Here is a 62026-nt window from a genome sequence, read left to right as displayed (position 1 = left end):
TTGTTTTCTGGCAATAATGCAAGAAAATCTAGATAGTTCATGTGCAATGCTAGACACATAGAGTATCTAGAAACTCAGCATTTATTAAATGAAATTTAAACCATCTGTATCCAAAAAAAAAAAAAAGATATACCAAGCAAGATAGATGTGATATATCTGGAAAAAATGAAAATGCAAATAGCAGGCCATGAGTTCATTTCAGTAATACACAAAAAGTTCTTACAAATTGTCAGGAAAAAAGACAAACACAGAGTCTAAAAATGGGCAAAGATGTGAATATACAATGTACCAAGTGCAAATCCAAATGACTAACACCCTTGCGAAAAAGGAAATTGACTAGTTCCTAGGGAAATAGAAGTCAATATACTGATTTAACCTGAGAGAAAGTATAAATGCTCCAGATTTCATGTTGATATGGACATGAGGTGAAAGAGTAGGCTTAGATTGCTGGCTGAAATGGAATGTGAAATAACCGAGTTCAGCCTTCTGTTCTAAAAAGCCTCAGTAGTATTAATCTGTAAAATGAGAATATGACAATATCTACTAAGAAAAAAACCCTATTCCTTTCCTAGAAAGCTATTGTGTAGAACCAAATGTACCAGTTTGTAAGAACTTATAAATAAAGAGAAACTTAAAAAAAGGATTTTATTTTTATTGATTTATTTGACAGAGAGAGAGAGAGAGAGAGCGTGCGCACAAGTATGCAGAGCCGTAGGCAGAGGGAGAGGGAGAAGCAGGATCTCTGCTTAGCCGGGAGCCCAATGTGGGGCTTGATCCCTGGGATCATGACCTGAGCCCAAGGCAGCTGCTTAACCAACTGAACCACCCAGGTTCCTGTAAAGATAACTTTTACAGAGTTGTTCAGGGTAATGAAAAACAAAAATAAGAACAGGAACAAAGAAAACCAACTCCGTTTATGTGTGTATGAGGACGTACATTGATACATTTCTATATAGCTTTATGCAGTCCATAAAGCCCGGGAGAGGGGGAGGGGCCGTGCACCTGCTCATGGAGACTGGGGCCCCTGGCGGGAAGGCGGGAGGCACTCGAGGCTGCCCTCGGCCCCACCTGACAGGCTCCCAGACTCCAGGCCTGGTCCTGCTCTACAGTTGTGCATGGAGACGCCACCCCGGGCCCGGGCTGGTGACGGGGTCTCCGTGCTATTGAGGCAGGCGGGCAAAGCGGGCAGAACAGCAAGGCTCCCGCCTAAGCAGCCCTGACGAGTGTGGCCAGAGTGCAACCTGTCGAGCTGGAACATTCCAGAAGGCCCAGCAGCCAGGACCCCACTCGGGGCTGTACTATTCCACCTGGGCTGGAGGACAGCTTGTGGGCTTGGGGAGCCTTCCTGGGGCTGGTGGGAGTTCGGGTCTGACCCCGCAGCACAGCGAGAGGCAGCAGCGGCATTTCACATTTCTGGATCTACTTTTCTCCTCATACCTGCACGGCAGGGACATAAAATTTTCCAGAATATCAGCCGCTTGGGTGGCCTAGTGCAGCTCTGTGGAAGGAAGGAGGGATGGGGCGAGGATGGACACCATCCCCCAGGAGCTGGCAGGAGAAGGAAGGATGGACGGGGTGGAGAGGATGGACACTGTCCCCCAGAGCGGGTAAGAGAAGGAAGGAGGGATGGACACCATCCCCAGGGAGCTGGCAGGAGAAGGAAGGAGGGATGGGGTTGGGGGTGGGGGGGGACAGACACGATCCTGCAGAGCTAGTGAGAGAAGGAAGGATGGCCGGGAGAGGGGGATGGACACCATCCTCCAGGAGCTGGTGGGAGAAGGAAGGGGGATGATGGATACCATTCCCAGGGAGCTAGTGGAAGGAAGGAGGAATGGAGGGGGAACAGACACCATCCTGCGGAGCTGGTGGGAGAAGGAAGAAGGGACAGGGTGGGGGCAGAAACCATCCCGCGGGGCTGGCAGGAGAAGTGGCCTGAGGTCAGCATCTGCAGCCACGTGGTCCCTTGTCGGTGACCGTGGTGGAGAGATTTGGGTGCCCAGGGTCTCAGGAGCCTGGCCCACCACACACTGTCCAGAGTAGTCTGCTGTCTGGCTTGAAACCCCCACTGACTCTATTTGCCACTTTCCAGACCTGGAACCCACCGTTTCCCCTCAACAGGCACCAACAGCCAGGGGCACCGTGTCTCACCAGAGACCCATTCTGTCCCCACAGGGAGGACTGTCATGTACCATGGGTGCTTCTGACTGCCAGAGAACGGCACCCACACCTTGCCAGACTCCCTGGAGCAGGCCAACATGATGGTGGACGCGTGCTCGGGGTTTTGTACCCAGAAGGTAAGGGCACCTGTGATGCGTGCGCGTGTGCGGTGCGCTGCACGGGGCAGGAGCCCAGGCCGGACGCAGGTTTGGGATGGCCGTGTGGTCTGTGCTTACGTGGGCACCCCAGGCTGGCCAGGGTGCTGTCCGCTGGGCCACAAGGCTGGAAGGATCCTGCCTTCCCCGATGGCAGGTGTCAAACTGACTGCGTTTGTTAGTGGGACGTGCTGGCTCAGGCTTGGGGAGAGTGAACAGCTTATCAGTTGTGCCGATGGACAGGGCTGGGTGCTGAACCCGGCGTCGGGGCTGTGGTCACACGTGTGCCTTTGTCTCAGCCGGGGCTCGGAGATGATTCTGCAGAGGGCGGGCGGGGTGCAGAGGTCTCTGTCCCGGCCTCGTGCGGGAGCTCTAGGTGGGACATGGTGATCAAGGCCAGGTGGGGCTGGAAAGCAACGGGACCCCCAGAGTGCTGAGGTGGGGTGTGGTCCAGTGGCCCACATGTGGGCCCCGGGGTATGGCAGCAGGCAGAAGTCAGGGCTGCTCCCATGTGCTGGGGACTGTGACCGGAGGCCAGGTAACAGGATGGGGCTAGGACGGGAGAGTCCTGGTGATGGTGGTGCATCTGTCCTCGTTCATCCGGCGGCAGCCACACCCCTTGCCATGTAGGAAGTCACTCTGCCCTCCTGACGGCCATGTCTAGCGGGTGCTGGGACATGCTGTGATTGTAGCTGAGGAAATGGAGGCAGAGAAGGTCACAAATGCTGTCCAAGGTCACCCATCCCCTATGTGGGGGAGCTGGGATTTGGACCCAGGTAGGCCCCCTGGTTCTGACCCCGCCAGTGGCTCGGAGCTGCAGGAAGTGGGCTTCTGGGGATGCCGGGGAGCCTGCCCTCCCTGGTGCCTCTTGAGACGCGCCCATTAGGGCCGAGACAGAGCCTTTTCTGCACTTTCCAGCCCAAGCAGCAGCCTTTGGAGTGGGTCTCTGTGGCTCTAACATTTCGGGGTATCTGGGGTGTCCTTGGGGGCTCACAGCATCCGGCTGAGGCCCGCGTTCCCATGCTCCGCATGTGGGAGCAGAGCTGTGAGTGGAAGGCCGTGTGCACCTGCTACACACGACCCTCCCAGGGCTTCTGCACACCTGCCGGAGGTCCACAGCCCCGGGAGTGCCCACTGCCATCACCAGTCCAAGGAGCTCGGCTGCACCAGACCTGACCACTCCATCTGCAAACCTGGAGGTGCCCCACATGCCGGGTGACCCACTTTACCCTCCCGGTGCTCCGAGGGGGACACGCTGCCCCCCACATGCTGCCTGAGCCAGAGGGGGTCGTGGCCGTGGGAGCAGGCACCTGTCCCGTCTGGACGGTGCCGCGGTTCCTGCCGAGCGGCGTCTGGGGTGGGGATGGGCAGCTCCTGTTCCTCGCCCAGTGGGTCGGGCTCAGGGACCTCTCCGTCCTGGCACGGGCAGCACTTTCCCCATCTTGGGCTCCCTCGTGCAAACATTCTGGTGTTTATGTGACCCCTCCCCCGCTGTGGAGCACTTCTGTGGTTTTCAGTGTTCCGCTTTGGTGAGCGAGGCCACAGTGACTTCACGGACACCCACCGCGGAGCCAAGGCTGGTGTCAGCCTGGGCTTCTCGAGGACCGGTCTGGGTCGCGCGCCGTCGGGGGCATTTGTGGCCCCAGAGGGGACGTCTCCACCGTGGTTTGTGGGTTGGTCGCGATGGTTCAGGAATGTCACGATGTGGCCGGACAGATTGACACGCGGGGCACCGTCAGTGCCATGACCATCTGACTACCGGCACGGGGCTCAGCCAATGTCACGTGTGTCCGAGCACAGAGAAGCCTCTGGTCTGATATTCTGCGGCCATAGGGAAAGACCTGCCCTGTCTCCATGCCTGGACCTGGGATGGCAGACATGGGGCTGGCAAGGGGCTCCAGCACCATGGGCAAACGGGCTGCTGGCTCCTGACGCTTCCATAGGAATCCTGTGTGCGGCCGGAGGTCCCCTCTCCCTGCACCTGCTCCTGGTCTGTCGGAGGGGGAGAAGGAAGGGAGACGAGTGCGAGCTCGTCCTGTAGATGACTGATGACTCGGGCGGGTCTTCTCAGGCTTTCCCGTGGCGCTGACCCGGCTCGTTCCCTGCACCACAGGTGTTCTGCGGGACCCACCTGGATCCTGGCAGGTGCAGGCTGTCCCGGAGTGGGGCAGGGGCGCTGCCTCTGCAGCCAGCCAGTGGTGGGACAGTGAGTGTCTGGGTTTTGTGAATTAACACTCTGGACCTCGGGAGGTTTTTCCCTTTGCTAAAATGTTCACCGGTCCTGTCTGCTGGTGACGACCTAGCACAGCCTTGGGGTTCTCTCACGATTTTGGCTATAAACCTGTTGACGTTATACCGTGTGTGTCTTCAGAGAAAATTTATTGTGTTCTGGGGTGGATGTCTATAAAGGTAACACATATCTATTTTGGAAAATTTGGAAAACGTGAAATTAAGTTAGAACTCACCAGTGACATTACCGCATCAGAGAAAACCACCAATGGCATTTAACGTCTTTAGGTCTTTTGTTCAAAGTGTATGTTGCCAGAATTCGAATCTTTAACGTTGAATCTTTCGGGGCACGTGGGTGGCTCAGCCGGTTGAGCGTCTGACTCTTAGCTCAGCTCAGCTCAGCTCATGGTCTCAGGGTCGTGAGATCGAGTCCCACCTCGGGCTCTGTGCTGGGCATGGAGGCTGCTTAAAGAAAAAAAAACAAAAAGGAATCTCTCCTTCCGTTTTCCTTTGTTCCACTTGTCTCTCGTGGCATGAGACCCCCCCTCCCGCCCACTCTAGGCCCTTTCTTCACAGTTACAAGCCATGCTGCCTCAAACATTCCTGAAGGTCAAGCTTTCAGCAGCTCATAATGCTCTCCTCGCATCATCACACATGGAGTCACTGGTGTGAGGGAATCGCGTGTCTCCTGCAACACTCATGAGACTTGAGGTGCGTTTCCACAAGCAAGTCACTTGGCCTCATTCCAAAGGCGGTGGAAGGTGGCTTCAGAGTCTGACCTGGGTGCGTGTCCCTGTGCAGACATGTCCTTGCCTCGTGGTCCTGGCCATTCTCGTGGCCCTGAACTGTGGCATTCTCACTGATTGTCAACGATGCCATTCGAAGCTGTGGGTTTCCATGGCAGAGGAGAGCGTGAGCCGGTCCCCGCTCTGGGGCTGCCTCCCCGACCACACAACTCCTACTTTGCAGCCTGACGGCAGGGGCGTCGTGTCGGTGGAAGACACGGGCTCAGTGATGGGCTCTGCGGAGGCACCTTCTTTCCTTCTGGGTGTGCATGTCCAGAGCGGCCTCGGAGTGAAGGGAGGCAGGAGATCGGAGGAGGCAAGCTCCGTGCTGGTTTGATATCACCAAAACCCCTCCATTTTCGTGAGTGTGTCCATGGAGTTGAGTGTGGTCTTGGGCAGAGCCCTGGGCTGCTTCTGTCCCTGATCGGTCTCACGGTCTGAAGTCTTGGGGTGCTTGGCACCTGCCTCCTCGCCTCAGTTTGCCCTCCTGAAGCCCGAGTTCTGATCTCTGACGTTTTTGTGATTCTCTGTAAACCTGGGGACCAACCGCAAGAAAGGCGCTCAAGGAGGACAGAGACAGACAGGCTTGCCGGGACATCCATAACCTGACCTGTGGCCACGATCGTGCCTTTGCAGGGGTTTTCCCGGGACGGGAGGGCCCAGCTGCTGCTGCCATGACCCAGCACCCAACTGAATCACTGTGCATGTGGCAGCCACCAGGCCCAGGCTCTGGACGCAGTTCCGGGTGGAGACCTGTCCCCACACCCCGTCCCCCTATGCCCCTCGATGGAAATGGTCCCACAGCTGTGTCCCCGTCCTGCCTCCCCTTCTCCAAACGTTGAGAAGACGGTGGGGGTGGTGGGAGCAGGGAAGCTGGCAGAGAAAGTTTCATCAATATTTAATTTTTATGGAAATCCTGTCCTAGAAATCCCCGAGGGGCTGGAAATTGTCCTGTGTTTTCAGAATCCAGTTCTGTTCTGTTGTAAGTAAAAGCACATTACTGTCCACGCTCCCCCGTGCTCCACACAAGCCTGGAACCTGACGGTTTCATCCACTCGCGGAAGCGGAAGGGCTCGCGTCGCTAATGGGGTGCAACCCCCACCAGGGGTGACCAGTGGTAGAGGGATACTTCCTTCTAGGACCCGGTCCTGCCGGCATTCTTGAGGACACAGCAGACAGAGCCCAGACATGTGGGGCAAACGGATGCCCCCTGGTGTGTCTGCACGTGGACCACAGCTACAGGTTCCTCCACGGGGATCCAGTGTGGGCACACTGATTTCTGAGGGAAGGGAAAGTCCACACCAAGGGATCCTGTTTGCAGGATGTTCTAGGGTAGTTGGACGACCACGGAGCACAAGTCAGAGCCTTGGCTGACTGCGGGAGGAAACGGGACCCAGTGATTCCCACAGGCAGAACCAGAGGTCTCAGCAAAGGGATGGGGTCTCGTGGGGGTGGGAAGGGTGTGGTGGTATGAACCGGGGTGGCTAGTGAAGGCCTCTCAGGGAAAGGGGCTTGAATAATTGGGGGAGGTCTGGAGGCAGGATGTTCCAGGCAGAGAGAACAGCAAGTGCAAAAGTCCTGAGCTCTGCGTGTGCCACTGGTGCATGGTCAAGGACCATAAGGACCACATTGTAGAAGGTCACCACAACTTCCTGAACAAAGTGCCACAGACAGGGGGCTTGCACTTCTTGAGGCTCTGGAAACCAGAAACCCAAGGTGGGGTGTCACTGGGCTGGTTTCTTCTCAGGCTTCGTAGGCTCACAGATGGGCGTCTTGTGCCTGTGTGTTCATATGGTCGTCTCTGTGTCTGTGTCCAAAACTCTTTTTATGACCACACTAAATCGGATTGGCTTGCACCTGCCATGGCCCTATTTTAACTGAATTACATCTTTAGAGACCCCGTCTCTGAATATAGCTGCATCCTGAGGTGGGGGTCGGACATGGGCTTGGGACAGAGACCGCCTGGTACGGAGAGACGGCTGGGGGCTCCACCGGTGCTACTTCATGGCCTGGTCCAGGTCCCAGCCCTACATGCCAAGGCAGGCCCTGTTGCAGTGCCCAAGGGTGTGGCTTGCAGGGGGGCTGGGCTGCTGTGGCCATGGGCGGGTCTGACGGGTGCAGTGGGGGTAGGACTTCTGACCTTCCGAGCATGGGGACCTTGGAGAGGACCCTACGGGCAAAGCGTCAAACCCTCAGGTCCCCCAAGCAGGGGGCTGGGAGGTGGCACTGGAGTCCCGAGAGATGAGAAGGGGCTCACAGACAGGCAAACTGAGGCTCAGAGATGTCAGGGTCAGTGTCGGGATCTGACGGGCTACACGCCTGCTGCTTCCTCCCTGGTCCCTACGCCCAGGAAGCCCAGACACCCTGAGCTACTGCCTCCCCCATCCTCCATCCTCCGAAAATCCCTGTGTCAAGCCTTGTCCAGAAAAAGCATGGGGACCAGGGATCTGGTTCCAGGGGAGAAGACAAGCTGGTGAGGAGGCCGGAGGCAAGCCAGGTCCTCCCACTCTTCCAAGCCAGCAGCCAAAGGACTTGTCTGTTTTATAGAGACTAGCATTCTGGATGGGGCCCCGGGCTGTTTTAGGGCTTTTCCCACATGGGAGGGGGGGCTCAGTGCTGTAGCAGTGATGTGCATGGGTGGTGGAGGTGCATGGCGGTACGTGATGGAGATACGCAGGGCTGCGTGGTGGGGGTGCGTAGGGGTGCGTGGTGGGGTACGCAGGGCTGCGTGGTGGGGTTGTGCAGGTGCGTGGTGGGGGTGCACGGCGTGTAGAGGGGTGCGTGGTGGAGGTGCATGGGGGCACATGATGGAAATATGCAGGGGTGCATGGTGCAGGTACACTGGGGTGCATGGTGGGGTGAGCAGGGGTGCGTGGTGGGGGTGCGCAGGGTCAGTGCAGGGTCTAGGCTTCTGTCCCCATGTGGCAGCTCAGCTCTCAGAGGGACAGGGCCAGGACCTTGGGAGCTCTCGGCAGGGGTGCAGCTGCCTATGGATGTTCAGGAGGAGGAGGGAGGTGGGGAGAGGCTCTGGTGGGGGTGCAGGGCACTGGGGGACACACGCCTGAGCACAGGAGCACCCCTCCGCAAGCTCTGCATCGCCCCCCCCAACACACACACACCATGACTGTGCCGGGCCGGGTGACTTTCTGTGCACGGAGCTTGCCAGGCCACGCTCAGAAAACGCTAGTGATTTTTCTTTTATTTATTTACAATATTTTTGCTGTGAGCAAAAAATAAAGGTCTGTGTGGTGCTGCCTCTGGCTCCAGCCTCCCTCCCTGCCACCTCCCCCTCTGCATTTCCATTTGTAAGAGGCGGGGGCAGGCAGGGATGACGGGGCTGGGTACCCAGAGAGCACCCTCATGCGCCATGCCCCGTGCTGGCCGCCCTCATAAGGAACGTGCGAGGTGAATTTGATTGCCTGTGTTCGGTGGTGAAGGGCAGAGAGGGTCGGCACCTTGCCCGAGGTCGCACGGCGCCCAGCAGTCTCCTCTGTGGGGGCAGAGGGAGCAGGGAACGAACCCCACAGAGGAAGCCGGGAGGCCAGGAGCCGGCCTCACCGTGAGGCACTGCCCTGCCACTAATCCTGGAAGAGCCGGCAGGGACTTCGTGAATATCCTGGCCTGCACCCCCTGCCCCCCACAGCTGGGTTGGGCTGGTCTCCTCCCCAGGGAGCCCCAGCGGGAATGCCAGGGATGCTTTCAGGACTCCTCACCTGCATCCTGACCCTCACACGCACTGGCTCCTGCCCCCGGTGCCCGGTCCTCCCTGCACTCCCGCCGCCCCCCCAGTGTTAGCCCCGGGCCTGGCTCACGCTGACTGTTGTTGGTCCCCAACCCGCTCTGAGTTGCTGGGGGCAAAAGTCACATCCTGTGCACCGTGCCACCCCTGGGCTTGCACGGGAAGAATGGCCACCGTCCATGTTGACAGGAGCCGGGAGGCCTGGCCCCGGTGGGCATCCCGCATGCTTCTCCCCCCTCGCTCCCCAGCAAAAGATCCCCCTGGCCATCCTGTGGGGCTGGGAGTGCTACTGTGCTTACCCACGCCTCAGTTCAGCCTCCGGGGATGCAGTGGATAGTGCGCTGTGTGGCCAGGAACCCAAGGCACAGAGGCTGGCCGAGTACTGCGAGGTCTACCAGACGTCTGTGCAGGGTGAGTTCAGTGGCTGGAGGTGAGGTGTGAGGGGCCTTCCCTGCCATGTCTGCCGTGTGTGCTCTCCGGGCGTTTGGAGGGACTAGTGCGGCCGCATGCGTCCTGGGGTGGGGAGGGGAGGCCACCACCGTCCCTGGAAGCTGGACACGGGGCACACCGGACCTTTCTCTGAGTCTGGGGACGGAAGTGCTTTGAGGAACAGCAGGAGAGCCACGAGGCAGGGCCCCACCACCCTCCGGCAGAATCTGGAATGTTCTGTGCTGCGTGGGGAGCCAGGGCTTGCTGCCCAGGCCGTGGGAGGCCTCATCATCCCCGGAGCTCTCTCTGGGTGCAGGCCTGGGTGGCCACCCCCTCCTCCCCGGACCTGCCTTGATTTCCTCATCGATGAAGCAGGAGACTGAGGGCGGTGGGTCCGGGTGGGGCGGTCAGTGGTCAGCCTTGGCCTTTCAGACACTCGCTGCACAGACCGGTGGTTCCTGCCCACCAAGGACCAAGTTGTTTGTGGCTCTGTAAAGCTTCCCGGGAGCCAGGAACACGTGGGCACGGCATCTCATTGAGCACGCCACGCCACCGGCTTCTACACGGGGAGTTACTACTTCGATGGGACCCCATACAACAAGGGTGAGTGACGGCCACGGGGCCTGGAGTCCCGGGGCCAGCCCAGGGGGCCGGGGAACCAGCATCGCAAACACATTCCCAGCCCCGCGGCCGGCCCGGGACTCGGGACATCCATCCTGGTGGCTTGCACTCCCACGCTATGACCACTTTCCGAATATCCTTTGGTTGGCAGAACCCTCAGTAATTCTGTGAGATGTCACTGGCTCATTTGTCTGATTTTCTGGGAGGCCAGAAGGAGCTCCTCAAAACGCTGTGTTTTTGAAGATGGGTGCAAAACCCCCTGGAGTTGTGTGGCCCCTAGTCTCTCCCTGCAGAAGCAAGAGGCCTCCCTGTGCTGAGTAGGACCGAGAACCCAAGCCAAGCCAGGGGCTGTCGGTCTGCCGTCAGGTGTCACCCCTGTTGTGTCCAGATTCCTGACCGGACTATGGTTTAGGAAGAGAAGACCAGGTCCACAGCGTCCTGAGCTTAGTGGGGAGCTCTGGTCTGGTGGGAGAAGCCGAGAAAGCTGGTCGCTCATCCTTATGCCCTGAGTGTTACCGGCACCCCTAGGGGGGTGGCCGGATGACCCGTTCTGGGTCCTGCCTGCTGTGGCCTGGCACCCGTGGAGTCCCATGGCACAGGCTGCTGGTTACCTGCTCGTCTAGAGGACCGTAGCCATCTGCACAGCTGGTGGTCTTGGTCTGCAAGTGGCCCGGGGGCCCAGTGGCTGGCGTGGCCACGTGTGATGGCCCTGGGGGTTCCCCCTGTGAGGCTCATGGGACTGGCGTGGGGTGGCCGCTGGCCTCTGCACCGACCCTCCCAGTGACATGCATGGGCACCCGGTCTTTCCTGGGCGACTGTGGCCCATGGGTCACACAGAGCGGCCGCTGTGGGGACAGCCCGCTGCACACAGAACACATTGAAGGTCTTGAAGTGCTGGGGACCCGATCCCAATCCTGATCCTGTGTTTACAGCCCATGGTCTGGCTCCTCTTTCCCTCGTCCCTGGTGCTGGGCAGTAGGAGCCCCGGAGAAGGCTAACGGTTGTTAGGCCTGGGGCAGAGATCTGTTTGAACTGGGTTGGGTTCCAGGAGGCAAACCCAACTCAGAGGAGCCTTGTTTCCCAGCATCAAAGAACCCAGCCCTGCCTGCTGCACCTTTGCGTGCCCCCCGCCCCCGCTCATGAAGCAGGTGGTGTTGGGGCTTGTCACTGTCCCCGAGAGCCCAGGAGACACGCATGCTCGTTTATGGAGCACGGGTCCCTGGCTGGCAGACCCCGGGTCTGTCGGGATATGGCTGAATTCTAGGTTCTGGGGCACCCCTCCGGGGGTCCTTCTGTGACATCTGGCCGTACCCCTTGATCGGCCCCTACTCCTAGTTCCTGGGAGGTGCTGTGCTCCCTGGGACTGCACGTGGAGCTCCTCCAGCCCCAGCATAAAGGCCACCACTGAACGAGCCCACAGCGTCTTGCTGACCCACGTGTGACTCTGTTACGGGTGGGGAGGCCTGGGACCCTGCCACAGGACCCCGGGGCTCACTGCTGGGCGGGGGCTGGAAGCCCGGCCTCACAGGGACACCTACACCAGGTGCCCAGAGCCCCGTGCTGCCCTGCGATCCTGGCAGGGGTCCTACCCATTCTGAGCCACGCCTGTGTCCACGACTGCCTCACAGGTTGTTGGCGACGCTCGCGGGAAATCGCCTTGCAGACGCTCACACGCATGCGCCTGCAGGGTCTAGACTTGTGGGTCTCCTGGAGGCGCACTTAGCTCTGCCTGCTGCCACGGCGGGGTCCATCACCATCCTCAGCGGCCCTGTCTCCCCCGCAGGGTTCAAAGGCGAGAAGGACCACTGGCGCAGCCGGCGCACCATCTGCAAGAAGACCCACGAGAGTGGCCGCAGGGAGATTGAGATGATCGACTCGGCCATCCTACTGATCCGGAACCCATACAGGTCTCTGGTGGCCGAGTTCAACCACAAGTGTAGCGGACACCTGGGCTACGCGGCCGACCGAAACTGGAAGAGCAAAGGTGGGCAGAAGGCGGCGGGGGGAGGCCGGGCAGCTCTTCACCTGTGCAAAGACACCCGTTCCCGGCCCTGCCCGGGCTTGGCCGCTGCCCCCCTGCAGTGTGGCTGGGACACGGGTCCGGGTGGCGAGTGTTGAGACACTGAGCAGTCAGAGGGCAGCAGGGGTGGGGCTGTCGGGCAGGCAGGCCCGTCCCCACAGACCCTGTCCCGGCAGATGCCCCCATCACCTCCAGTCCACCCTGCCCCTTGCTGGCGACCCAGGTGCAGGAGGCTGAGCTCTGGTCCCTCCTCGGCTCCCAGGTGCCTCAGTTTACCCACTTGAGACACCAAGGCAGTCCCTGTCTGAGCGTGGTCGTGAAGACCACGCCCTCCGAGGTGGCAGGATGGTCACCAGCTGTATTTGTTGATACTGACACCGTCCCCAGCAAGACAAAAGCCCCAGCAGGTCTATATTTGCTGGGATAAGCTCTCATGGATTGATCCTCCCCAAACCTTGCAGGCTGCCCGTCAGTGTCATGGGGTGGATGGGGCACCCCCACGGGACGTGGTGGGCATCAGGCAGGGACCTCGCTCACTTAGCTTCACAGGAAGACCCCGGCAGGTGCTCAGGCCTGCGCCCTTTCTCCCGGTGCCCCTGCTTATCCCCGTCACCCAGGGCAAGGTGAGCATGGATCAGGGTCATCCCATCTCCCACCCGTGAAGAACACTGTGCTGCGTGGGCCACGTGGCACTCCCTGCCCCGGCGTGGGCCCCGCAGGCAGGGCGCTCACCGTCCGTGACAGAGGGAACCAGCCCTCTCCACACATGCCACATCTGTCCTTGTGTGGGGCTGCACGGCCACCGAGGCAGACGTGGCCCAGTGACCCAGGCTGGCCCCGAGGTGCTGCTCTTACTGCCCTCGGGTCGTCAGGAGGGCCTGCTCCGAGGGGCCACCTGCCCTGGTCGCCAGCCTCCCCGGCTCCCCGCCGCAGCGCCCAGGAGGCGGGGCCGACCTGCGTGTCTCTCCCCGCGGAGTGGCCAGACTTCGTGCGCATCTACCACATGCTGGACTGGCTGCGGTTCGGCAAGCGGCTGCTGCTGGTGCACTAGGAGGAGCCGCGCACGCCGCGGGAGATGGCGGCCTTCCTCAACGTGCCCCGAGTGAGGAGTGTCTGCTGTGCGTGGAGAACAACAAAGAGGGCAGCTTCCGACCGTGTGGCCGGCGCCCGCACAACCCTGAGCCCTTCATCCCCGAGATGAGGGCTCTAATCCACGGCTACATCTGGACGGTGGACAAGGCGCTGAAAGACCACGGCGGGGCCGGGCCGCCCGTGTCGCCCGGACACTGCTCCACGGGGCTAGCTGCCGGAGCCGCCGCAGGACCCGGCGCTCACAGACCTGCTGCCGCGTCGCTGCACGCTTGAGGGGACCCGCTCGGACTTGGCGACACGGGCCCGGGCGTGCGCGCTGGGCTCCCGGTGCGGCTCTCCTGCTTCCTGCTGCAGGCTTGCTGGCCGGGGTCCTTGCCCCCGGGTGCGGGGCTGGGTGGGCGTCAGTGCTGTGGGCAGCGAGTACCGCAGCGTGGACGTGAGCTCACGGAGGCTGCTAGTCCGTGTGACCCTAAACGGCACATCTGTCGCCCTGTGAACATCTGTGGTATGGCCACCAGGCTCCCGGGTCCACAGCCCTGCATCTCCCTTCTCCGTAGACCGGAGGGCAGTGCAGAGTGGAGCCTCCCCCAACCCCATGCTGCACACTGACCGCAGGACCTGCTACAGCTCTGTGCACCCCCCACTACCCCACCCAACGTCAGCACTCCGTGGAGGGGCCCCTGCCTGGCTTTTCCCTCCCATGTCCTAGAGGCAGGGTGTGGCGCAAGGGGTCATGGGGCAGGGAAGGGCTGGCCTCCAGGCGGGAGCTTGGGGTGCACATGGGGAGACCCAGGAGGGATGGGTCTTGGTGTCACTTGGACCGGTGGCCCCACCCAATTTGGCCATGTCCCCCATCCACACAACTGTCAGGGGAGGGGCCATGGCCAAACCCTCTGAGTTCACACACACCCAACCCCCAACACCCACCCCCCTGCTGCCAGATCCCTGGGCCTCATTGCCACACCCTCTGTCTCTGTGGGAGACTGCTGTCTTTCCCACTCGTTCACCCCGGAGGAAGGGTCCTCACGAGTACAGTGTGCTGCTCTGTGCTAGCTGGCCAGTGGCTGGGGGGAGGGGTAGGAAAGCCGCCCACCCCAGCTCACAGCCTCAGGGGGCAGAGGAAGGGTGGTCACAGAGGAGAAGAAACCCAGTAGCAGAGGACTGTGCTTGCCATGCAGGCTCAGGGTCACCATACGGGCTGGTCTGGAGGGATCTGTAGGAATTACCCCGGCAGAGCCGAGGGAAGGACCTTGAGGCAGAGAGAACAGTGTGTGCAAAGGCTCAGAGGCTTGGAGAACAGGGGGATGAGCTGTGGGGCGTGTGTGTCTGAGTTTCTGCAGCTGGGGGTGGAGTGGGTGAGTGAGGACAGAGGTGGGGACACAGAGAGGGACCGTCCTCAGCCACCTGGTGCTCAGCCTGGAGGGACAGAGCTTCCTTCAGAGGTACCTCGGGTTCAAAATGAGGCCTCGCTACCAGGTCTCCAGTGGGGGGGGGGGGTTGGAACCCTACCAGGTAGATGATGGTGTGTGGGCCCCTCGAAGCTTCTCTAGGCTTGGAGTGATGGCGGCAGGGCCTCTTGGTCTGCCCTCCTGCAGCCTGAGCCAAAATGTGCCAGGGGAAGAAAACGGGGTGAGAGATTTGGGGAAACCAGCATTGGAACATCCTGACCCTGCACTCCCCCCGGCCCCAGGGAAGCTAAAAGCCACTGTGGTGAGAGCAGGTGGGATGGACAGCCTGGCGGGCTGCCCTTCCTCGGAGGGAGGCCTCCACACCTGTCCCCGCCAAAACCACCCTGGGCTGTCCCACAGCCGCTCTCTGCTTAATGCTGGCAACGCTTATTGGCACGGCCCCCGGCTCCGAGATTCAGTCTGGGAAGGCCCCTGACGAAACTGTTTCTATGAAGTCGTAGAAAGACGTGAGGCCTGCCAGGAGGCCGCAACTGCCGTGCACCCAAGGGTCCCCGCACCCCCCGAAGCAAGCCTAGAGTCTCGACCCGATGGAGAGCAGGATGCTGGCTGCTTCCTGAGCCTAGCTCCCAGCTCTGGCCCTCACTCTTCCCGGCCCCACCGTGTGACTTTGGGGAAAAGACCCAGACGCCGGGGAGGCTGGGAAGGGCACAGGAATGGCTGGAGGGCCAGGCCCACTGACCCTTGGGCCTCCCACCCTCCTGCCCAACCTGGAATCAGGACAGCATCAGCCGGACCCCCTGGTAGATGGTCCATTTCCTGCTGCAGGTGCACAGAGAACCTCCCTTCCTTCCCGGGGAAGAGCCGGTCGCTCTGATGGCCTTGTGGTTTACAGGGCACCTCAGCCAGACTTGCAGCTGAGTAGAAAGATGGGGTCAGTGTACACCCAGGTCACGCTGAGTCGGTCCACATGGTCAGGTGCCCTATAGGGGGCTGGTGCTCCTGGGTGTCTGATGAGCAAAGACATGCAAAGGCCCTGTGGCTGGTTCTTCCTGTGGGAGAGCCTGGAGGCACGGGAAGGGCTCTGGCTGTCCGTTTGTGCAAGTGAGGCCTCCTGGAGCTCTCAGCTTCTCCATCAAGTGGCTGCTGCTCCCCTAAGCAGCCAGGGCGCAAAAGCCAGTGTCAATCTGGGGGAGAATTGTGACAAAACCCCACTTCTGCAGATTCCAGCTTCAACGGCAAGGCCATGAAGTTACACGGACCTGCGTTAAGACGTGTAATTTCCATGGTTTTCATCTCCCATTGTGGATCAATTTGGAAACACAAAAATATATAATTTTAAAAAACTAAAACACATTTCTGATAATCTCAGTAATGTGTAAATGAAACAAGAATAGACAGGCTTCCAGACCCCGGGAACAAAGCTGCTTAATTATGTGAGCACCTTGTAACGAAGCCTCTTGCAGCTAAAATTAGATCCCGAGTGCATAAACGTGTGATAATGTTTGCACGCCAGAATTCACTTTCCCCTTAAAACATGGGAGGAGCTCCCTGGTTCCTGGGGGGCCCTCAGGGGGGAGATGGGATTGCTGGGGGGGGGGTCTACATGGCTGCAAGAATGCTTGGGGCAGAGGTGTGTCTCCTGCACTTGGAAGCTCACCGGGGCTGTTGCAGTTCTAGTGGGAAACTGATGGGTCTGGGCCCCCAGTGCTCACTGTTCCCACCAGGACCAGTAGGCCTGAATGAGGTCGAAATGGAATGGAAGGCAGAGCTCGAGCCGGGCAGGGCTGAGCCCCCTGTTCCTGCCCCCGTTTCCCTCCCCAGCAGCCCTGGTCTCTGGGGTGGGGCTATGTAAGGTCATTGTCATCTGGGTGGGGTGGGGCCCCAGCTGGGCGCAGTCCAGCAGCTCCTTCCATCTCTCTGGCTACAGTGGTTTCGGGACTGTCGCATGAGCTATGGTGGCGTGGCCGGAGGGCATCTCAGGACATTGGGAAGCACGTGCCCTGCTGGTGGGAGGGGAGGCAGCAGCCCTGGGCCTGCAGAGGGACCCACCCTCACGAGTCGCCGATTCTACCGTGGGGACGGTCAGAGGGCACAAGGAGCCAGGAACTTGGCGTCGTTACGTATACTCAAGACTGGCCTGCGATCACCCTGCCTCTGGGCAGGTTTGTTACACGAGCCAATCAGCCCCCTTCTTGTTCACCTCAGCTTCAGTTGGGCTTCTCTTCCTCGTCCGCCGTGGGCTTGGCGCCGCGTTGTCTCCGTGGTGGCTGCAGGCCGGGTCCGAGCGTTGGCCCAGTTCGAGCTGGGGGGCCGAGGACGGAGCATCTTTCCTACAACAGAGCCCTTGTCCCGCAGGCGCCTCTGTGGGGGAGAGATCTAGCTTCTGGGCTGAGCTGGTCCAAGCGCCGGCCCTCTGCTTCATGGATAAGGGAACCGGGACTCCCCGGAGGTCACGCTGGAGGGACAAGTGCCCATCAGAGCGAGGGCGGGAGCACGGCTCCTTCCACGAAACCACCCGGCTGCCCTTCTGCTTCGACCCTATAACTCTCGGGTGTCGCTGAAGACGAGGCAGGTGTGCCCAGTCAGCTCGTCTGGAAGTGACCCCGTTAATCTCACTGCTAGTTCTCTGCCGGAACACACTTTGGTGGGCACCCAGGGCCAGGACTTGAAGACATGCCTGCGAGAAGCAGGGACCGTGCCGTGCCGGGGTGTTCATGCTCTCTCCCAGGTGTCCCAGATGGAAGAGGGTCCTGTCCCCCCGCCCCCCCCAGGGGAACTCACGGATAAGTTTGGGATGCTCACCCACAGGACAAGCCGGTGCTCCCTCCCATCGCACGCCAGCCCTCCTGACCACAAGACAGCCAGTCACCTGGACGTTGGCGTCCGGTCACTCACTGATCTTGTCCCCACTGTCTGAGCCCCACACCCAGCCGACCCGGTGACCCACACCCACCTCACAGGCAGGACCCCTGTCCCCTGCAGACCTGGTGACCCACACCCGCCTAGCAGGCAGGACCCCTGTCCTCTGCGGACACGGTGACACAGTGACCCATGCCTGCCTCGCAGGGCCCCCTGCACCTGGGCGACAGTGCTACTGGACACGGTTGAGATCACACCCCACCATCGTCAGCTGGGCTGCTTGCCTTTGCCGTGTGACAAATTACCACGAACCCAGAAGCTCGACCCAAACCCCAGGCAACCTTCCCCAGCTCCCATGGGTTGGACGTCTGGGTGGACCTCCCTGGGCTGCTTGCCATCAAGGTGGTGTTAGCAGTCTGTGTTCCCACTGGAGGCTTGACTGGGGCATGTCTGTACCCAGGCTCCCCCACACTGTTGGCAGAACTGAGTTTCTGTGGTTTTAGGACAGAGACCTCGGTCCCTCTGACCCACACTTGGTCCTGACATGTGGCCCTCTCGCAAGAAGGTCACTGCAGAGCGGCTGTTGGCGGGAGGGTCCCAAGTCTATTACGTGATCCCAGGAAGGCCATCCAGTCACCATTGCCACATCGCAGGGGACAGACCCCCCACTCGGGGATCGGTCCCACGAAAGCACGAGCCCCAGGAGGTGGGGATCCCTGCGGACCAAGTCGGGGTCTGACGGCAACACCACCAATGTGGGAAAAGTCTGGAAATCCATACTTTCTGCTCCCCACCCCGCTGCTCTGCACTGACTACGGGGGGTGTTTGAGGATATCATCCAGGGCCCCGGTTACACTCATGTACCCAAGAGTCAGGGACGTGTTCCCAGTCCATCCTGGCCACTCTGCACTCTTTTTTAGTTAATCTTGCACAGCACCCAGTGGGCCTTTCAGTATCTGGACTTCTTTAGTTTTAAGACACTATTAACTATTTTCGGGTTGAATGTTGCCCCTCCCTCCAATATCCTTCTCGAATTCCTCACTCGCTGGCGCATGGACACCAGAGCCCGGCTACATCTGGGACCATGCAGGGGGCGGTTTCCCACATGTGCTCTTTCGATCCCACCACGTGGGTCCTGCACTTTGGCCCTCAAAAATGATCATTTGCTCTCCCCTGTGTACAGTTCCCGTTAACCCATCGGCCCATTTCCATAATTATATATATATTTTTTTTAATTCCTGGAACTTATTAATTTTTATCACAGTCTGCCCCGGTTTCGTGGATGGTGCCCTTTCACGCCTGCCGATGGACATTAAATGCATTCTGTGCTGTTAACGCTATTTCCTTGGCTGTGAGTTTCTCTCCTTGTTGGGTTTGTGGTCTCTTTGGTGCTTCTGGTCCTCATCGGAGTGTCAGCGGATCTGTGTTCATTCCAGGAGAGGAGGATGGTGCCCGGACAACCTTCCTGGCGGGCCCAGGTTTGGGACCTCAGCCAACAACCCCGTGAATCATGCCTGGGCCACCTCCTGCTCCCTGATTCCACCGACTCCGGGTGGGACACGCCTGCCTTTTTGAGGCAAGAGCCCGGCTGTGTGCTGAGCGCTCACTACCTCTGCCCTTCTCAGTTTGCCGCTTCTCAGCATTTGTCCTTGCTGTCCCTTCCCCGCCTTCCAGGCACGTCACCGTCTGCATTCGATTCAGGGAACGAAAAGTTGAGCGAGTGCTTCCCTAACCCGCTGCCATGAGAACCAGACGCCTGGCCATGAAGACTGGATCAGATGACCTATGAGCATCACCAGGAGATGCTGTGTGACCTTGGGCTAGCATCTTCTCCTCTCTGAATCTCAAGTTCTTTATTAGAAAAAAAAAAAAACCTGAGAAATTGGAAAGAGGAGCTGTCTAATACCACACTTGTCTTGGCTGCCTGACAGTTCTGCTGATGCCGTCCACACAATCTGGGGAAAAAGCATCGCCTTTGTACCTGCTCCAAACACTGACCTCACCAGGGACATGGTAACAGCCAGACCTTCACTCGAGAGCCCAGTCTCTGTCAGGCCTTCCCCAAAACGGACGGCACCATGGGAAACACAAAAAACTCTTAAATCAGGTTTTGTGTGTTCCTTCCATTCCTCGTGTTTGAAGTTGGATAATCACCATCTTCAATTCACTTGAAAGCTCTATTTACACGTTTACTTCTCTGGATTTTTTAAACCCGTGGGGACAGGGATAGTGCTATATCTTGTACGGACCTTCCTACCCTCCGCTCCTGGCACAGGATTCGCAGGCTGGAGGTATAGCAACTATCAGGGGAAGGAAGTATGGACACACGAAATTCCTAAACCATCTGCTCTTCAAGTTTTCCAGGAAAGCAACCACTGCCTCATGCTTCCTGTTCATGAGCTGCGGGGACGGAGCTAATGACACCTGTGAACCCCCCTCCCCCATGTGCTGAGACGCTGGGGGACGAAAGTGAGCAATGGGATTCACACGGCAGGCAGGACAAGGGGGACAAACAGCAGTGCCGAGCTCTCCTGGGAGTCGTCGAATGGAAGACACACGTTCTTGGTCGACCTATGTCCTGTTTGCCAAACTGGAGACAAAGCAGTGGGTTTTGTCCAAAGCCCTTTGGTGGATGGTCGGGATGATGGTCTAACGGCATCGCCCGACCTTTGCCCCCTGTTCTGCCACTCGGTACCTAACGCCGAGCCCCAAACCGATAGCAATGCTCTTTCTTCTAAACAGAAACCTCCTTTTCAGCACACGCCCCAGGGTGTAAACGGAGACGCCCCCTTCTCCTGCGGGCAGCAGGAGGACCAGTGTTTGGATATGTAAGGAGAGGGAAGATCGTGGTGTGGCCCCCAGACCATGCATGCACCCTCGTCCGTGGGGAGATCCGGGCTTCTCTCCCAGCTCCTCCGTCCAGGTGAGGGGACAAGGAGGGGGAAACACAGGGAGGAGCACCCCTGCCCTGGCAACAAACATCTCCGTCACTGATTCACCGCCACACAGCCACCACCCCAAATCAGCCATAACTTAGAGCCACGGACTCAGAGGCCGTGTGGGTTCGGAATTCAGGCACGGCCTCCGTGGGTCCTATGGCTCACAGACCCTCTGGAGATGGCGACTGGCAGGTGGCCGGGCCACACGCTCCTCGGGGGCTCCCCGCCGAGCCTCTCTCCCCGCCTTGGCTAGGGCTCTTCGCAAAGGAGGGCAGAGGACCTCCCCATCAGCCCCTCACCCGCGCAGCTCAGCCTGAGGAGGGGAGGAGGGTAGGAGGGTACAGGGACTGAGCCCCCTTTGGGAACCGCACTCCTGCATTGCAGTCCCCGCACATCTGACCGCGGGAGCTCCCCGCCGCTGCCCTGCAGAAGGCGGCCTCCAGCATCCTTCCTGTGGGCTCTGCCCTCGGACCGTGTATGCGCCAACAACTGTCTGTCCCCACTCACAGCCTGGGAGGGAGCCCGCAAGGCTGGGAGTCTCCAGGCCCACACGGCTCTCCGTACAGCCCCAGTCTCCCCTCCCCCGTGGCCATGTTAACCTCTGTTAGGTAACCCAGGGCTCAGTTCTCCATGGGAGACCTTCACAGTCACCTTTCTGCCAGCCAGTCACCTCTGACAGGCACAAAGTCTAATGAGACGTGTTCAAACCGAGGAAGCCAAAGGCTCCCCACTTTCACCACCACAATATCACTCCGCCTGACCACTCGCTGCATGATGCACGGTCTCCACGGGATCCAGCGTGCAGAGTATGACCTTCAGGGAAACTGTCCATGTCCTCTCCCTTGCCTCATGAGCATGTAATTCCAAGACAGATTTCCAGACACATGGAAGGGGGAATGGATTGTGGCACAGGAGCCAAAGGCAATGGGACCATCCCCGAAGCCACTGAGTCTGGCTCCAGCTGGGTCCCGTGCCCTCAAGACACTGACAAGGACTCATCTCGACCATGGGCACCGGCTCACAGAACCCTGTGCTTGGATCCCCTCCCTGTCTCTGTCCCTTGTCCGAAGGCTGAGCTGTTAGGCATTCCAGGGCCCTGAAGAGGATGTTCGATGCACACACCGAGGAGCCCTCCTATCCGATGGAAGCGAGAACCTCATGGTGCAGATTCCCCAGTGCAGACGAGCCCCAGGAAGAAGGGATCGAGGGAGCCCTCCTCTGCTCTCTCCAGGGCCACATTCTGTTCCATGAGCCTCTTGGATGCGTCCCATGTGAATGCCCCACTGGGACACCTCTGGCCTGTCTGAATCTCAGAGGTCACCGGCCCTCGGACGCGGGCAACAAGAAAACTCGGAGGAGCCAAGAGCCCAGCCACCCTGGGATCTGGGGGCTCCAGCCTCCGTGCAGGACGGGGCAGTGAGGCTGACACCTGCTCTGACCCACCACCTCATCTCCCTGACCTGAGCCCGGCTGTCGGGTTCTCTGTGTCCAGCACTTGGACTGAAATGCACCAGCCTGTCTGCTTGGTGTGTGTGGGGGGGAGGGGGAGAACCATGGTCTGGGGTCTGTGGACCAAGGATTGGCATCCCATGCAGAGGAGGAGGGCTAGGGGAAGAGACCCCACGTGGTGGCTGCGAGTCCCTTATCCCGATGACGGCCCAAACCCAAGGCAGGAATTGTGCCCCTCGTCACTTTTCTTACGCGGTTCTCCACCCCGTGTGAACTTGGGGGTTTACTTTCTTTCCTACTTGGCATTACATTCCGAGTATGTTCTCGTTTTGTAGTATCTTTTTAACACTGTCTTTTCCCCCTTCCCCGTCCAGCACCTGGCACGGCCCCGGGGCTCACAGCCAAGGATCCGCCGTCCAAACCATGCTAGGAAAGGCACATGCGTGCGTCTCTATGAGCCCCTCTGTACCGCTAAGTCTCTAGCCACCGTCTGCAGACCGAAATACGAGATTTCTGACGGCCACTGTATGTTTTTGCAACAAGATCCTACGAGGCACAGAATTTTCCGTCTTCCCGTCCCCACTCGATGACATGCTGTGGGCCATGTGGAGGGTCCATAACATTCTCCAGCAAGGACCTCCAACGTGTGGCACGTATGCCCCGCTGGCACCAGGGAAACATCCAACCTTTTGCCTCGTCTGTTTGAATCCTCCTGCTTCAGTCTGTCTATCCCACGCTTGTAATATTTGTACATGCACATGAAGATCTATGCTTTGGAGGTGCGCGCTGACACCCCGTGAGCGGTCAGCGGTCCTCCAAGGCCACGGGGCCACGGAAGTGGGAGGGACTTTGTCCACAATTCGCCGCTGGCCGGACACGCTGTTTGTGGCTGGGGCCACTGCTGGCCTTGTGCAACAAGGGCTGCTTGGTACGAACACTTACATACGAGTGCTTTGAGGTCTGCGGGCCCCAAGCGTAAAAGCTGGCTCAGGGGATAGGAGGCATCCTAATCATGATGGATGTTGGTGGCCTCCTCTCCAAAAAGCCATAGCCATCCACACCCACCCCAGAATGTATGAAATTCCGGCGACCCTGCATCTTCCTGGACCTCGCGTCTTCTCATGTTCTCAAAGTTTTGCCGATCCAGTGGGTGGGTTGGGAAGTGGCCCCATGTGAAGAGGTACCTTCCTGGGTAAGTTGGGGCATCTGGCAAAGTAAGCCCTTGTGACCCTGATTCTCCAGGTGTCTGTTCTCAGAACTCACCTGCCACAGGTTCTCCTTCAGCGCCCCCCCCCCCCCCCCCGGCCCAAGAGTCTCGGAGGAGCAGCAGAAACCTGCACATCAGGGGCCGGGGAGAAAGAAAGCCGAACACCATCCAGATCATCTCACCAACACTGCTCAGCTTGTAAAAACATGTGTGCCAGATCCCTGCGATTTCATCCAGAATAGTAAGAAGCAGCGTGGAATAGTTCCAAGATGAGCATATTCACAGTAACTACTTTAAGATCAATGGCTGCACGAAATGCATTTCCCGGGAGTTTCACTAAAATGGCTTTGTATTAAAAGTGCCATTTCAATAAATATGCATGGGGAAATTCATTGATGTGTTTTACCACTTACAGTGAAAACTTCAAAGGTCCTGGAAGAAAAGACATAGGATGTGAGCGTTGCCTCCTTGGGAGAGGGGTGGTAAAAATTGTGCGAAACCCTCCTGGGGAGGAGCCGAGTGTCCCACGCCCTGTCCAGCCCACCCGTGGGAGGGCATGCTGGCGAGAAGGGCTGTGGGAGCAGGGGTGGTGGGAGGCGGGAGCAGGTGTGAGAGACTCTTCAGGCTCCGAAGCCCCCCACTCACCGACAGCTGCCGTTTGATGAGCACCTGCTGTGTGCCCCACAGTGCACCCCAGACACTCACGCTGTCCCCGAGTCCTCACAGCCACGGCCAGTGCCACGGAGCTCCCACAGCGACAGGGACACCGTGTCTTGGGAAAGTTAAGTGATCTGTCTCAGTGTCACAGAGCAAGTTCACGTGGGCCCCATCACTCCTTCCTTACCTCCGTTTCCTGCGGGTGCTTCCTCTGGGTTTCCAGGAGCTGCTGAGGCAGTGAGGACAAGAGGAAGCCTGGCACGGGGCCAGAGGCCCCCTGTGTCACGTCCCCTTCCTCGCAGTCCCTGGCAAGCCCAGGTGGCTGCCTGCTCTGGACGAGAGGCCTCCAAGCTCCCGAGACATCCCCGTTCCTGGCCCCTTTTCCTGCAGCAGGAAGCAAGCGCACACAGGCGGAGCAGTGAAAATCTGGCTGCGCATTCCTGCCAACTTCCTTAGTCCGGGGTAATGTATTTATTTTTATAATGGCAACTGGTCCCCTCGGCACCGACTGGATCCCACTGCTCCCTTGTGTAAGACGCTGGAATCCCTCCCCACGGCCAGCAGAATACAACCCAGATGGCCCACCTGGTTTGGCATTCGAGGCTCTCTAAGGCTCTCTGTAATCTGGCCACACAACCTTCCTCTTCACGGCCACCATCCTCAATCCACACACAACCTTCCTCTTCACGGCCGCCATCCTCAATCCACACACAACCTTCCTCTTCACGGCCGCCATCCTCAATCCACTCGGCCATTCGTGCTCCTCCATCTCCCTGGGATGCCTCCCCTCCGCCCACCCCCACTGACTAGTAGCCTTTTAACTATCCTTCAAGGCCCAGCTTGGAAGGACCTGCCTCCTCCCTCAGCCTCTCCTGATCCCCTGGGACAGAACAGACCACAGGGAACTCTCGTCCCTGCCTTTGCTGGAATGTGAGCCTCCTCTGGGTTTAATGGCGAGGACACCCATGCCAGCAACAGCGGCGGAGAACTACGGGACCTTTAACATGGAATTGTACCAAGATCCTCTGAGATCTTGGTACAGAGCTCAGATCTGCCTCAGGAGGCCCCCTGAACAGTTAAGCAAACGGGCTTCTGAGCAATTGGGTGGGGTGACTGGCTGCGATTTGAACCCAGCTCCTGCACCAACAGCTCAGACCCACCGGCGTCAATAGGTGCTTGCTAAATGTTTGTTGAATGACTATTCAACACATGGATGAGCAAATGGGTCATGAGAGGGGGAATCACACAAATACAGAATAATTACCTGCTTGTTGACGAACACAAGGATTACCTACAGCCCACATGGCGAGACCCAGCATTTCCTGCCACGTGGGAAAACCTCACTTACAATCATGCACCACTGCACACACTCCCAGGGATACAGACAAGGATGGCCCATCCTTCTGGGTCCAGGCCTGCGACGGTCTCGGGGGACACAAACTTGGAGGAGGACCCAGGCCCACGGGGTGGGAACTCTGGCGTGCTCATAGCCCCGCACGGGAGCCTCCAGGGAAAGCAGGTTCAAACACGGCTACTTGGTGTCAGAGAAAGTGCAGGCAGGAAATGTCTGCAGAGCCAAAGAGAGCCAAGCGGGCTACAGGAAGCAAGAGGGCAGATGGAGAGCTGCCCCGGCCCAGCAGACGCTGGGCCACAGCTGTGACTCTGCCTGCGGGAACTGCAGGGGCTTGCAGAGCAGCGGGCACAGAGGAAATGCAGGAGGAGTAACCTGTGTGTTGGTCCCAGAGAAGCCCAAGGCACTGGCGGGCCTGTGGCAGACACGCTCAGCTCAGGGAGAGGCCACACGCCCATGGGGCACAGCCAGGAGCACACACTGACCAGGCCTGGCTCCCTTGCCTGCCAGCCGCTGCCCTGCCTCGCCTGATGCTGCACGGAGCCTCAGCCCTGCAGTATATCCTGATCTCTCGTCCCCACTCACTCACCATGGGGGGCTTCTCGAGACATGGGAACACATAGTCATGCGTGCTCACATGCACACACACTTACATGCACACCCATACAATCACTCATTCGCATGCACGCACAATCACACACAACATACACACATGATCACATGTACAGGCTTGACCCACATGTGTACACTCACACGGAGACACATGTGCACATGTACACACATGCTCCCCGCGCACTAACAGACACAATCACACGTGTACATGCATGCTCACACTCACACGCATACACATGCTCACACCCACCCACTCACATGCAGACATGTGCTCACTCACATGCACACAAATGTCCACACCCTCACATGCACATGCTTGGTCACATGCAGACATGTGCTCACACTCATCTGCACACATGTACACACATTTATACACTCATTCACAGAGACGATCACACTCACAGGCAGACACACGATCACATACGTACACACACGACCCACATGCTCACTTGAATACACACGTGCACATGTACACACGTCTCTATGCACTAACACACAAACGCACGGGTATGTGCATGTTCACACTCACATGCTCACAGTCACACACCGGCACCTACTCAGAGGTCTGTCCAGCTCCACAGTACAGACAGGAGGGTGGGTCTTGTGGGCATCCTGAAGGCTGGGGAGAGCCTTCCCTCCAGAGCCCAGGCTTTCTTCCCATCTGTGCTGCTTTCAGCGCGCCCCCCCCAAACAGGACCTCAAGCCTGCTCTTAATTATCTGCAAAAAGGACTGAAACCTGTTAGATGGGCTCATCCTGTTTTAATTCAAATGCAAAACAGGATAAATGCTCTCAGGTTTAAAGCCCCTTGGCTGGAGGACAGCTGGACAGTCAGTGCTCACTCTCATGCCAGTCCTTCTGCCCCAGGTGACCCGTATGGCTGGGTCAATGCCCTCCAGGAACCCCACACCTGCCACCTTGGGAAGTTGTTCATTTGGGCTTCATGATGGGAGGAAGCTGAACAACCATATAAGAATGCGTTTCTGCGACAAGTTTTTGGATTTACTTTGAAAGACACAAGCATGTGCCTATTAAGCATGGGGGAAATTATCAGCGAATGTTTTAAAATGACCAATAAAAAGGAAAATATCATTGCTCATTGTTTTCTATGGATCATAATGTGTGTTTCTTTCTCTCTCTCTCTTTTTTTTTCTGATGGACACATCCAACAAACTCCCCTCCTAGATGCCGGCCACTAATTACACAGCTAGCACACGGTAATGCAGGCACGCGGGTGCCCGCCTGTCATAATTCATCTTCATAATCGTAATTGGCCCAATGAAAGAGCACAAAATCACTCTGCAAAGAGCAGATTCAATAAAAAACTGATTTCACCCTCCTCTCTTCCAAAGCAACAAGGTGGGGATGCTCTTAAGTACATATCAGGTCCCTTCTCCGATTGCCACTCCCACCCCAATTTGATGATTTCTCGCCTATTTATTGAGGACCTATTCCACTGGAATCATTAGTTAGGTCCTGGGGAAAAGCAAAGCTTGAGGCAAATTCCCCACAGCCAGGAAGCGTAGTCAGGTGGGAAAGGAGATACGTTACAGCGTAATGAACGCCCCAGAAGAGAGGCAGCGTGGATGACTCCTGCCAGAGAATCAGGGAGGGCTTCATGGAGGAGGTGGCATTTACGCGAGATGAAGAGGCAGGAAGAGGGTGGGCAGGAGCTCAGCCTAGCACGGGGGCAATTTTAGTGGAATGCAGGGGGTAGTGCAGGAGGGTGCCGAAAGGCAGGTGGAAGGTCCCTGATGTGGGAGAAGCAGGTGTTGAAATTTGTAGGTGAAGCCTGAGCCCCTTCCCCTCTTGCGGGGTGGTCAGGAGAGCAACCTGCCCCCTGCCAGGCCCTAGGTGGTCCAGCTCCCTTGGCTGCAGGCCTGCCCCCAGGGGCCCAGAAGGGCAGTGCAAAGGACCCCGCCAAAGCGGTTTTTGGGGGGGGGGGGGGGGGGGGGGGTCACTGGGGTCACTGCTCACATGGGGCAGCAGGTCTCACAGTTCTTGGAGGAGCTCATCATCCACCCAACCCCACAGCAGGAGGTTCCTGAGGCTTCCAAGGCAAAAGATTTTGGACCATTTACTGTTAAGTGCTTCTCTCCACCTCTGCTGCCAACATTCCCCTCCTTGAACATCCGAATGCGCTAGGAAAAGACACTGAGGAGAAATGCTTAGGGGGACAGGAGGGAAATGCTAATGAGAGACAAAAAGCAGAATCCCAGGAAGGGGAGGTCTCCTGAAGGAGTGGCAGCCGAGGATGGTGGGAAGGAGACCCACGCTAGCGCAGGTCTGCTCGCCCGCCCGCCATCCAGACCTCCACGCGCAGCGGGGTATTCGCTAACAGACCGACTGACTGCGGGGAAACTAGGGGTCACAGCTTCTCTGCAGGGGAAGGCAGGTGCTGCTGTGACCTTTCCATCCCGGAGGATCTTGGCAACCTGTGGGATGTGTCCCTCAGGAATGCACCACCTATACCTGTGGCTCTCACCTTTCTGGGGCAGAAACCCGGACTTGGGGGATCTGGGACAGATTCGCCCTTTCCCTCCCCATGCACATTCCACCTGTTGCCCACTCCGTGTATCCCCTCTGCTCCTCCTGTGTTTCTCTGCTCCCCCCACCCCACCCAACTACCCCATGGCTTCCTCAAGGACAGACTGAATCTCTGGTTTGGAGGCTTCGCTGCCCCATTATAGATCTTATTCTCAGACTTCCCCCTGCCCCACAGCCCCTTCCCCACCTCACAGCCCCTCCCCCAGTCCCACAGCCCCTCCCCCGACCCCACAGCCCCTCCCCCCAACTCACAGCCCTTCCCCCAGCCCCACAGCCCCTCCCCCGGCCCCACGCCCCTCCCCCGGCCACACAGCCCCTCCCCCAACCTCACAGCCCTTCCCCCAGACCCACAGCCCCTCCCCCGGCCCCACAGCCCCTCCCCGCACCTCACAGCCCCTCCTCCACCTCACAGCCCCTCCCCCAGGCCCACAGCCCCTCCCCTGGCCCCAAAGCCCCACCCCCCACCTCACAGCCCCTCCCCCGGCCCCACAGCCCCTTCCCTGGCCCCAAGCCCCTCCCCCATCCCCAGGGCCCCAAGGCCTGGCCCTACTCCCTGCCCTTGGGAGGGAGGGGCACATGGGTGGACCCCGTGACCTGTCTGGGCTAATGAGATATTCGTAGATGAAATGCAGCCAGAGGCTTGCCAAGTCCTTGTGCCCTGGAGTTGGGCCAGCTTGCATTCCTGGGATCCCCCGAGAAGGTTATGCACCAGGCAGAGGCGCCACTTCAGATGTGGCCTCTGGAGAAAACCGAGGAAAAGACCTGAGTCTACCCAGGAGCCTGGAGCCATGCCCCGCTCACCCGCCCCAGAACAAGGGTAGCCCAGATCAGCTGTAGTGAGGTCAACCCGCAGAGCCCTGGTCATGAGAAGTAAGAGCCTTTGTCTCAAGCCACTGAGGGTCGGGATGCTTTGTTACATGGCGCGGCTGCTCGGTTTGCGGGCTGACGCAACCCTGGTCGTCCGAGCTCCCCCCTCTTCCTCCTGAAGCCCGACTGTCATACGGACGGTCGCTGCAGCAGGAAAGACTTCCCCATCAGGGATATTCCGACTTTCGTCCAGAGGTTTATTCCTTAGTTCATGTGGCATAATACGGAGATCCATGCTCAGCCTTAGCAGGGGCGACAGGAGGCAAGAGCGGGGTGGTTCTGCAGGAGGCCGAGACATACGCCCTTTCTTCAAGAGTGAGAGAGCTGGGCCAGAAGCCAGCAATCACGTGGCAGGGTACCGGCCACGTTTCTGACCAAAGAGCAGACCACGGGGAGACAAGGTCATCGGTCTGCAGATGCCCATGTTTCTTCTTAAGACAACTGATCTGTATTTTTTTTTTTTAAATCCACAGTAGTTACGAGTTTCCCTTCTTTTGCACACACCGCATGAGCCAGTGAGGAATCGGAATGCAACACAGCCTTCCCATATGTCAGTACCAGTTACGTCTTCCTTTAAAGCGAGTTCTGTGCATCCTTCTGGAAGGAGGTGATTGAAATGTTCTTGTACACAGACAAATGATTCACGGGATCATGACTGCTTTTCACCAGCTGCATCAATTCTAGGCGGCGATGGGACTTGGTGAGATATTATTTACAACTTGTTAAAAACACTCCTTGAGACACTTCAGGCCTTGTTCGGTCCTGGTGAGCTCAGCTGAACGTGGCTGGGCTGGCAGTCGGCCGAACCTGGTCCTCCTGGCACACCCACGCTGCCTGGGCCCAGAGGAACCCCATGCCGGGGTGGGGAGGCTTCCGGAAACCTTTCCTCTGAGACGGAGGATGGGGAAGCCTGAGACGTGCACGGGACTTTACTGGGCCATCAACGAGGCATTCGATCAGGCATCGAGCCAAGTGACATTCTGTCTGGTGATGGGGTCACAGCTACACAGAGCGAAAGACAAACACACGGTCCTGCTCTCACGCTGCCTATGGTCTCACAGAGATACGGTTCCCCGTCAACTATGTAGTCTTCAGGAAAGAAATGACCTGGCTTGCCTGTCCCTTAATCCCCTCCTCCATCAAATTATGAAAATGGTAATCACATCCCAGGACGGTGGGGACAGCCACGTCAGCCGACACGTGTCCACCATACCCCCTTGTTCCCTGAGAGGACCCTGAGCTTGTTGGGGCAGCCAGGCTTCCTGATGACGGCTCACCTTCCCAGGCTCCCTGTGGCCACGTGGGCCACGCGCCCCGGTTCCTGTCCGTGAGCACAGATAGAAATTTTGGTGAGCGCATTCCTTTCAGAGTAAAAGAACAAAGTTTCGCGAAAGACGCTGCTCATTTGCCTTTTCTCCAGAAACACCTGAACGGAACCTCTGACCACCTGGGACCAAGGGGACAGTGACAGGCTGGAGGGGTCTTGGGCTCCGAACGTGCTCCTGGGCACCTGTCAGCCCTGTTCTACTTAGTTCCAGACTCTTCCTTCAGCAGCTGTCTCGCGGGTGACCGTACTCCGGACCGTGCGAGCCCACAGACGGCCAGGTGTGCGGGAAGCACTCCGTGGGGCCGCACTGTGCGGTTACTGGTGTCGTGAGCACACAGCACGGTGGCGTGGTGAGCTGGGTGTGGACGCCAGATGCTTCACGGGGCGTGCAGTCCCAGCCAGTGCCACGGGCTCTGAGCCTTAGAGGTCTTTCCAGGAGGACCCCTCTGCTCCTCCCAGCCGTCCTGCCCTCCACGGGGCCTCTACATTGGCCATTCCAGCCGGATCCAAGCGTGAGTCCTGGCTTCAGTCCTGCGCGAACTGTCCACCTTGCTTATTTCCAACACGGGTCTGCTCCCAGCTCACTCCCAGATGAGAACCTCCCTGGGGTGACCCCTCACCATCAATAGCCCCTTGAAGCTCCCGTCCGGGCCAGGAGTGCTGACACGGCCACGGACATTTCAGCAAGGCCTGGGGAGACACAAAACATACCTCACTTTCAAAAATCCAATCCTAAAAAAAAAAAAAAAAAAAAAAAAATCACACAATGCTTTTTTACTGTGATATATTCTTGTTAGCTACAATATAAAAATGTTTTAACTTCCCTGCTGATGGAAAGAATTAATTGTATTCGAGGAAGATGCTGGGTGTTCAGCGGCAGTTCTGAGTGCCCCCTCAGAGGGCATGCGGGAGCTCCCTGTCCTGTCATCCATGGGACGTGGGTGGCCTCCTGTGACCCCTTGTTCCACACACCGTCCCCTCCTCATGGAGCGTCCTACCTCCCTGGCCGCTGGCAAACTCCCAGGTGTGTTCCCATCTGAGAGCGCCCAGCAGGCCGGCCGTGCTAACTGCTTCGGCCTCTGGTCCCACCGCGCACCTGTCAAGCACAGGGGACATTCTGTTCATCCTGGAAGGCTTCCAGTTACTCGTGTGTGACCAACAATCCCCACATATAGAGACTCCTCCTCCAGAGGGGGACAGGTGCCCCAGGAGCAAGCAGGCACCAGCTGCCAGGACGCGCCTCAGTACCGCAAAGGGGGGAGGCGTGAGGACAAAGAGAGCATCTGAGAATGCATGTGTCGGCCAGTGATGTCTCCACGCACCCTCGCAAGCTGTCTCAGCCCCGTACCCGAGTGTGGAGGTTGAGGCTGGAGCAGGAGGGCAGGGAGGGACCTGCTTGCTGCTGGGAGGGCCCTGGCAGGGAAGGACCTGTCTCCGGCTCCCCATCCCTGGTATTTCTTACCCCCAGCCCCACACGGGAAACCGAGTGCTTGGTGTTCGTTCTGAGCGCGGGTCAGTGGTCTATAAAGGAAACCGGGATGGGCTCTGGTATTGGCCGATCCCCCCAGAGCCACTTCTGTGTCCCCCACTCTCGGGGGCCCAGCAGGGACCGTCACTTCATTTTCCTCTCCTGTGGCTGCGGTCCAATCCACGGCGGTGCCAGCCCCTCCCTGGGGAGCTCCAGGGTGGCCCTTCTCCCCCTCCCCTGTCCTCTGCCTAGAAGCTGAGGGGAGGAAGCACGAAGTCCCTCAGACTCTGGAAGTCTGAGTCCATGTGGCTCTGCTCTTTGCTGCTGTGTGACTCTGGGCCAGGAGTGCCTGGACCACCTTTCTGAACAGGACAACGACGGCCATGATGACACCAAGCCTGCTTACTAGTGGCTTATTCCAGAGCCCACACGAGTCAGGATAGCATTCTGAGGGCGTGTTCTCACTGCTCCCATCTTACAGAAGAGAGAGAGGCTTCGAGAGGTCAGACAGTTTGCCGAGGCCAAGCGGCCCATCAGGGCCACCCTGTGTGGTTGTTCCGGTTGTGTACTGCAAAAAGGAGCTCCACCTAGGGCGACAGTTACACTGCAGATGAATGCTGACGTCCATGACAGCATGAAGTGGGCACAGGGCTCCCAGCGCCCCACCGGGCAAGTGTGAGAACGATATCCTTCATGACCCACCCAGACACCCACGCCCGGGTCCCCATGAGGGAGCACAGGAGCTCACGCTCCCTCTTGGCCTGACTCCTGCTGCGGAGCAGACCCTGAGTCAGCTATGGCTGCCAGCTGGGGGATGGAGCAGGTGCATGCCGGTGTCCATGAGACTGGGAGCCCAAGGGAGCAGCAGGTGGACGTGAGGCACCAAGCAGGACCCTGCCCAAGGACCAGGACCACAAACGCTACTCTCTAGCAGTCTGGAGGGTAGACATCCCAAAGCAACCTTGCTGGCTGGACCCAGGCGTCACAGGGCCAGCCTCCCTGGCCTGACCTGTTTCCTGCCTTTTCCAACCTCCACAGCCCCACTCCCTGCCCCTCCAGGCACGGCCTCCTGCCTCAACGGACCTTGTTTCCTCCTACAACCAAATTTCCTTCTGCCTCCCTCTTGAGGGGACACTGCGTGTGCACTCAGGGTCCCCCAGGTCATCCGGGGTCAGTTCCCATCCCCAGACCCTAAACCCAGTCCTATCCATGAAAGCCCCTTTGCCTTTCCAGGATCAGGACCTGGGTGTGGAAGGGTCATCACCCAGAGTGCCCAGGATGCCAGGAGAAGGGTCTTCATATGGGAGGCCACCTGCGCAGGAGATGAGAGGCTTAACTTGGGCGGGGAAGGGGCACGGCCTCTGGGGAGGAGGGCGGAGGGGAGGGAGGAAGCACATTTCAGTCAAAAGTCCACCCGAGGGGTATGCCCAGAGCCCTACTTCCAGGCTGTGCCAGAGCGCCTGCTGAGCTCCCTGCCCACAGCAGATGAGACCTTCAGGGCATGGACGGGGCCCCCTGCCATGGCACAGCCCAGCTGTGCCCACCTGAGCAGCAGCTGGAAGGAGGATGACTGGCAAGAACCCGTGGGTTCGGAGACAGTGCTGGAGAGAGAGGGCGTCCCCGCACAGGGGCCAGTGCTCCGCCTCAGGTGTGAAGGGAGCACCCTGCCCCCCCGCAGCTCACAAGGAGCCTGGGGTCCCAGGCATCGTTGAGGGAGGTCACAGAGAAGTGCTAGCCCCCGGGCCCTTCGAGGTGCCTCATCAGCTCCCCCGTCCTTCGAATGTGGGTTTGGGGTTTCAGGTCCCCAGTGCAAGGCCCAGCCCTGCTTCCCATCTGTGAAGGGCAGGGTATGTCTGTCTCCCTGGGCGCTTGGGGCCTTCCCAGGACTGCGCGTCCAGATCCCAGGGCCAGCACTCTGATGGTGGGGTCCCCCTCCGCACCCCCCGGCACTGCCTCCACGCATCCCTCCTTGTCCCAGGCGGCTGTCCAAGTCTTGGATTCTAGCCGTGGCCTGGGACTCAGGGCGGGGCTCCGAACTGCCAGCGGCCGAGGCTGGACAGGACCCCCGAACCAGGCTCGGGGCCGTCACGCTCTGGGGCTTCCCTATGAGCACGAGTCCGTCGTGGACGCGGAGTCTGTGAGCACCGAAGGGGAGCGCGTGGGGACCACAGACCCCCGCGAGCATGTTAGGCAGGGGCTCCTCAGATCTTACCCCCGGACCCCTGAGTCAGAATGGCAGCCCGCAAGATCCCCGTGGGGCACCCGCAAAGTACCAATGGCATGGAACCTGCCTGAACCGACATCTACCCGTCCCCACTCTGGTCCCTTTACTGCATTGCTCCTCCTGCGGCTCCCACGGGTCTCATCCTGACAGGTGTGACCGGCCTCCTGGCTGGAGGGCCGCCCCGGGGCTGCTCAAGACGCTTCTGCCAGCAGTCAGAAAGGCCTGCAAGTTGACAGCCCCCCAGGGGCAGCCTTCACCCGGAGATTCCAGAAGGTCCACAGCTCAAGGAGCCCTTGATCGCCCAGTGATTTCCTCACAGCAAGCATTCCGAGCCCAAAGAAATACCTAACAGCTCCCATGATTAAGTAACAAGGTCCAAACAACTAAACAAATATTTATATTCTAACAGCTTAGCAGCTGAGCAGCTGGCTAAAAATACAATATATGCAAATTAAAACAAAGATACTATTCTTGCTTCATTCATAAATAACCATACTTTCTTACTAATGGGACATGTGTGCCTGTTGGGCACTGCACAACTTTTCAGTTCTTAGACTGGGACTGGACACCACCACCACCCTCGTTTCCTTTTCCACATGGATTTTCACATAGAACTTGCTTCCCTCCCACTCCCTGGGCTACCGCCCAGCAGGGAGATGGAAGAGAAATGACGTCATCCAAGGGAATGTAGGACAGTCGAATGTTGAGCTGTGAACTATCTCGAGTGTGGTGTCTGACAGCTTTCCATGTCTGATCCTCAAAACTTTAAGTATTCCACAGCACCCACGGTGGTGTGGCACATGGTTGGTGAGCCGTGGCCTAACCTCTGACTGCAAGGGTTGGGGTCTAAGTACCCAGGCGGATCTGAGCTGAGCAGGGGCTGACGCCGTGCTGGCCTTCCCTTCCCACCTCAGCACTCCGCACCGATGGCTTTCCTGGGAAGGCCTCGTGAGTGTGAACTTTCACAGGACCAGCTTCATGATGGCGCCCCGCCCAAGGGAAGGTGACGGGAGGAGGGGGGCTGAGGGCCAGCCTGGTGGCGGTCTGCTGGGTGGAGGTGGAGGTCCCCTGGTGCACGGGGAGCAGGAGCTTGAGTCAGGGGAGGCCCTGGCCGCCAACTGGATGGGGAGGTGCCCCCAGCGTAGAGACACCATTAGCAGCCATCTGGGGGCAGAGGTGGTTGGGATGGGGGGCAGGTGCCCAGGGCTTTCTCCCCAGAGCTGAGTTCAAACCCTGCAATCCCAATTCTGAGAAAGAGAGAAAGCAAAGTCCGAGAACCTCTCCACCCACTCTTAAAAAAAAAGATACCGTTTAAACGTGCCCTTGATGGGGCTCCTTACTCCTCATAATTACCCTGATCACTGCCTTCAGTGCATAAGCATGCGTGGGGAGGCCCAGCTCGAGCAAGACATGCAGACCATGTGCCTTCCAGCGTGGAGTATGGCCTGAGCATTTTTGGCAAAGGGCAGCAGGTGCCTGGTGAGGGTTACCCTTTGTGTCAGATGGAATAAGGGGACTGTCCAGGAGCACAGGTTAGAAAGAGCTGCCCCTTTGGGCAGACAGTCTCTTACGGGCAACACCGGCCAGAATGCTGGGGACAAAGGCAGCGGGGTGCCCTCTCCCTGCAAACACATGGGACTGCTTGAGCAGAGTGGGCCCCCGAGGCCCCTCCAGTCCCTGGGCCGTTGCTGGGGCTCTGGGCACACTTCTGCGTGGGTGGCTTATTTCTATCCTCAGGCCATTGGCCCCGGTGAACAGCCATGGGAACACAGACAGAGACGGCACTCCAGAACGGGAGTGGGCTGCTCTGGCCAAAGAAAGCAGGGTGAGTTTGGTGGCAGGTGTGTACAGGGAGCAGCTGGCCAAGGGGCCCACTGCTGCACAGGCTCAGGGTGGGCAAGCTTAGGGGGGTCTGCAAACATGAAGTAGCCTGTGGCAGGTGCAGGAAGGGTGGGTGGGAGGCCACTCATCCCAGAGTCCCGCCTCTTCCCACGCACCGGGGTGAAGTCCATCAGCCGCACCAGAATTAGGCTCTGGGATCAGGACCCCACGTGGTCCCCACCCAGGCAGTCAGGAACTGGGCCTGGGGGTAGGCAGACACAGGCCAGCCTCAGTGCCAGACGCTGCCTTTCCATGGGGAACCATACAGGACGCCAACTTCTAGCTGCTGCAGCATTGTTGAAGGTGCTCAGGAAACTTCTAGCAAATTCTGGAATGGGCCGTCAGTCCCTTCCTTGCAAATCAAATTGTGGACCTTAGGAGAAGGAGTGAGGGCCAGCTGGTCCCCTCTCCCCAAAACGCCCTTGATCATGAATTTGAGGTTGGGAGAATAAATAAATCCCTGGGCATGTTTCCCCTCGAGGGTTGGGACGACAAAAGCGTAATGAATGCGAATGTCTCCGGGTTATGTGCTGGAAAGTTAGTGCGGGATTGCATTCATTGAAATTCAGTTCTTTATGTGTATCAATTCCCTTTAACCTTCTGGGGTTCGCAGCCACTACATGATGCTGGGCAGATTAATCCAAGTGTTGTCAACGATGATGATAAATTGAGGCTTAAAAGCCTACATTGGGATAAATTACTATTAAAACTTGGGACTCCCCTCTCCCGCTACTTAGAACCAAGAATTTGTGGAAGTCCTGGGCTGCCTTTCATTAAGCTCACTCCCAGAGGTTGCGCAGGGCTTTCTCAGTCAGAGGCTTTTTCTTTGCTCTGTGCTACTGCTCCTTCCAGGCAGACCCTCTCTGCCTCCCACTCTCTGCCTCCACCGCCCCATGCACCTGCACCTGTGTGTGCCATGAGCACCTGTGCTCTGAACACCTGCATTTGTCCTCTGAACACACCTGCTCCCTGTGCACCTGCACTTGTGCCCTGAGCACCTGAAACTTCCCCTCAAGCACCTGTGCCTTGAGTCTCGAGAGCAGATCTAGCACAGCCATGTTCCCCACCATCTCCTCAGTTACCCGAGACAGCAACATTGTCCTGGATGCCCATCCTTTGTCCCCCGCCCAACCACTCATGCATTCCTCCATCACTGTCCGGGTGTCACCACTCCTGTCACTACCCCAGTTCAGAGTCTCAGCAGCCCCCTGCCCCAGGGGTGGTTACCAGTGCCTCCTCTGCAGCCTCCCTAGCTGGAGTCGCCTTCAAGCCCTGTCCCTGGCCCACAAATCTGCGCTGCCCATCACTCCCTGTTGCTACTACCTCCCGGGATATCCCCATGGCGCTAAACTTAGAAGCTTTTCATGGTGCAGTCCTAACTTCATGCCTAGCCATGCACTTGTTCTCCAGAAGATGCATCACGTCTCCACGCCACACCACGCGCTTCCACGGAGTGTCCTGTGCCCCCTTCTCTGCCGGCTGGCTTCATGTTGGCCCTGCTCCCATCTCTCAACACCGGCGCAGTGTGAGTGGCTCTCCAGCCATTTCCTACTTCTCTCCCCAGTGCTGAGCCCTGAGAAGCGGGGCATACAATCTGGGCTTACAGTCAGCAGTACCATGGGCCAGAGGGAGAGCACTGCCTGCCAGGCGCTCAGGTTCCGTCTGTGGCCAGAGAGAGCCCGAGCCCCATTTCCTGTGGCCTCAGCTGTGGCAGGCGCCCCCAGCACCCCACTCTCACCCTCAGAGGCTGCAGGATCCCTGGTGAGCACGTCATAGAGGGTCTCACGCTTGCAGCGGGGGTGAGGGAGGCAGAGCAGAGAGGAGCGATTCATAGCAGCTCATCCCTGAGGATAACACGGAAACCGCAGTCCTGCAAACACACCCTGGGAGAGCTGGTCAGTGTGGCGCCTCAACATCCCCCTCTCCTGCCTCATCTCCTGTCCCTGCCGCCCCACCCCATCAACTGCCCCCAGGAAGGAGCCCGCATTCAAAGTCTGCTTCAGGCCTCTCTGATTGTGCAGATGCCATTTCTTCTGCCTGGAGTGACCCTTCCCCAATTTCCCTTATCTGCCTGGCTCCAACCTTGACCTCAAAACCCAGTTCAGCTACCGAAGTCTCACGGAGACATCAGGTGGAATCTGTCTACGCCTTTGGGTTTCCCTGCCCCTGAACATCCCCCAAGCCCAGAACTCCGCACCGTGCGGCCAGGACTGAATCCAGACCACAGATCTTTCCAGGGCAGAGACCACGGTCATAGTCATCTCTGTGCTCCTGGTGCTCATCACAGGGCCTGGCATGGGGGGATGCCGGTCAGCTGCATTGTGGGGATAGGCCAGAATTCACCTAAATACATAGGCAAGGCCAGAGTTCATCTAAACAGAGCTGGTGAGCTGACTTTGGCTCTGGTCCTGCAAGAGCTGTGGGCCTCATGGGAAGGACACAGTCTTGGACATCCTCCTCTCAGGGTTTGAATGCTGTGCTGTCACCCTCTGCGAGCATGCACATAGGCATGTCACTTAACTGCCGTTTTCTATATAAAATCAGAATAATAAAAGCTGACCTTGCAGAGTTAACGTAAGAAATAGATAAAAAAAGGTATACCGTGTCTGGCACATGGTAGGTACTCAATAAATGGTAGCTATAGGACCCATCCACTGCTCTATCTTCTCACCCATCTACCATTCATCCATCTTCCATCCATCTATCATCCATCCTTCCACCCACCGTCCATCCTCCATATATCCATCTATCCATCCTTCCATCCTTTTATCCATCCATCCTTCCATCCATGCTTCTGTTCATCCATTATCTATCCATCCATCCACCCTCCCACCCCCTTATCCACACACCCATCCATCCCTCTATCCATCTTCCTTCTATCCCTCCATCCATCCATTCATCATTCTTTCATCTGTCCATCCATCCATCCATCCGTGATCCATCCTTCCTTCCTTCCATCCATCTATCCCTCTGTCCTTCTGTTCATCCTTCCACCCATTCATCTTTCCATCTACCCTACCTTCCTTCCCTCCATCCATTCATCCTTCTACCCATCTATCCACTCATCCTGCCATCCATCCATCCATCCATCCACGCAACCAATATTTACTGAGTGTTTTGAGGGCTAAGACCTGTGATGTAACAGGGAGTAAACGGGACAAGAGTTTGCTCATGTAGCTCCCTCGCTCCCTCTTCTGCTCCTGGTGTTTGAGGCTGTGGCCTTGGTTTCCATCCAGCCACCTCCACCCTAACCCCACCTGAACTGGACACCCCGGCTTGGGTCAGGCCACCGGGAGGAGGAGTGTTGGCTCCCTCTGCACCTGTCCACCTGAGGCATATGGACCTGGGCTGCTCTGAGGTGGACCTCAGTGATGACTGAGAGAGCTCAAGATGGTGCTGGCCAGGGCCTCGGTAATCAGAGTCAGTGCCATTCCCTGAGCCACATGGAGGTTCCTGGGGCAGCACCGGATCCCAACCCTGCCCCAGCCCCAGAGTCCCACACCCAGCTCATCTATTCCCTCTCCCAGGCCTCCCAGAGGGCTATTGTGGAGAATGAATGAATTGACATAGGTGAGGGTCTAGAAACTTCCCGGCATGCGGTAAGCTCTGTAGGGTCCTTTGTTTTCCCCGGTTGATCACCTTGAAGCTCAAGGCAACTCATTCAAGGTATCGTGGCCCTTGGCTTACAGATGAGAGACAGGCTGAGCCACAGCTGCCTGAGGACAAAGCTGTGAGGAGGTGGGACTGGAAGCCACATATGTCAGCACAGCTGGCAGAGCCTCTTCTTCCTCTCCTGCGGTGAAGGTGCAGTGGGGATCTTCCAAGGAAAGCCCTTGTCACTGCCCAGAGCCATTCAGAGCCCTGCTGGGCAGCGTGGCCAGGGTGGGGCTGTGGGAGAGGCAGTGCCCCTCTGCTGGGTATGGTGGACACTGGTGCTAGCTACAGCACCCCGAACCAGCACACCCAACACACTCTCCTGGGAGAGCCACCAGCAGCTCGTCCCATGCCCAGTGGCAAGATCCAGGCTCAGCCTCAGACGCAGCCCCACCCGGAGAGCACCTGGACGCCGGGTCTTTCAGAAATGCAACAGCCCGCAGCTCACACCCCAGATGCTTTGGTTCCTGCATACATCGAAGAAACATGCCTTGTGCCCCAGCAGCTCACGGGTGGGTAACACCCTGCTACCTTCCCAGCGAGGGTGCTGCTGCTCAGACAGGGCTCCCTCAGGGACAGCATGGGAATGAGCAGCCCACCGGGGGGGAGAACCAAGTGTCTTGAGCCCTTTTCAGGGGCTCCCCCCTCCAAGCTCCCCATGACTCAGGTGTCCTTGGAACGCCCTCTGCACCTGGCCCTGAGAACGAAAGAAGAGGGAGATAAGGAGCTCCCAGCTCCTCCTGCGGGACAGTCCTCCATCCCAGCCCCATGCAGTCCTTCATGGGCAAAAGGATCTCCCACTACCCCCTACGGGCTCCAGAGCACCCCCGGGGCACTCCCATCCAGGCGTATCTCTCATCACCTGGCAGCCAGCTTGGGACCCCTCCCCTTACCCCCCCCACCCCCGGGCATTCTTCTTGCTCTCTCCATACGTGACTGGATGACACCATTCAGGGAGGACACACCTCAAGCTTCAGTTACTTGTGATTTAATGAGGAGCCGTTTAATTAGAATATCTGTTGTTTTAATTACCAAAGGAATTCTAATGAGGCTCCTGGAGGAAACTACTGCCTGAGCAGGAGCTGGTGTGACTTCCGACACCAGAGGCCCCACCGGGGTCCTTGGCACAGAGACAGCAGCAGAGCCTGACCCGTCACGGAGAGCACTTCACCTTCACGGTAACTAAGCCTCAGGGCTGCAGCAGGCGGCAGGAGATCCCAGCGAGCAGAGCAGCCCGGAACCCGCCGGCAAGAGCCACTGCCTAGGCAGCTCTGGGTTCTGTGCGCAGAGGCAAGCAGAGCCAGCCGGCCCTGTTGCTGGTGCCGCCACGGGCGACCGTCCGCCCACCCACCCACCCACGCGGCCCAGACGCTGCCCAGACGCTGCCTCGGATTCGCTGCTACAGGCAGAAGGGGACAGCTTCCTCTCGAGGGCATGAGTCACCCATGACTGCAGATCCTGGGTCTGCAGCTGGCGCGGTGGGTGCCGCACAGCAGAGGGGAAGGTGGACAGCGCGTGGACGGAGGTCCAGGACAGAGGAGGGGAGGTGGGGGAGCTCTGCGATGCCGGCGCTCAACACGGGGTTGGAGTTCGCACCCGTTGTCGCCCCACTCCCTGCTTCTTGCCCTTTGCAGGCTCTCCCTTAGCGGCAGTCGACCTGCCCCCCCAAACATGGGCCTCGCGTGCCCCTTCTCCTTGCCCCTCCGCCACAACTGTGTGCATGATCCCACGTGGGCCCACAGAGCCGCCGGGCCTGCTGCTCCCGCACTGACCTCAGACACCCCTGTGGCACTTGGCCACTTCAAGCGGCGTCCTTGGCAAGAAACCCATACTTTTCCTCCAGCCCCGGCGCACTCCCAGGAAACAGGTCACACACATCCTCTATTCCGACCACACAAGGCACTTCTGCCTTGGGCAGACACCCAGGCAAAGCCACAACCCACACTCGAGGCGGGCTGGGAAGGTGGGGAGGGCGGCGTTGCTGGTGGTGGCACCGCGGCCCTCCCATCAGAAGCCTCAACCAAAGCTCCACGGGCAGTGGTCCCAGGGCCTCTCCAGGCCCCTGGTCCAGATAGGAAGCAGCCCTCTGGCCCCAGGGCAGACCCTAGCAGGCACAGGATTGCCCCTCCTAGCCCGCGGCCCCGCGATGCTTCCCACCCACGCCAGGCTTCCCTGCACCCCTGCCTCGGAGCCCGCCACGCCCCTGCCTCTGACTGGATATTCCCCCACCCGTGTCTGGAGCTCATTCTTATCCTTCAAGATCCACGTCCTCCTCTCCCTTTTCAGTGACACCTTCCCAGTCCCAGCTTGACGGACATGGCTCCTCTCCCACGGTGACATGTTGCCCAGCCTGCGCCTGCTCCCAGCTCGCAGCACAGCCCCCAGCTTCCGGCTTACCTGACGTTTCCCACCCCCCCCCCAGTGATCCGTGCCCTTGGGAACACTTGCCTGCACATGTCAGCCCTTCCCGACCCAGTACAGGGGACAAAAAGGCCTGGCAGGGAAGAGGCTCCGGTGGGAAATGGAGGCCAGCACTGCCTGGAAGTGTGGGTCAGTGGGCTCAGCAGTCCCTACATTTTTCTAGAAATTAGCTTAAAAAAAATGTTTCTTTAACCCAAGGCAGCAGGCTGGCCTCACCAACCGGATGTTAACTCTGTGTAGCACGTTCATGAGGATCATGCAGACAGAGTTCTCGGCATCCTCAGAGGGCAGGTGCTCAGAAGGGGGCCACAGAGAAGCACACTCAGCAGCAGCATCTGCTGGCGCCCTCTGGAGCCACGAGGCCGACCAGGTGACAGCTGGCATGGGTGGAGGACACCAGAGGAGCTCCTGACATCTGCGCTGTGTCCAGGCCGGGAGACCACGCCTCTTACCGGCCGAGGGAGAGCAACACACTTCCAGTAGGCTCTCGTCTCAAGAATGCTCGCGTGCCGCCATGGCCTGAAGCCGCTCGTCTGCTTCCAACACGCAAACACACATCTGTGCGCACGGCTCCAGCACTGCACAGCTGGGGAAGCAGAAGGGATCAGTGTCCGGAAGGGGGAAAGCAAGGCCGGGGGAAGACCCAGGACACCAGCAGGTCAGGACCGCCTGCGCTTCCTTCCCTGGGGGCCTTTCCTCCTCAAGGGCGGACACCCAGGCATCCCCTAACTAGTTGGCACCCCCCTCGTTCGGCTGAGACCCAGCCCCAGAGCCTCCCCTGGGGTTGGCACAGGTGACCCTCCCCTTTTCACGCGACTGATGCCTCCCGTGCAGGTCTGTGGGTGGCTGGTCACTACTTCCTGGCGCTGGGCGAGAGCCCAGCGTGAGCGTGGAGCCCCCTGGGGTGACAGGACGCCCGTGCACTTACATGCACACATGACCATTCAGGACCTGTGATGCGCCTGTGGGAAAGCACCACACACTACATCTGCTGACTTGCCAACTTCCCTGTGAGGGCTTCGGGTTTTGATTCATGTGTTTCAGGGCTAAGGGTGAGGACCCCGGACTCCAGGAGCACCACGGCCTCTCGAGGGCACAGCTCCACTCCCTAAGCGTGGCCCAAGCCCCAGAGATGAGCCTGGACCCCCTCAGCAGGGCGCCTCGTGGTCCCGGAAACAGGCCCTGCCCTGCGTCAAGCGAGTGCGGCTGACCTGGTCAAGCTCTCAGCGGGTGTTCCCGGGGGACTCGGGGTGTGACCCTAGTCTGACTGTCGTCAGAGAGCCCGATGCTCCTCGAATTGAGTTGAACTCACAAAATGAGTCCTTGGGGTGTCAGGTGGAGGCAGAGAGATGGTGGGGATGCCCCCTCGTGAGCCCACTCCTGCCCGTGATGACTCCTTGTATGCAGGGATGCCTGACACCCCGGGAGGAGGCGTCACCCAGTCATTCCCAGCATCCGGGAGGTGAGGCTGAACCCAGCGCTGCCCCTGGCATGGGAGATGCATTCACTGGGAGCTTCTCAGGCAGGGCCGACTCCGCCAGCCCCGACCCAGGCGAGGACCACAGATTCAAGGCCCGCAACTCCCTCCCAGTCCTTGTCCGGCTTCCTCACACACACTGTGGCTCCTGGTGACAAGTCTGCAAGCCCCAGGCCGTGGGACCCGAGCCACGAGCCCCAGGAATGAGCCCTCATGATCCCCGGAACCATCAGAAACCACCCGAGAGGTGCTGGCTAGAGTGGCTCCGGCTAGAAGACAGCAACGCACAGCGAGAGCTGCCTTCCGCAAGAGGACACGGCTGCAAGGACACGGAGTGCTCTCTGGTCGTGCACACAGTCACGCTCGGGCACACACCCCACACACTCACATACACACCTCACACTCACTCGTCATGTGCTCACGCTTGTGTGCACTTGCACACTCACACTCTTGCTCACACCCACACTTGTGCTCACTCAGTCCCAGCGGGGCACCTCCTGCTCTCATGGACTTGCAGGAACGCAGCTGCTCACCGCATTCCCCGTTCGGTAAATTGCCTCATTCCCCAGGTCGGTTAATGTGGTGCTCAGCCGTGCAGGCCGTGAGGATACAGACAGAGCCAGCGGTTCCCAGATCTCCAGACCAGGGAACCAGGGAGGAGGAGGATGTGCTATGCTCAGCACCCCGCCTCCCAGCCTGGGCAGCCCCTCCTCTGGGGGCTGTGGCCTCGGTGTGCCATCCGCCGGGAGGACCTGACAAGAGCCCAGGGAGACCCCCTTCCAGGACCGTAAATCATCACCGAGGGACCCAGGACAGACTGTGGCTAGAGTGGCCGTGTCGTGACGCTGGCGCCCATAGGAGCTGGGAGCTCCTGGCCTGATTTAGCCCTCCCAAAGCCCGGAGCTGCGGGTCTCCCTTCGGTTCCACGAGATACCCCGTGTCCTTCCCACGGACTCCCTAAGTCAGTTCGTGGCTGATGCCGGCGTGGCTGCTCCCGGACCCACGTGGCTGCTACGTGGCCTGTGCCACACCTCCGCACCGGTGTGCTCAGCCAGACGAAACCCTTAGAGCAGATGGCACCTCTGCCCATCTGAGCACAGCTGCCCCGTCCGACTGCTGGGCAGGGACTCAACGGACGGGGCCTGCAAGCGCGAGCCAGCCCCCCGTCTCTGTGCCGTGGTGTCCCGGGGAACTCACTGCTGCGTAGGCAGTGATGGCGGGGAACAAGCATGCCTTGGTCGCGGCCTCCCGCCTCGCTGTCTCAACGGCTCAACGAACGAGCCGAGGGACTTTCAGGGCAGGAGAACCCACGGTCGGATCGTCATGCTGCCAGTTTTCTCATTGCAGAAGAAAGTTTTCCTGGACATCATCTACTTCTGAGAGCTGGCGGGTGATGGGGATTCACCCTAACTGCTGTGAGGGGCTCACTACCCGAGCATCCTGGGTGAACCGAGGGACCCGTGGGGAAATGGCCTGGGAGGCTTATGCCTGTCTCCCCAGGGTGTGCCGTGTGTCTTTGTCCATCGCTGACCCAGCCAAGCCTCTGTCCACCGTACACGTGTTGCCTGGGGTGACTACACGCTGAGCCTGAGTGTCCCCAGCAAATCACAGACATGGGAGTGGTCTGGGGGACCCGACTCGCTCTACTTACCGGCGTCCTTCCTGGACAAGCCTGCACGTCCCTTGACCGGTGCCTGCCTCACCTTCCCTGGCTTCCAGGGCCCCTGCCTGCTGGTTCTGCTCCCACCTCCACTGTGAGCCCTGTGCATGCCTTCCCTTCATTTGCACAATGCAGGTCTCCCCTTCCAGGTAGCCCTCCGTGTTCCATCCCATGAGGCTGGTCCCCTGCTTCACCTGCATCCCACACGGTGGATTCCCAGAATTCGGGAACTGGCCCATCTGCGTTCGTACCTCAGGGCGACTGCAGATACCCCCTGCCTCTGGACTCCTAGGAAACCGGTGCCCCAGCCCCTGAGACATATGACCTCGTATGCCTGCGACCTCTTCACACACATGCCGAACCCTGGTTAGTTGTAGACTCGAGTTCTGATACGACACATGGACCCGACAGCCTGGAGTGGGGACCAACCTGGGAGGTGCCATATCCCTGCTTTGCAGACCAGACTCCCAAAGAAGTGACGGGACCAGGGCTGCACAGCTGGCCAGCGGCAGGACGATTGGACCCCACTGCACGTCCTGGAACACTCCCTTCCTGGGTTCTGGGAGCCATCACCTGAGCTGGGGAGCGGCTGGGTCACTGTCATCTGTGATGTCCTCCTAGCCCTCACCCCTTGCACAAGGCAGCAGAGACAGTACCCAAAGGCACACGGGTGATGCCCCGTGACCGCCCAGGCTCGCGGGTCCCCTGGTCCCACAACATATCTGAAATCTCTCTCCTCCAGGGGATGCGTGACTCCCTCCCGCCTTAGGGAATCAGCTCAGAGACCAGGAGCTTTGGCTTCTTCCCTCATCACGCCCAAGAGACAGCTTCGGGGGCCCGGCACCCCAGAGATCTCGGGTCTCCTTCTGCTGACTCCTCTGCACATTTTCAACAACAAAACAGGTTTGATTTGCAGAAGCCATGAAGGAACAGGGACAATAGGATTTGTAAAACACAGTGTTAATGGAAACGGTGGGAAACTGAATGTGTCAGTGAACATACCGGGTTAGTGACGGCCCCAGAAAATAAGCCAATGCCCACGGGGTCTGGCGGCAGCAGAGGGCAGGGTGGAGCGGAGGGCGAGGAGGGGCTTCGTGCCTGACCTGCCCACAAACTCCCAGCGTGGTCCCCAGCTCCCCCCCAGATGCACACAGACCCATGGATCCAAGACTCCCCTCCTGGACACAGGAGCAGGGGCAGAGAGGAGACCACAGGCCTGTAACAGGTGCCACAAGCCCCACACCTGCTCCCTGGCGGGACACCCGACTGATTGCGGCTCCCAGCCCCCAGGAACCCGACCTCGAACCCGCCCTGTGGCGGCTCCAGGGTACCCTGGGAGTTTGCAAACAGCCCCTTCCGTTCCCCTTAGGAGGGCAGCCTTGCCTGAATCTGCATACCTTGCTGATAATTCCCTTTTCCCCCATTCCCTCTGCCCTAAAACCCTTTCCTCTCCAGCGGTTCCTCGGTATTTGCTGGACGGGACGCTGCCCGATCCGTGAACCACTCCGCGAAGCCACTGTGACCCTCAAGTCCGCTCCACCAAATTCTGTGGCTCTGCAGCTGCACGGAGGCTCACAGACATGTCTGACGGGTGTGCACGATGAGCCAGGCCCACACGCCCGCGGCTGGTGACGACAGGCGTGGTCTCTGACGCGTCGACACAGGCAGGGCCCTCGCAGGAGCTCCTGCAAATCTTCCTCTGATCATGGCCCCGTAGTTTACACGACTCCTGGAGGCAACCAGAGAAACGCAGGCACAGAGAGCTGAGGCCACTGGGGAGGGGGAAGCCAGAGCCGAAGCCCAGGCTGGCCAGGACTCTCCTCCTTTCCCGAAGGGCCACGTCTGATTTTTTTGCATCTTCATGGGGCTGTGACGCCTACACCGACCCTCAAGCTCCATGACTTGTGATGCGCAGACGTCCCCACACAAGCATTCTCACATGATGCTGCAGCTGGGACACACATGTATCACCCTCTCCTCTGCGTCCCGTGGCCAGGGTGTGGGCAGGCCCAGGCAGCATCCGCCATGGGAGGTGGCCCGGGAGAGACGCAGCAGCAGCTGGAGGCAGGCGGCAGGGGCCCCGGATGAGGGAGGGTAAGAGCCAGAAACCAACCTAAATGGGATGGAATCTGGTAAAGCTGGGAGGGCTGTGGAAGTGCCAGCTGGGGGAAGAAACAGCAGGTCTGAGTGGGTCCCACCGCCAGGTCCCAGGGCGTGGGAAAAGCTAGTCCCAAGTCCGCCTGAATCCACAAGTTCCAAACCCCACTGACCTGTAGGATGAGTGGTCCTGACCACACCACCACCCACTGACACTTCAGTGGCCCCTAAGGAAGCACCTGGCACCCCAGGTCGGCTGGATGCCCTCTCCCAAAGGTGACTGCTAGTCCTGCGGAAACAGCACGTGGGCACTGACTGAGGTGTGGGGACCAGAAGGTGACCCAGGGACACTGGATGTGGAAAGCCGATGTGGAGAGGCAGGGACGTTCCCTTCTCTACAGGCCTCAGGCCACCTGTCACATGGGACTGACCACAGGTCTGCGTCCAGCCCTGGACCCTGAGCTGCCCGAGGGGAGGGAAGCTCTCTGTTCTCTGCTCGTCCCTCGCCCAAGGAGAAAGCCAGTCATGCATGGGACCGGCACCAGGGCCGAGAGCAGGACAAGCAGGTGGCAGAGGTCCCACAAGGAGGCCCGGCAACTCCAGGAGAAGGAGCTGGACAATACACAGCGGTGCCCGAAGCTGCGAGGTGGGGCTTGGGATCTGGGGCATAGTGGGAGGCGGCAGTGCGCAGCGATCTCTGCCTGTGGCCTGGCTGGGTGCGTCCTCTCGCAGGGACCCGGCAGGACAGCACGTGCTCGGGGACATCCCACCCAAGTGTCCCTGGGCCTCCCAGGGTGGAGCCGAAATAAATCTGAGCTAACCCGTGCTGATCACCAGCTCCCTGAATCAAGGACCTGGCAGATCTTCTGGTTGAGAATCAATCTTCCTGTCCCCATAGTACATACCATAACCCTTCTCCCAGTGTGGTTTAGAGAATGTTAGTGTCGTGCTCATGATTTATTCGAAAATACTCTGCCAGGTTAGTGAAGGAATGGGGGCGACAGCCTGCTTTTGAGCAGGAGGTCAGAGCGCTTTTCCAGCTGCCGGCCTCCCCATCGTGGCCGCTCTCCCACACCGGCTTCCGTGCCTGCCCCAGATGGCGCCCCTGGGCCGTTCCCCCAGGCACGGAGGGCCTGCTCTGCGGCCAGGAGGACAGGTCCAGATGGCCACGGCCTCCCTTCGGGGCAAGCGACTCTGGATTTCTCTTCTTCAGTACAGTAGTTTGTTTTACCCACAGTTAACGAAGAGCGCGTTCTCCAGATTCAGATCATGCAGGGGTTTCTAGAGAGAAGGCCGGCCCCACGTCACACCGGGCCACCAGCGCCCACACAAACAGGTGAGTCCTCTGTCCAGCGCGTCTATGAGATGGCATTACTCCCACGGCCTTTCTACCCATTTCTGCCGGAACGCTGCCTAAATGTCCTCTGGTTCAGGGCATCCTGACATGGACGTGGGAGCTTTCTTCCACCGTAGGTTCCGCGGCTGGTGAATTTCGACGCGTTCTGCCAAACTGCCTCCAAACACACGTTGTCAAGAGGAGGCAAGTGTGTCCCTTTTTCTCTGTTGTGCTCGTAAATCTGGTATTTAATTGTGCTAGACGGATGGGTAGAGAGCCCTCCTCGCCAGCTCCCCAGGAGTGTGACGCACACTGGCTGTGTGTGCTGTGCCCGTCTCTGGCTTCCCATTACGGTGTCTTTTTCCTTACTATGGAATTTGGGGATCTTCACCTTTGTCTTTTGCAATGTGCATGGGCAGGACACCTCCCCCCCTCCACAGGACCACAGTTCACATTTTTCCTGACTTTTCCTCTGACGCATCTGCATCCCTCTTTTGTGCTCATCCCTCCCCTGCAGCAGCCGTGCTCTGGGGCTGTGTCCTCTGAATCCACACTCTCTCCCCAGGCAGTGGGGTTCATGTGGGACATCGGGCCCCACCCTTTAGGGTCATAAATCCCTCAGGAGCATCTCCAGTCTTTCTGGGCCCTGCCCATGTGTATCCCCCCATCTGCTTGATGTCACAAAGTGCCACCAACTCAGCAAACCCAAAACCACACTCAGGATCTTGCTTCCCAAACCTCGCCTTCCTTTCTGTCCTGGCGAACGTGCTGCGCTGGGCACTGGGGTCCCTCTCCTGCCGCGGGCGCGGGGGGGTGGTCTTCATCAGCTGCTCCCCCGACTATGGCTGCCGCTCTGCCCTCCCCACCCCCTGCCGGCTACACTCTTATCAGCTCCAGTCCTTCCCCACGCAGCAACCAGACCCATCCCGACAACGCACAAATGGGGTCCCGTCACCCACTTCTCAAACCATCAGGATAAAGAAGGAAGCCTTCCGTGGCCAACGACACACACGGTTTTCCTGCCTGTTGTCTGCTCCCAGACTCGCTCCCCGTACACCGTCCGCGGCCAGCTCTGTACCATGGGACCAGTCAGAACGCTGCGTCTCCACACTTGTCTCGACGTCTCTGGCAGATGTGGCCCTCAGTGGGGCTCGAAGCTGGCCCAGCCCTGGGCACAGGCGGCGGAGCCTGCTGTGGGAAAGCGGGGAAGACAGGGCAGGAGGGCACTGGGATGCCAGAGACATGCACTTTCCGCGGGGCAACCATGTGGCCAGACACAGTCTGAGAGGGAATTCAGTTTCTACAAGCAATAAGGGAGGACAGAGAATGGGGGTGAGGTGGGGAGAAGAGAGGCCTCTCCCCCATCGGAGACACTGCCCTGGGGCAGACCCGAGACGAGCAAAGGGACACCGCAAAGCCCTTCAGTGAAGCTGTCATCAGAACCACAGCCCACAGAGTCAACAGTGGTTCCCTGATAAATAGAGAAATGAAACCGGGCCCCACATCCCCCACTATGAAGGACGGCACATCCAGCACACGATCAGAAGTCACTTCTCATGCCAAAAACCAGCAAAACCATGATTTTGAAGCAGTGCGGAGAGGAAATGTTACAGCATGAAATGCACCAGACATGAGGACCATCTCCAACCAGTGAGCTAAGTCCATCCTGCAAGAGCTGGGGCAGAAGAGCAAAATAAACCCAGAGTGGGGAGCAGGAAGGAAATTATAAAAATCAGAGTAGGAATCAATGAAAGTGAACGAAAGAAAACAGTAGAAAACAATCGAAACAAAAATCTGGTTCTTTGCATGAAAGTCAGCAAAACTTATAAGCCTCTGGCAAAACTGATGAAAATTAAAAAACGAGGAGCCACAGTTCTCCAGTAACACGAATTAAATAGGGATAATCTCTACGGAGCTTATAGCCATTAAAAGGATTAGGAGAGAAGAGGACAACCAATTTCTAATACAACAAAAAAGAAATATACCAATTTCTAGAAAACTTAACCAAAACTTAACCAAAATAAGGACACAGTCTAAACATCCCCATAACAATGAAAGAAACTGAATTCATAATTAAAAGTACACTTGACAGAAAATCCCAGGTCTGGATGGGTGTGTGGGAGAATTCTACCAAACATTAAAAATATAATAATAATAACCTTTTTCAGAAAAAGAAGACCAGATGGCCAACAGACACATGAAAAGATGCTAGCAACACTCAGCTTCAGGGAGATTAAGGTCAAACCCACAATGAGGTATCCCCTCACCCCCATCAGAATGGCGAGAGCCAGCAGCGTAGGAGAGCAGGGGTGGGCGAGGGAGCAGAGAACGGGGACCCTCGTGCGCCGTTGGTGGGAGTGCAGGCTGGTGCAGCTGCTCTGGAGAACAGCACGGAGGTTCCTCAGAAAGTTAAATATACAGCTGTCCTGCGACCCAGCAAACCCCCTTCTGGGTATTTGCCCAAAGGAGTGGTATCTCGAGGGCACCTGCACCCCCATGTTCACGGCAACGTGACTCCCAACAGCCAAGATGTGGGATCACCCGCCGGTGCCCACCAACCCATGAACGGGTAAAAAAAAACGTAGGCTGTCCACACAACGGAATCTTAGCCTTAAAAGAGATGGACATCCTGCCATTTGGGACAACAGGAGAGACCCTGCAGGACACTATGCCCAATGACATCAGCCAGGCATAATCTCACTTACGTGTGGAACCTAAAAGTCAACTCCAGAAGCAGAGAGCTGAAGGTGGCCGCCAGGGACTAGGGGTACGTAGGCGGGTGTTGGGTAAAAGGGACAAAGCTTCAGTTATGCAGGACGGAGTTCTGTGAGCCAGACGTGCAGCACGGTGACTGTGGCCAACACCAATACAATGCACCCTCGGAATGCGCTGGGAGAGAATTCTAGAATGTTCTGGCACACACAGAAACAACTTCGTCAGGGATGGGCGTGTTAAGGGCCTGACCTGGCGAGCATTTCACAGCGTGTACAGCAGAACGCCACGCTGTTCCCAGCCAGTATACACATTTTTCATCAATTATATATCAGTAAAGCTGGGGACAAGATTAACTCCAATTTTCCACGATCTTTTTGGAAGACAGAAAGGAAGCACTTGCCAGCTCATCTCAAGAGGCCAGGATTTCCCCGAAAGAAAAGCCAGACGGTGTACAAAGAAAGAAAAACACAGAGGCTGATATCGCTCATGAATTAAGATGCAAAAACTCGTAACGAAACAGAATCAAGGAGAATTCAATAGAATCTAACAGGTATTCCACGTCATGACCAAGTGGGATTTATTCCAGTTGGGCAAGGCTGCTTGAACATTCAGAACCATCGATGTAATCCACTGCCTCAATAACCGAAAGAGAAACCCTAGCAATTAATGCAGACAAAGCTCTTGACAAGATCCAACAGTCATTCGTGATTTTTTTAAAGACCAGGAAGTTCGCAACAGAAAGAAATCACCTCGTTGATAAAACACAGCTACAAAAACAAGCAACACTTCACGTTATATTTAATGGTTAAAAATGGAGTGCTTCCTGCCTACGAGTAGGAACAAATCTCGTCTGACATAGTCCTGTACGTCCCAGCTACTGCGCTATGCGGGAAATATGTACACGTATAAAGGGCCTGTGGGTTGGAAAGGAGGAAATAAACTGTCTCTATTTATAGACGACAAGATTATCTACGAGTAACATCTCAAGAAATCAACAAAAACACTCCGACAACTAGTACATGAGCTCGGCGCATTCTAGGATATAGGACCGACTCACAAAAGTCCACTTTGGTCCTGTATGCTAATGACGAACATGCCGGAACCGAAATTAAAAACACAAGGCCACGTACAACCACCTCGAAGAGGACGAAATCCTCAGGTGTGCCCAGGATCGGCAGGCTGTACATTCCAAAATGCCAATGGAAGACAGCGAAAAGGCCCAAACTAATGGGAGAGACGAGCTGTGTTCATGGGTTGGAAGAGCCAATCTGGTGAAATAAGCCCCAGATTGATGTACGGGTGTAATGGAATTTCTGTCAAAACACCAGCAAGTTTTTTAATGGGCATAGACAAGCTTATTCTAAAGTTTATTCGGAGCGTCACAGACACCCCGCCCCCAGCATAATTAAAGCAATCTTGCTGGAGAGGAACCGAGGGTAAGATCACTGTTCGAAACCACTGCCACAGTGATAAAGACCATGACCGTGGTATCCGCGGGGGGAGAGGCCCAGATCGATAGAGCAGAACAGAGAACCCAGAAACAAGCCCACAGCAGTGTGGGTCACTGGCGTTTGACAGAGGTGCACGGACAGTCTGGTGGAGGAAGAGCGTTTACAGGTAGAAACTGAAGCTCGCCTGTCACTTCACGCCTCATACAAAAATTAAGTCGAAATGCATCAGGGAATTCCATTAAAATGCGAAATCATAACACTTTTAGAACAAAAAAAAGGAAGAAAAAAATCTGATACCTGAGACGACGCAAGTAGCTCTCAGAGCTGACACCAGAAAGCACGGAAAGTGGGTGAGCTGGGGCATATCAGAATGGGAAGGACCTTGTAAAAGGGATGGAAAGACAAGCTTAAGACCCGGAGGAGGTGTTTGCAAACCGTCGTTCCTACAGAGGACAGGGCCACAATATACCGAGAAACTTCAAAACCCAACAGCCAAAACCGAACGAGCAATCACATCAGAAAATGAGAAAAACACGCAATGAGACATTTCATTTTTCAGAAAAAAGCACATGAAACATGCTTGGCATCAGCAGTCGTCAGGACAGCGCAAAGGGAAAACCACGGTGAGACACCACAGCGCATCCATCAGCTTGGCAGAAACGGACATGGTGTAATTATCTCAACAAAAATTTCAATTAAAAAGAAAGCTAAACACATACCTGCTGTAAGATCTGACCGTCCTGTCCCCCTCGGTGTATATGCACCCAAGGAAAGTGTGGAACCGTCTTTACGATGACTTGCAAGTCGATATTCACTGCAGGTTCATTTGTTTTCGCCCCGAGCCAGAAACGCCTCCCGGGTTCCTCCACAGAGGATGGGCTTCATGGCGTGGGGTACAATTCGGCCACACGACAGGAGGGAAATCCTATCGGGGGAAACATGGAGAGTGTTCGTGACAGAGGAAGCCGGAGGCTACATGGAGTAGGATTCTGCTTACAAAACTGTAGGAACCGCTAAGTGGTCTACAACGAAAGAAAGCAGGTCAGTGGGCAGATCGGGGTGAGGAGGGGGCAGCAGGAAGCTTCTGGGGTGAGGGGTGTGTTCACTGTCCCAAGTGTGCTGACAGCTTTGTGGGCGTGTGCGCCTCAGGCTGACCTAACTGTGCCCTTCCGGTGTCTGGAGCCTTGTGCCTCAATACAGCTGTGGGTAAGAGGAACATGGGATGTGCACATGAATGACTGGGAAGGTCAGGAACAGGGGTGCGTGTGTTTAAATGGACAGGCAGGGGAAAAGCAGATGTGAGGTGGGATGCAAGGAAGGAGGAGCCTGTGGAGAGTCTCCAGGCAGAGGCCAGACCCAGACATCCACTCTGGCCCAAGTCTGGAGTTCAGACAGTCGCTGACCAGGAAGCCCGTCTCAAGCCCTCGACCTTCAATTCCGCTCCCCTGGGCCCCAGGTTCCCTGGCACTTCTAGGGAGTGCTGCCAAGGACACTGGGACATGTGCTCAGAGCACGAGGGGGCAGGAGCCACCCACCGCTCCCAGCTTAGGACGCAGGTCCAGGGAGTGGCGGTCACTGAACGTGGCTCTGATCCTCCCCAGGAACGGCCGGCCTGCCTCCCACCACCTGTGTCAGATGAGGGGGCCCCCAGCCAGTGGGCTGCTTAGGACCAGGGCTGGGACGCAGGAAGGTTCCAGAACAAGAGAACTGGGATGGGAAGGACCTGACCGGAAGGTGATGTCGGTGATGCCTGGGGCAGGAGCTGCTGGGAAGGACCAACTGCAGAGCGCGGGGTGACTTCCGAGATGGGGTGAGGACAGAGGGAGCCCCTCCCCAGAGCCATGCAGGCCACCTAGAAGCACCTGCCAGGCAGGAGAAGGTGTGCTGCCTGCCTTGAGGGCAGGGCAGAGGGTCCGGGCCCATCTGAAAGACTCCAAACTCCCCACCAGGTGCTGCAGACCCTCAGGAGGCCCCAGAAGGTGCACATTTGTAGCTGTGCCTGAACCTGAGTCATCACGTCCCCTTCCCCGTCCTACACTGGGGAAATGCAGCTGCCCGGAGCCAGGACAGGGGAGACAGCTAGCAAATGCCTGTGGCATGAAGGGGAGAAGGAGAAGACAACCCCAAGTACACGCGTGCCCACAGGCACACACCCGTGCACCCGTGCACACACTTCAGCAGCTCTTGGAATGGTAGAGGCAAGGGGTCCCAGACCCGGCAGCCCCTGGGGCGGGAGGCCTGGTAATCCTCTCAGGTAGGGGCCCCCGGCTCTCAGGGGTGGTCCTAACCTACAGGACAGCTGCAGGGGGTTGGCTCCTGATTCCCTACCTGGGATTTGGAGGGGAAGCTGAGTTTGGCCCTGAGTTGGCCCTAAAGGCTCCTTGCTGGCTCTGGGGCTGAGGGCTCTGGCCCCGTGGCTGAGCTGGTCACATTGGAAGTGGCAGCAATAACTCTCCAGGTGTGGGGGGTGGACAGTCCGGTCCTGTAGCAGTGGCAGACCCACAGGGCTCGTGGCCACTGAGAGCACAGGGGCCTCTGGGGCTCCAGGGAAACTGCTGCCCTGCCTGTGCCCATCCAGGGGGTGCAGACACTCACTCGTGTTGGAAAAAGCAAGCAGGGCCAACACCCGCAAACTGGGTGCCCAGAGAGACCCAGGGAAGGGGCTGTGGGTGGGAAGGAGCCTGGGAGGCAGGCCCCACCAGCCTTGGGAGGCATCCCCCGGTGCTTAAAATGAAAACAGCAGTAACAACCAGGCCACCTGAGCCCCAGCCTCACGGAGCTGCTCCCACTTGTCTCGCCCTCCTTCCAGCCCTCGTCCTGTCCTTGTCACTCTGCAAGTGTAATATGTATGTCATTTTGCATCCGGCGGGGGGGGGGGGTGCTGTCCACTTAACAATATGTAATAAACATTCGTCAAGTTTCCACACAGGTTTCATAATCAAATTGAACAGCTGCACAAACAACACCGCATAGATGGCCCTAACGTACCTGACAACCCCATCACTGGGTGCACTGGTTTCTGCCGAACTGTCATTACTGACAGAGGCTGCACTGCACATCTCCAGGGGAACATTTTTCTTTCCAGAAGTAAACTGACTGGGCCAAAGGACGGCTGTTTCTGACTATACCGCACACCATCTGTGTAGAGCAGCGACGTCACTTTCACCAACTCAGGTACCGAGTTCAAGGGCAACGCCACCTTCACGCCCCATCCCCGACCCTGCCAGCGCATCTGGTGGGGGGACACTTTCTGCCAGCTTAGCAGGTAGCATGCAGCACCTCAAGACGGCTTCGACTGCCCTCCCTCTGACGACCAGCAAGGCTCCCGGTTTTCCCAGAGTGGCTGGCTCTCCGGAGCACCCCATGCGAGCAGCCGGGCTGGAACGCAGAGCCTGCTGGCTACCGGGTCACCGTTTGCCTCTCGTGAACTGTCACGAGCCCTTCGTGGGCAAAGCTATTCCCCCTCTGCACACCCCACCCCAGGTGGCGCAACCACCTCCCTCCCCCTGGCCTTTCCCCATGTACACGGGTCTTGGCTTTGCTCTTGCTGTCATCTACCCATGTTTCCCTCTGCGGCTTCTTGTGACGCTTCAAAGCTGAGAGCGGTCTTTCTTCCTTAGTATAATAAATAATTCAGTATGCACGAACTGTTCTGTTTTTTTGTTTTCTTTTGTTTAGTTTTTTGAAGAGGTTTGGCTCTTTGAGGCATCTGCTGTCTATTCCAGCACGACGGGTGGGGGGGCGGATCTAAATTGAAATTCTTCTGTTACCTGGTTTCTCAACGTCATTCATTTTTAATTATTATTTTATAAAGTGTTCTAACGTCAGAAAGGTGAGGCCTTCTCACTTGCTCTTTTTATTTTTCAAGTGTCCTGTGAAACCCTCATCTGTTTGCTTCTGCAGAACCCACAGAAAAATACAGTTCAGAAGGATTCGAGGGAGGCTGCGTCTGCAAATGAAGCTGGTGACGTGTTCTCCCCCTACGACGTGTGCTCATCGTGAGATAGATCATGTCTCTCACCTTGTCCCTACCTCGCGGGGGCTGCAATTTTCTTTACAAAGGTCAGGCGTTTATTATGTTTATTCCTAAGTCACTCAGATCACCTGTTTCTGTTACAAATGGGTTTTTTCATTCTATTTTCTGGCTACTGCTCGAGCTCAGGAAGACAACCAGCTTCCAGGTGTGCGGCTTGCAATCCTCTTCCTTCTTAAACTCTCAAATGTTGCCGATGCCTTTGTATCCACTGACCACACCAAGGTTCTCATGTTGTGTTTCCCTCCAGCTTGTCTTGTCCTGCCTTCTGAGTTAACTGGAACGTCCAAACGAGACCAGGGTGAACTACCTTCAGTGTTTTTAGGAGCCTGGGAGAGTGTTCCTTAATTATTATTCATTAATCATCAGTGCAACGGTAGCAGGAACTTATTTGGTTCCTACGTTTGAAGCCACTTTACCGGAGCTGATTGTTTCCTTGTGCTTCACCCTAGCGAGGAGTCCTTTCGTTCTTTAGCTTTAAGTTGTTTGAAATGGTTGAATCCGGGGCGCCTGGGTGGCTCAGTGGGTTAAGCTGCTGCCTTCGGCTCAGGTCATGATCTCGGAGTCCTGGGATCGAGCCCCGCGTCGGGCTCTCTGCTCAGCGGGGAGCCTGCTTCCTCCTCTCTCTCTGCCTGCCTCTCTGCCTGCTTGTGATCTCTCTATCAAATAAATAAAAATAAAATCTTAAAAAAAAAAAAAGAAATGGTTGAATCCTATCACTTTATTTTTCAGGCAGCTATGAGGACGATTTTAGGCCTTTTATGTTGTCCTTTTGTTGAACGAATCAGGAACATTTCTCCCCCAGGGACAGAGCTGGGGTCCCCACCCCGGTCTCCCATTTCCCACCCCCACATGTTCTGACGGAGTCCCTCCTCTAGGAAGGTGTGTTTTGGTTCACAAAGGTGGACTGTGGCTCAGAGTTGTGAGAGGACCAGTGCAGGCGAGCAAACTCTGACAACGCAGAGGAAGCCTCTCTGGCATATTATTTTAAGCCGGTGGTTTTTAATAAAACGCAGACCCAACAGGACTGTAAAAACCAAGGAGAAGCTGCCCTTTGTAAGAGACATTTCCACGCACAAGGGAATCTCCATTTGGAAGGGTGTCCCCATTGCTTTGCTGGTGATTCTAAATCTCTAGAAACTCTTACCGGTGGAGGAGGCATGGACGGAAGTCTGCATGATGGCTTCACCCTCGTTCACTGTGCTTTCCCGGCCACCTCCCATAGCAGACTCCCCACCCCCAACCCTTTTGTCTTGAGCTGAAGATGGTATTTAAGGTGATGGCTTCAGCCATTTTTCTGGGTCTCTCCCATGTACTCAGGAGGTATACATGTAACCTGTGTCTGACTTTCTCCTGCCAATCTGTCTCACGTTGACCTGAGGCTCAGGCCAACCGGAAGAATCCCGTAGGGCAGAGGAAAATTCTTCCTCCACAATACCAGCCAACAGGCAGATGAAAGGTGCTTCTGGACAAAATTCTTTCTGCACGTCAGGACACCTGGATTCAACGGTAGTGGTGAAACAGGCAGTACCAGGCATCTGCGTGAGACTGACTTTTAAATTAAAAAACAAAACAAAATAAAAAACTTGCAAAGACCAGAGAATTGATGGCAAACGCTCTCTCTCTGAATGGAGAACTAGGCTCTTTTGACTAAACTTTAATGGAGGCCCAAGTAAAAGTGGCAGAAGAAGATTCCGCACTCAGCACCCAGATCCCCTTCTCTGTCTCCCCTCCAAAGCCATCAGACTTCCCGTCAGCGCCCCCCTCCCCAGCACTTAGTCGTCCTCTGGAATCTGCAGCTCCTGCCCCCACCCTCTCTGGCTGCCTTCTCTTCTCTCTGCTGCACCGGGGGAGACTTTGTTCTGCTCCCATTAGCCAGAACAGTACTGCTCCCTGGGATCCAGCAGGGCACAGGACAGCCCGGGGAGCGCTGTTCCTGCTGCTATGTGGGCACCTGGTGGTGAGCTGAGTCACCTTCCTGCCCACCCTCTCTAGGTCACGGGTTTCTAAAACATCCCTGCAGACATCTCATTTCGCTTGATTCAGGGCCTAGCCCGTGGGGCAGGCTGACAGGGGTTACCACTAAGGCCCTGACTGTCCAGATGGATGGATGGACACGAAACACATGCAGCTAAGAAATGGCAGGGCAGAAATTCCTAAGCGAACTCCAATAGGATTCCAGACCCCCAGTTCTTTTAACCATATCACACTGTCTTCCTGCAAGAAATCTCATCTCCTTTCAAGCTCGAACTAGAGAATTCAAACACACACGACTGCACGAGGTAAGTGTGTGCTTGCTTCAAGTAACTTGAGAGACTTCCCAGAGTGTGAAACCTAGGGGTTGCCAGGCTGGGGTGGGCACAGGGAACCCCTCACTGCCTTTGCCCCATTTTGTCTTAATTCTCACGAAGCAAATCAAACCTCATCTTCTCGGTGACCCAAATGCTGAGCAGAGTGGAGGGTGGGTGGGCACAGGAGGAAAGAGGGTGGCCTGGGCATTCCACTATAAAGGGCTCTGCCCACAGGTGCTCAGGGCTGGCCAGGAGGGCCTGCATGCCCCAGGGCCTCAAGGACAGAGTGGGAGAGAAGCCCAACAGACCCCATTCTGAGTGGGAGGAGGCCCCAGGGGACTAGGAGGGAGGGACAGATGGAAAATCCCATGGGGAATGAAGGAGAAGAGCTGGAACACCAGCCCAGAAGGTGGGGCTGTGGACGGAGTTGAGAGGCTAGTTCACAAAACACCGTGAGGGGAAGCAGACAATCCTCCAGAGTTAGAAAAGTGAGGAGTCCGGGGTCACACAGCCGCAGGTGCAGAGCAGGTGAACTCAGGGCTCCCATCCCCCAGCCAGGGCTCTGTGGATGGGCCACAGACACTGGAGCAGCTACACCTGCAGCACCCCAGCAGGCGGGGCAGGTCCAGGGCTCTAAGCTGCCCACCCGGTGAGTCCCACAGGCGACCCCATCCCAGTGTGGGTGCTGACCAGATCAGTGAGAGGCCCCAGGGCTCTGAGAGCAGAAGATACACAGCTGAGAGTGGCTGCAATCTGTAGAAAAAGGCCAGCACGGGCCCCTGCCCACCAAGGCCTCACTCCCTGCAGAATCTGCCGACAGCATCAACAGGTTCTGCGATTCCTGTTCTAAAACATCCTGCTGTCGGGGCACCTGGGGGCTCAGTGGATTAAGCCTCTGCCTTCTGCTGGGGTCATGATCTCAGGGTCCTGAGATCAAGCCCCGCACTGGGCTCTCTGCTCAGCGGGAAGCCTGCTTCCCCCTCTCTGCCTGCCTCTCTTCCTACTTCTGATCTCTCTCTGTCAAATAAGTAAATAAATAGATCTAAAAAAAAATAAAAATGAAACATCTTGTCATTCCCTGGCCCCACCTCCCTCCAGCCACCACCCCATCTCTGCCCCCAGGCTCCCCAACAAAGCCTGTGAGTGCTGTCTGCAGCTCCAAGCCCTCACCTCCTGCCCTGGTTAACTCATCCTGCCCCGGCACCCCTGGAGCCGTCTTTGTCCGGACCCAGGGTCCCCTGCCCTCTGCTCTGTGTGGATCACTGCTGGGATTCAGCACTAACTGTCCCAAGATGGGCCACTTGGCCATGCAGGTTAATTTTGAGCTGGAAACAGTCAAGGCCCAAAAAACTCAGGAAGAAACCGTGACCTCCTCTAAAGTGCCTGAAAGTTTAGAAAAACTCAGGTGGAGCGCTCTCTTGGTAGATAGCTATGTCATACTGTGAGCGAGGTATGGGGAGCGGGTAGAGCCCAGGAAGGCCTGTTTGATCAGAGTTCCCTGTGTCCCATCAGTTCTCGATGGCCCAGCAGACACCTGCTACCAAACATTGGTCCTACTTGTCTTCCTGTAGACTGTATTCCTTCCCTTCGAAGTTCCCAAGCCCTGCCCGGTCTCAGTCCCAATGACAATGCCCCTCATTTCCTTGCCTTTGGAATCTCACATTTTTGCAAGGGCGGGGGGAGGGGGCAGGATGTCCCTATTCCTCATGCTGTCCTGCCCTGCCTGGGCTTCCTGAAGGCTCCATCTGCCTGCACCGATTTGCAAATGAGGACACAGAGCAGGGAGACTCCAGGAAAGAGCCTCCTCTGAGGAGTGCGCTCCGGTTCCTTGTCCCCCCACCCCCCTGCACCCCCATCCCTGCCTCCTTCTGTGATTAGCCATTCTAATTAATGAGCAAACCTTGGGATTAATTTAATCAGATATTTAATTGCCCTGTAATTAATCATCTAAGCTTAACGAACTGAACCCAGATCTCTGGGAGTTGGGTGTATCCCACTGACTTCTGAAAATAACTATGTGTCAGAACCTCAGGCTTCCTGCTCCCACTTGGGGCCTGTGGCCCCTGCTACCCTTGCCCCCAGCAAGCAGCCTGGGCTCGGCTCTTTGAGGCTGGAGGGCACAGCCTTTGCTGAGAGAGGCTGCCGGGCTACACGTCCCGGGGAGGCTGATCCCGCCGCACCGTGTGCCTCTGTGCCCACCGCGTCCCCTCTGCAAGCTGCCAGTTTCTTCATTGGTGGCACGGGGAGGGCTCCGGCCGGCCAGTCTCCCTGGGCCCTGGACAGGCTCAGAGGGTCTCAAGGAGGGGCAACAGGGTTTGTAGACTATGAAGTCTAACCCACTAGTGAGAAAGACCCTGAAACCCCACACTTGGACCCTCTCTCCACTGTCCCCCAAGACCCTCTGGTCCCCTGCCCGTAGCAATGAAGGAGGACAGTGGCCCACCATCTGAGAGCATCTGAGGGGCTGACCCCTACTTGGGCCGGGATCTGGAGAGTCCCAGCCAAGGTGGCCATTCCAAGGGCCCTAAAGCCTGCTCCTGGGAGACTGGTGGAAGGCCAGGGCACAAGGGCAGACGAGGTCCTTGATGGAAGCACTCCCAGTGGGCCAGGCCCTGGGCTAAGGCTCACTTGCACTCATGTGTGGCGTCTTTTGAAGCCCTATGCTGGGCTGGGCAGGGTCATCCACCTGTAAGTGAGGAAACCAAGAACCAGAGCCTGCAGAGGATGGGGTCAAACCCTGGCTGCACAGGTGAGAGATGGGGCAGGGGCCAGTGGCTGATGGGCAGGACCCCTGCACCTGCCTGTCCTGGGACAGTGCTGGGGCCCCAGAGGGAGGGCTGTGGCTGCCCAGCCCATTCCGGGAGCCGG

At 57.7% G+C, this 62026-nt stretch overlaps 1 pseudogene; it reads left to right on the top strand.

Moving 5' to 3' along the window:
• The first annotated feature begins 1527 nt into the window (after positions 1-1527).
• Positions 1528-13186, top strand: LOC116862006 (annotated as a pseudogene).
• Positions 13187-62026: the final 48840 nt, after the last annotated feature.

The sequence above is a fragment of the Lontra canadensis genome, unplaced genomic scaffold (genome assembly GCF_010015895.1).
Source record: "Lontra canadensis isolate GAN:19392208 unplaced genomic scaffold, GSC_riverotter_1.0 scaffold217, whole genome shotgun sequence".
Lineage (NCBI taxonomy): Eukaryota > Metazoa > Chordata > Mammalia > Carnivora > Mustelidae > Lontra > Lontra canadensis.
Note: the sequence above shows the minus strand (reverse complement) of the source record. Positions and strands in the feature narration are given on the sequence as shown.